This window comes from Arachis hypogaea, chromosome 3, assembly GCF_003086295.3.
Source record: "Arachis hypogaea cultivar Tifrunner chromosome 3, arahy.Tifrunner.gnm2.J5K5, whole genome shotgun sequence".
Classification (NCBI taxonomy): Eukaryota; Viridiplantae; Streptophyta; class Magnoliopsida; order Fabales; family Fabaceae; genus Arachis; species Arachis hypogaea.
Window position 1 is genome coordinate 27,034,775 of NC_092038.1, and position 72,089 is coordinate 27,106,863.

At 34.2% G+C, this 72,089-nt stretch overlaps 5 protein-coding genes and 1 long non-coding RNA gene across 7 annotated transcripts; 1 reads left to right on the forward strand and 5 right to left on the reverse strand.

The window, feature by feature from the left end:
• Nucleotides 1–12,458: 12,458 nt before the first annotated feature.
• Nucleotides 12,459–14,434, reverse strand: LOC112789984 (flavonol 3-O-glucosyltransferase UGT89B1). The gene has a single exon (XM_025832180.3). It carries the CDS (start codon nucleotides 14,207–14,209, stop codon nucleotides 12,824–12,826), a length of 1,386 nt encoding a protein of 461 aa, XP_025687965.1. The 5' UTR covers nucleotides 14,210–14,434; the 3' UTR covers nucleotides 12,459–12,823.
• A 6,832-nt stretch (nucleotides 14,435–21,266) lies between these two features.
• Nucleotides 21,267–25,651, reverse strand: LOC112789987 (G-type lectin S-receptor-like serine/threonine-protein kinase At4g27290). The gene is made up of 7 exons (XM_025832181.3): nucleotides 24,084–25,651; nucleotides 23,059–23,187; nucleotides 22,825–22,982; nucleotides 22,532–22,742; nucleotides 22,193–22,430; nucleotides 21,948–22,098; nucleotides 21,267–21,645 (listed from the first exon to the last, which is right to left on the reverse strand). Exons 1-7 carry the CDS (start codon nucleotides 25,333–25,335, stop codon nucleotides 21,352–21,354), a joined length of 2,433 nt encoding a protein of 810 aa, XP_025687966.1. The 5' UTR covers nucleotides 25,336–25,651; the 3' UTR covers nucleotides 21,267–21,351.
• Nucleotides 25,652–48,438: 22,787 nt separating this feature from the next.
• On the reverse strand, nucleotides 48,439–52,475 carry LOC112789986 (G-type lectin S-receptor-like serine/threonine-protein kinase SD1-1). Of its 2 annotated transcripts, none has more exons than XM_072232656.1 (7): nucleotides 50,962–52,475; nucleotides 50,096–50,203; nucleotides 49,820–49,965; nucleotides 49,532–49,742; nucleotides 49,208–49,250; nucleotides 48,971–49,121; nucleotides 48,439–48,886 (listed from the first exon to the last, which is right to left on the reverse strand). In XM_072232656.1, the coding sequence occupies exons 1-7, from the start codon at nucleotides 51,269–51,271 to the stop codon at nucleotides 48,578–48,580; spliced, it is 1,278 nt and encodes a 425-aa protein (XP_072088757.1). In that variant the 5' UTR covers nucleotides 51,272–52,475; the 3' UTR covers nucleotides 48,439–48,577. The 2 variants fall into 2 exon arrangements, with proteins under 2 accessions (XP_072088757.1, XP_072088756.1); XM_072232655.1 differs by having other exon boundaries at nucleotides 49,208–49,445.
• LOC140173172 (G-type lectin S-receptor-like serine/threonine-protein kinase At4g27290) lies at nucleotides 51,762–52,247 on the reverse strand. Its single transcript, XM_072231761.1, has one exon. It carries the CDS (start codon nucleotides 52,245–52,247, stop codon nucleotides 51,762–51,764), a length of 486 nt encoding a protein of 161 aa, XP_072087862.1.
• A 4,010-nt stretch (nucleotides 52,476–56,485) lies between the features above and the next one.
• LOC112775361 (uncharacterized) lies at nucleotides 56,486–57,040 on the reverse strand. Its single transcript, XM_025818940.1, has one exon. The coding sequence runs from the start codon at nucleotides 57,038–57,040 to the stop codon at nucleotides 56,486–56,488; it is 555 nt and encodes a 184-aa protein (XP_025674725.1).
• An 8,233-nt stretch (nucleotides 57,041–65,273) lies between these two features.
• Nucleotides 65,274–69,021, forward strand: LOC140183751 (uncharacterized). The gene is made up of 4 exons (XR_011879652.1): nucleotides 65,274–66,676; nucleotides 66,773–66,887; nucleotides 66,992–67,139; nucleotides 68,771–69,021. It is a non-coding gene; the product is annotated as an uncharacterized lncRNA (long non-coding RNA).
• Nucleotides 69,022–72,089: the final 3,068 nt, after the last annotated feature.

Here is a 72,089-nt window from a genome sequence, read left to right on the forward strand (position 1 = left end):
TCTATGTTACTCAGCTGGAGTTATTATAGAAGGAGACATCTCCATTGAAGAAGATAAGCCCATCACCAAGAAGAGGATGGAGCAAGCAAGAGAGACCCTTCACGGTTCTCAAGAGATGCATGAGGAAGCTCATCATCAAGAAATCCCTAAGATGCCTCAAGGGATGCACTTTCTTCCCAACAACTATTGGGAACAACTCAACACTTCCTTAGAAGATTTGAGCCACAATGTTGAACAATTAAGGGTGGAACATCATGAGCACTCCATCACTCTCCATGAAATAAGAGAAGATCAAAGAGCAATGAGGGAGGAGCAACAAAGGCAAGGAAGGGACATAGAAGAGCTTAAGAACATTGTTGGTCCTTCAAGAAGAAGACGCCACTAAAGGTGGATTCATTCCTTGTTCTTATTTCTTTCTGCTTTTCGGTTTTTATGTTGTGTTTATCTATGTTTTGTGTCTTTATTTCATGATCATTAGTATGTAGTAACCATGTCTTAAAGCTATGAATAAAATCCATTAATCCTTCACCTCTCTTAAATGAAATATGTTTTAATTCAAAAGGACAAGAAGTACATGAATTTCGAATTTATCCTTGAAATTAATTTAATTATATTGATGTGGTGACAATACTTTTTGTTTTCTGAATGAATGCTTGAACAGTGCATATGTCTTTTGATATTGTTGTTTATGAATGTTAAAATTGTTGGCTCTTGAAAGAATGATGAACAAAGAGAAATGTTATTGATGATCTGAAAAATCATGAAATTGATTCTTGAAGCAAGAAAAAGCAGTGAATAGCAAAAGCTTGCGAAAAAAAATTTGCGAAAAAAAAGGGAAAAAGAAAGCAAGCAGAAAAAGCCAATAGCCCTTAAAACCAAAAGGCAAGGGTAAAAAGGATCCAAGGCTTTGAGCATCAATGGATAGGAGGGCCCAAGGAAATAAAATCCAGGCCTAAGCGGCTAAACCAAGCTGTCCCTAACCATGTGCTTGTGTCATGAAGGTCCAAGTGAAAAGCTTGAGACTGAATGGTTAAAGTCGTGATCCAAAGCAAAAAGAGTGTGCTTAAGAGCTCTGGACACCACTAACTGGGGACTCTAGCAAAGCTGAGTCACAATCTGAAAAGGTTCACCCAGTTATGTGTCTGTGGCATTTATATATCCGGTGGTAATACTGGAAAACAAAGTGCTTAGGGCCACGGCCAAGACTCATAAGTAGCTGTGTTCAAGAATCAACATGCTTAACTAGGAAATTCAATAGCACTATCTGAACTCTGAGTTCCTAGAGACGCCAATCACTCTGAACTTCAAAGGAAAAAGTGAGATGCCAAAACTGTTTAGAAGCAAAAAGCTACAAGTCCCGCTCATCTAATTAGAATTAATATTCATTGATAATTTGAAATTTATAGTATATTCTCTTCATTTTATCCTAATTGATTTTCAGTTTCTTGGGGACAAGCAACAATTTAAGTTTGGTGTTGTGATGAGCGGATAATTTATACGCTTTTTGGCATTGTTTTTAGGTAGTTTTTAGTAAGTTCAAGCTACTTTTAGGGATGTTTTCATTAGTTTTTATGTTAAATTTACATTTCTGGACTTTACTATGAGTTTGTGTGTTTTTCTGTAATTTCAGGTAATTTCTGGCTGAAATTGAGGGACTTGAGCAAAACTCTGAAAAAGGCTAACAAAAGGACTGCTGATGCTGTTGGAATCTGACCTTCCTGCACTCGAAATGGATTTTCTGGAGCTACAGAACTCCAAATGGCGCGCTCTCAACGGCGTTGGAAAGTAGACATCTAGAGCTTTCTAGCAATATATAATAGTTCATACTTCATTCAGGAATTGACGACGTAAATTGGCGTTGAACGTCAAGTACATGCTGCTGTCTGGAGTTAAACGCCAGAAACACGTCATGATCCGGAGTTGAACGCCCAAAACACGTTATAACTCGGCGTTCAACTCCAAGAAAAGCCTCAGCTCGTGGATAGATCAAGCTCAGCCCAAGCATACACCAAGTGGGCCCCAGAAGTGGATTTATGCATCAATTACCTACTCATGTAAACCCTAGTAGCTAGTCTAGTATATATAGGACATTTAACTATTGTATTAGACATCTTTTGACAGTTTAATTTTTGACTGTTTTTAGTCTTTGATCATTCGGTCTTTTGATCATTCAGGGGGCTGGCCATTCGGCCATGCCTGAACCTTTCACTTATGTATTTTCAACAGTGGAGTATCTGCACACCATAGATTAAGGGTGTGGAGCTCTGCTGTACCTCAAGTTTCAATACAATTACTATTACTTTTTATTCAATTCTCTTTTATTCTTATTCCAAGATATACGTTGCACAACACTTTGATGAATGTGATGATCCGTGACACTCATCATCATTCTCACCTATGAACGCGCGTGATTGACAACCACTTTCGTTCTACTCTAGGCCGGGCGCATATCTCTTAGATTCCCCAACAGAATCTTCATGGTATAAGCTAGATAGATGGCGGCATTCATGGGGATCCGGAAAGTCTAACCTTGTCTGTGGTATTCCGAGTAGGATCCTGGAAATCCGGAAAGTCTAACCTTGTCTGTGGTATTCCGAGTAGGATTCCGGTATTGAATGACTGTGACGAGCTTCAAACTCCTGAAGGCTGGGCATGATGACAAACGCAAAAGAATCAAGGAATTCTACTCCAACCTGATTGAGAACCGACAGATGATTAGTCGTGCTGTGACAGAGCATTTGGACCATTTTCACTGAGAAGATGGGATGTAGCTATCAACAAGGGTGATGCCTCTAGACGATTAGCCGTGCAGTGACAGCGCATAGGACCATTTTCCCGAGAGGATTAAAAGTAGCCATTGATGATGGTGATGCCCTACATACAGCTTGCCATGGAAAGGAGTAAGAAGGATTGGATGAAAGCAATAAGAAAGTAGAGATTCGAAAGGATTCTAGCATCTACACACACCTATCTGAAATTCCCACTATTGATTTACATAAGTATTTCTATCCCTTTTTATTTTCTTTTTATTATTAATTTTCGAAACCCATAACCATTTAATCTGCCTAACTGAGATTTACAAGGTGACCATAGCTTGCTTCATACCACAATCTCTGTGGGATCGACCCTTACTCACGTAAGGTATTACTTGGATGACCTAGTACACTTGCTGGTTAAGTTGAATGGAGTTGTGAGCTTCTCTAACAGTGGCTAGAACTCTTTTATCACAATTTCGTTCACCATACATGCACAATATACCACCCATGGACAATCCTCTGACTTACAAACAGCTCTAACCCTAACTCTATCATTCTTTGTAAATAAAATATTTTTGCCCCACTGGATAGTGTAATCCCTAGTAGCTTGCATAAATTCAACTTTTGACTTGAATATCATACTAACCTCAAATTTCAGGTTTTTAAACTTGGTCTTTTCATTAAATTGAGGATAAACAGTTGGTGATTCCTCATCATAGTCTAACTCTTTGCCAGAATCCTCTGAGTGCCATGAGTCAGCATCTGAGGCACTATCAAGATCATCATCAGCTCCTTCTACATCTACCAAATCAAAACATGAATGACATTAAACCTTGGCCAAATCAATTAATAAATTAATACCACTAAGGAAACCCCTAAACATACTAGATTCAGAGCTTTCTTCATCTTCAAAACCCTCATAGCTTGAGTCATCAGTGTCTATTTCTTTATCCCCTAATCTAGACTTAGGAGGCCTATGTTTCTCCCTGACTTCAGCTTTCTTTTGCTTTCTTGGTGCACATTTTTCGCTGTCACTATCACTGTCACTACTATACAAATTGTCTCCTAGAACTTTGGGAGGCTTGTACAACTCATCTTCGTCATTCTCATATGAGTCATGAGAGTCATAATCTTCTTTCTGGATGGGACCTTCTTTTACACATCTTCCAAATCTTGTGACTCTGCATGCACTGATATTTCCTTTGTTCTTATTACTTTATGAGTTCTTGGCTGGTTGAGATGATGTTTTGGAATTAGGTGGGACTGTCTTCCCCTGAAGATTGGTTTTGGTTGGCTGAGGGTGGAGTTTTATGGACTGCAAGGGAGTCTTTATGGGCTGAGAGGTAGTTTTACTGGGCTTATATGCTGATTTGGTGGGCTGAGAATTAGGCTTATTGGGCTTATTGAGTTGTGAGGCTGCCTTAGTGGGCTGAGAATTGGGTTTACTAGGCTGTGAGACTGCTTTAGTGGGATGAGAGGTTGGTTTTTTAGGCTGAGGGTGCATTATAGTGGGAGTCTTGATAGATTGGGAATGGTGCTTCTTGGCCTGGGAACTGGACTTCTTCTTCTTGCTACTTCCTGCTTCCAGAAGAACTACATCTTCCCCCATGTTGTCCGCTACACATGGTTATGAGATGCAATCCTCAAAGTATAGGTTGATCAAATATTGGTTCCTCCTACAATCTTTGCACATTGCAAGCAAGTCGGTATCTGTCACCAACTTCTTCAATCCGAATGCAATGGGAACTCCAGGAACTTTCCACCAACAGTTTCCAGCTTCAATGTATCCCAACTCCTTATAGTAACCCCTTACAAAAAACACATCAAGTGTGTCTCCCTCAACACCCATCAATACCCTCTATATTATCAAGTTCATAAACCATCTCTCTATCCTCACACGTTTTAAACAACCCGCCATGGTGAAAAACAAACGTCATGGGAGGACCCTCCATCTACAATAACAAACATGAAAACACCATTAAAAAACAGACCAGCAACAACTACTCTCTATGTGTCACCAGCTACTAGACCCAGTTTGTACCAATCAACCACTAACCCAAAATAAACATGCAACAGAACCATCACTAAATTCAAACATCCCTTACTAAAAACCATTACAAAGCCAGATAAAGCAACGCAATCTCATACACCAAAATGATAAAAGAACATTTATACAAATCCTTGGTCACTCCAAATCCTACCTTGAATCAGACAAACACTAACACCACGACAGTAACAACACATCACACCACAGAATAAGTCAAAAATCATGAAAAAAGTTACATCCTTACCTCTCACCATCTCAATGCCTTCTTTCACTATCAATGCTGCTCCAGTATAAGATCAACTCTGCATTCAATAGCGACAACTTCTCTATTGTAATCGTCAACCAGCACTAACGATTGTTGATGGGGTGGTTCAGAATGTGGGTCAAAGGCTTAGGGCATACTTTGTGGGAGACGATACGTTTTGGAGCTAAACAGAGAGAGATGGTTGATATGAGACGGGGTAAGGCTTTACAACGTTTGAATCTCTCTTCTGAAGACTAAACGGCGACGTTTCAAGGGCTAGGAGAGCCTTCTACTTAAATGGCGTCGTTTTGATTGTCTGCCACGTTGGCAGTTAACGGCATACGTCAGCGGACGTTTGCCAACTCAGCGATGGAGATGACGGAAGAACGAACGTGATTAAATAAGGTATTTTTGGGGGACGAGTTTGATTAATTTTATCTTTCAAAAACGAAAATGAAGATCGAAATATTTTTCAGGGACGATTTTATCTATTATCTCATCAAAACAAAAATGACTAAGAAAATCTGACAAAGATGGAATTAATAACTAAGTTATCTGAACGAAGGAAATAAAACATTCATTTTTCAATTGCTCAATATCACGAGAATGTTGTGGAATGTATTTCAAAGTTTTAAGGACTTAGATTATTTTATTTTGAAAATGAGGAATCGTAGTTCACAAATATCCTTTTTTGAATAATCCAAATCTAGTTATATGTATTATCAACACATGATATATGATATCTTAAGGTAAAAAAAAAAATATGTATTTCTTAGATCAAACTACCTAACATAGCAACTAAAATAAAAAATAAAATCCCTTAAAATGTCTCGAGAGTCATATCATAACATAATTTTTTAATGACACTATCTATGAGAATACTATAAATTAAATGTGTATGATTAAGGTTAGTATTTAAATTTCGTTTGTTAAAATTTTTTGAAAAGATACATGTGTTTTAAAAGGTTAAACTCCTCTTTTTGTGTTTGGTAAATAAAAAAGATTATGTGTTTGTACTTGCAGCTTTTAAAAGATTAGGATACTTTTAAAAGCACCTAACGTAAAACTTTTCAAAGTTGACTTGTACTTTTCAAAATTTAAAAGTTTAATATAACCTCATATGTTAATCAATTTTTAAATTTAATGCTTGTATTTATGTCTATTATAATAATTTTAAATTTTAAAAGCTATTTTACTAAACACAATTGTTGTTGCTTGTGTTTATTGAAAGCTATTTTTAATTTGATTTACCAAATATAAATGCTATAACTTTTAAAAAGTCATCTTTTAAAAGTTAACTCTTAAAACTACTTTTGAAAAGTAAAAACTTTATCAAACTAAGCCTTATTACTAACTCCACACAAAATTATTAACTAAAAATTACAAATTCATAATTTCACTGCCTTAGTAAAGTGACGTAGCACCCAAAACACCTAGAAGGCAGTGAGTGTCACTGAAGTAGCACAAACATGAGTCATCCCAATAAAACTTTGGCACTTTTTGCAGTAAAAGGCTTGGACATGCTTCCAAAAGCATTAAACATCATTCAGACTCACTCATTCAATCTTGAGACAACAGTTTTCACCAATATCCTTTATAGAAAAAGACCAAAACATACATTATGCATATTCTAATCCTACATAAATTTTCACTATATATATAATATAACCTTCTCAAGTTCCTCCTCAACAGCTTTTGCAATTTCAGTCTTGGTCTAGCTCCATCTTAGGTACACATTCCCTGATAACTAAAAGAACAAAAGAGAAATAAATCAACTCCAATTAGAATATGCATAAAGTGTGAATAATGAAAATTGGAATACTAAGGATAAACCCTTTTACAATCCTAACTTAAACGTAACATACAAGTGAAACAAGCTCTGGAGGTGCTGATTACCTATATACCGGCAGGATCAACGTTAGATGTTTTGGCATTCATTCATGCTTGGATTTTTTTTGATGTATTAATATGGAAAAAAGAAAGCATTCTATTTCAGTGCTACTAAAAAAAGGAATATTATTATTAGCGAATGTGGTTATGAATGATGGATGCATTTGCAGAATTGCAACTGCAATGCTTAGGAAAGTGCAGAATCATTTCGCATAAGATGTTGCAAATTTCTTAAAGGATGTTGAAAATATACGTAAATCACTCTTGGATTATTGGGATTATTCTCTAAATAACTATTGATATTTCTTGAAACCTTTCGAGGGAAGGGCTAGGAGAGGTATATGATGAGGACGTCACTTTTGCAACTGCCCTTCAAGATTTTGTGAGTGGCCATAATGATCCTCATTTTGCTGCTTTAGGAGGTAAACTTCATCTTCTCTCTCTCTTTTTGTTTTTTTAACTAAAACAAAATCAATATCTTTGGTACATAAGCTTATATCTTTCCTTATTTTAGTTACAAAGGTTCAAATTGAATATATTGATGCGTACTCCAGTTTCTACTATGTTTTTAATTTCTTGACTTCTGTGCTTCCTTTGACTATGATTAAGATTGCACTACGTGTTTATGTCTCTATTGCTGATTTTGATGAATTTTGATCTCCAGAACCTGTTATGAGCCAATTTACTATTGCTTTTAGAAAAATCAGTACATACAAAGAACTTCTTCGGTCACAAGTAATGAGATTTTTGTTCTTGGAGGTAGGTCGATACTCTTAATAATAATAATAATAGTAATAATAATAATAATAATAATATATTATTGTTTAAGTAGCAGTTTAAATAGCAGGGATATCAACTATTACATCAGATGCAACTCCTCACCCTTTGGCATTGTTTATGAGGTGTCGTGTCTCCTATTGAAGGAGCAGTTTTACATGCCACAATGCAAAAATCCAAAATCTGTAAAGCTTTTAATGTCATGTCAGTGAGTGGTAGTTAATTAGAAAATGTAATTAATTTTTTGAGCAATGCTAGGTTCAGCAATTTTTGTGATTGTTAGCCATCAACTAACTATCAATGATGATTTGATGGTGTGAGATTGGTATGAGATTTCATTCAATGGCTCACCTTCCTTCCGCCTATGTTACACTTGCGGTACATAGCCGGTCCCAAGCCCGGATAAAGGAGGAGGGTTGTGTTAGGTCTTCGGCAACCAACGTAAAAATATAGCCGAACCCTCCATGACATGAATCAAAGACATTATTGCGCTAAAGCTAGGTCGTTGCCCGGAAGCAACGCGCCGTATGCCTCGAGTACGGTGTCAAAGCAAGAGTCACTGCATCGGTACCCGGATGTAGTGTTAAATGAGCAAGGGTTCTCGCGTTTTCGTGAACGGACGAGGGTAAATAAGCTAGTTCACAAAGGAAAAGGTAAAGGTCGAAGCGACAAAAGGTTGAGATTTGGGACATGGAACATAGGCACTCTAACAGGAAAGTCCATGGAGGTGGTGGACACCATGACAAGGAGGAAGATTAACATTATGTGCCTATAAGAAACGAAATGGGTTGGTGCAAAGGCTAGGGAGTTGGATTCTTCTAGTTTCAAACTTTGGTATACAGGAAAGGTGAAGAATAGGAATGGAGTTGGAATAATTGTGGATAAGTAGTGGAAGAAGGACGTAGTTGATGTTAAGAGGGTGGGAGATCAGATCATCTCTATCAAACTTGTGGTGGAGGGAGGTGCTTTCCATGTGATTAGCGCCTATGCACCGCAAGTGGTTTCGGACGAACAATACAAGATAAGGTTTTGGGAGGATCTAGAGAGTTTGGTTCAAGGCATACCTTTGGGAGATAAGATTTTCTTAGGAGGAGATTTAAATGGCCATGTTGGGAGAGAAGTGACTGGATATGGGAGTATTCACGGAGGCCATGGTTTCGGGGTGATCAATGTCGAGGGTAAAACTATTTTGGACTTTTCCTCAACTTTTGATCTTCTCATCGCAAATACATGTTTTAAAAAGAGAGACGAACATCTTATAACCTATAAGAGTGGCATGACAAGCTCTCAAATCGACTTCTTCTTGTTGAGGAGAGTCGACCGGAAATTTTGCATTAACTGTAAAATTATCCCGGGAGAGAGTTTGACAACACAACATAGGGTGCTTGTCATGGATTTTCGCGTTGAGCAAAAGTTTAGGAAAAGACATCATACGAAGAACCCAAGGACGAGGTGGTGGCGGATGAAAGGTGAGGAACAAAGAAGCTTCCTAAGACGGGTAGGAGAAGAGGCAAAGTGGGATGTGAATGGAAGCGCGGAAGAGATGTGGAGGGAGATGGCAGAAGTTATTAGAAGAACAGCAAAAGAAAGTTTTGGTGAATCTAAAGGAATAGGACCAAGAGACAAGGAGTCCTGGTGGTGGAATGCGAGTATACAAGAAAAAATAAAGATAAAAAGGGAATGCTTTAAAGAGTGGTCTTTATGCCGCAATGCAGATAACTGGGAAAAATATAAGGCGGCTAGGAAAGAGACAAAAGTGGCTGTAAGTGAAGCAAGAACAAGAGCATATGAGGGTCTCTACCAGTCTTTGGGCACGAAAGAAGGAGAAAAAGGTATATATAGAATTGCAAAGAGCCGGGAAAGAAGAACGAGAGATTTAGATCAGGTTAAGTGCATAAAGGATAAGGATGGAGAGGTGTTGGCTCAAGAGGAGAAGATTAATGAAAGGTGGAAGAGCTACTTCTACGAGTTATTTAATGAGGGACAGAAGACTCTTCCGAGCCTTGGTCGATTATGCACAAGGGAAGAAGATCAAAACTTTGACTACTATCGAAGGATTCGAGACTTCGAGGTAAAAGAGGCTTTAAAGCAGATGAAAAATGGCAGGGCAGTAGGACCTGATAATATCCCGATTGAGGTTTGGAAGGGTCTTGGAGGAAAAGGCATCAACTGGTTAACCAAGCTTTTTAATGAGATTTTAAGGTCAAAGAAGATGCCTGATGAGTGGAGAAAGAGCACCTTGGTACCTATCTACAAGAATAAGGGGATATACAAAGTTGCAGAAATTATAGAGGGATTAAGCTTATGAGTCATACTATGAAGTTATGGGAAAGGGTGATAGAACGAAGGCTGAGAAAAGAGACACAAGTAACAGAGAACCAATTTGGATTTATGCCAGGCAGATCTACCACTGAAGCGATATACCTATTAAGAAGGATGATGGAGAGGTATCGTAGTAATAAAAGGGATCTACACATGGTGTTTATTGATTTGGAAAAAGCGTATGATAGGGTACCAAGGGAGGTCTTATGGAAGGTTTTAGAAAAGAGGAGAGTAAGGATCGCATATATTCGGGCAATTAAAGACATGTATGATGGGGCCACAACTAGTGTGAAGACTCAAGGTGGTGTGACAGAGGAATTCCCTATTGGTATAGGATTACACCAGGGATCATCCTTAAGTCCATACCTTTTCACATTAGTTTTGGAAGTACTCACAGAGCACATCCAAGAGCCTGTGCCATGGTGCATGCTTTTTGCCGATGATATCGTCCTTATGGGAGAGTTAAGGGAAGACCTAAATAAGAAGTTGGAGTTATGGAGAGAAGCTCTAGAAGTGTATGGTCTGCGCATAAGCCGTAGCAAGACAGAATATATGGAATGTAAGTTCAGTCTGAGAAGGGAAAACTCCAATATAGAGGTGAAAATTGGAGAGAACATCCTACGAAAAGTTAAAAGTTTTAAGTATCTTGGGTGCATCATACAGGATAATGGAGAGATTGAACATGATGTAAATCATAGGATCCAAGCAGGTTGGTCAAAATGGCGGAGTGCATCTGGTTTTATATGCGACAAAAAAGTGCCTTTAAAACTTAAAGGTAAATTCTATTGCACCGCTATAAGACCGGCTATGCTGTATGGTACAGAGTGTTGGGCGGCTAAAGGGGAGCACGAACATAAGCTGAGTGTGGCAGAGATGAAGATGTTGAGATGGATGAGTGGTCATACGCGATTGGATAAAATAAGGAATGAAGATATAAGGGAGAGAGTTGGAGTAGCACCCATTGTGGAAAAGATGGTTGAATCGCGTCTCAGGTGGTTTGGACATGTGAGAAGAAGACCGATAGAACATCCAGTCAGGAGGGTGGATGAGATGGAAGATGGACAAAGGGCGAAAGGCAGAGGAAGACCTAAGAAGACCATCCATGAGGTGGTCAAACGAGATCTACATATAAACGGTCTCTCTGTAGACATGATACATGACAGAGCACAATGACGTCGTTTGATTCATGTAGCCGACCCCACTTAGTGGGACAAGGTTTTGTTGTTGTTGTTGTTGTTGTTGTTGTTGTTGTTGTTGTTGTTGTCTAATACTTAAATTATAATTTAAGATGTAGGTCTTTGTAAATTGGCTTATATTTGGCGCTTTTTATTTTTAGTATTGTGATTCAAGTGCTGTTTTTCGATAACATGAATACTTAATGTAATTTTTTTTGGGTATGATATTATAAATATGAAGGTTAAATTTGTGGTTTAAATTTTTTTTAAAAAATTACAAATTTAAGGATTAGATTTGTGGTTTATAATTTTTTTTTGATAAAACTGACTTATTAATTTACTTATCCTTTAAAAAAATATTTCAACTCACACAAATTTAAGGTTCTGATTTTTCTATTACCACAAATTAAATTCTAAGTTTTGTTTTCAAAACAAAACTAATTCCAATTAAAAAAAATTATTTTTATATCCATAAAAAACACACCATTTTTCTATAATTAAGCATAACACATTTTAAATTTTCATAACTAAAAAAATTAGTCTATATTTGGAGCTATAATTCATTCTACTCACCTTACTTTAACGGGGTTGATATTAGGTAAAAAAAAGTCTATTAATTAATATATCCATTTAAAATAATATTTTTGGTTAAAAAATGAGATGTCTGGTAGGTTGTGGTTTTATAATTTATATACGCATGTAATGTTTGGTATTTTTTCTTTTTACCTAAATGATTTGTAGTTAGTCGCCAAAAAAAATGATTTGTAGTTTACTTGTGTTTGACGTTTAATATTAAATTAAGTAATTTTTTTAAATAAAAAAATTAAATAATTTTATGTTGGCCTATTAACTTGATGTGTTATTTAATGTTGAATGTGAACCGTTTTAAGGTCTGAAAATATAAAGCTTGTTTTTTGTGTATTTTTTTTTGAGTTAAAGTTTGATTATGTTAAAAATAATTTTAGTATAAAAAAATTAAAATATAATAAGCCAAATATTTGTTCTTTGTTTTAAGCTTAATATAATTTTTGTTTTGTGTTTTTTTAGTATGATCAAATTTTAACTCTAAAGAAACAAAAAATAAGTTTTATATTCAATATTAAATAGCACATCAAGTTAATAGGCCAAAACAAAATTAATTGATTTTTTTTAAAAATTACTTAATTTAATATTAAAAATCAAACACAAGTTAGTTACAAATCATTTAGGTAAAAAGAAAAAAAAACATTGTACGTGCAATGATTACATTTAAGTCATTAACAATTTATTCCACTATTTATTATTATATTCTTAAATTTGTACACATTGTAATTATATATATTGACTCTCTATACTATTTTTTTTTATATAGGAGAAAAGTAATCGTTAGCAATACAGTAGGATTTATATTCGATTTGCTTACATAATCAACCTCTAATCCAATTTTAGGATGACTTCTTACATTAGACTTTTATATTATCAAAAAGTGAAATTTAACAAACATAATGTAGTAAATTTGTTCACCAATATATATATATATATATATATATATATATATATATATATATATGTATATATATATATATATATATATATATATATATATATATATAATTTTTCTAATTTCTACCCATCACGCTTGAACAACCCTGATCTCACTTAGCTTTTCCACCAGCTTATCCAACTGTTCCTGAGAGCTCCCATCCTTATTGATCGCACCCAAAGCCTTACCTCTCAGCTCCTCAGCCCTTACCCTCTCCTTCGTAGTTCTCTCCAACGACCACTTTATCTTCCTCGCCAGCTCGCTCGGTTCCGGAACATTCTCCGTCCCCTCCGCCGCTCGAACCGCCACGCCCAACTGGTCCACCAACAGTTTCGCATTAGTGTACTGGTCCGCACCCATCGGCCAAGTCAGCATCACAACACCGGAGATCACTCCTTCCAGCGTCGAGTTCCACCCGCAGTGACTCAAGAACGAGCCCACGGCACGGTGACTCAGTATTACCATCTGCGGGGCCCATCCCTGGATGATGAACCCACTCTTCCCCACCCGATTCGCGAGTCCACTTAGAACGTTACGGTGGTCCCGTTCCACGTGTCGCGTGTCAAGATCCTTCACGGACAATATGAAACGGACGCCGCTGAGTTCCAATGCTTGCGTCAGCACCTCCATCTGCTCACTCGTAAGAACCGTACGGCTCCCGAAGCAGACATACACCACCGAACCGCTCTCGCACGAGTCGAGCCACATTATGAGATCGTCGTGGTTCACAGTGCTTGAACCGCCGCGGCATTCCGATCCGATCGAACCGTCTTCCGGATTAGGAAGAACTGGACCTACGGCCCAGACCCTCTCATGGTCTAGCTCCTTCTTCACATGGTCGAGGTAAATGCGCTCCAATTCGGTGAAAGTGTTGAAAACGATGCCCCATGTTTCTAGATTCAGGAGCATGTTTTCCCTGTGAAATTCCCATTCAAATTCTCCTCTCTTGCTCTCCCTGAAATGGTATGTGAGCTGCCACGAGGGGTAAATTGGGGAATTCGGCAGTTTCGGGAACGAAACGACGTCGTTGTTTTCGATTTGGGGAAGATCGCGCCAAAGGGAGAAAGAGACGGAAAGTGCGAAGGCGCCAGAAGGAGAGAACACAAGGCGTGGCACATGGAGGTCACGGGCGAGGTAGTGGGTCCAGCCGAGGAAGAAGTCTGAGATGATGGCTTTGGGGGGTAAAGGATGAGTCATGGCCCAGTCGAGGAGGATCGGGTAGTGGTTTTGGCGCATGGAGGTGACCATTGCTACGAGCCTGTTTTGGTTCGGATTTGGGAATTGAAGGTTCGGGAGGACGAGTGTTTGGAGAAGTGGGGAGTAATTGGATGGGACTAAGGGTTGGTTCGGCGGAGTAACCAAAACGGTGACGTTTATGCCACGAGAGACTAAGGCCTTGCACAGGTCTAAGAGGGGTATTAAGTGACCAGAAGATGGGAAGGGGTATGCGAGGACGTGGGTCTTTGTTGGAGACATGTTTGGAGCTGGATTCTAACGGGAAACGGAGACGAAGGAGAGCGTGGTTCGTTAATGTACTTCCTAAGATATTCAGCTTCGAGTTATAAAAGGAAAAGAATAAAATTTGGAGAAAAGTTGGTATGAATAGTGATTGCATGGTGATTTGCATATTAATAGTTTTCTCCAATGTTTTGACTCATGAGTTACGTTGCCTCTCAGTGCGGACAGTGCCGAACCGCTGTTTGCATCGGATACGCTAGTTGCTTACTTTTTTATTTTATTGAATTGCTTGTCAACTTTCGTAAGTGCTGACGGCATCGCATACGTGATATGTGAGTTGCTTAATTATTTAGTGGCCAAATTTTGTCTAGATAGTTCCCCCCAGATGGCACCTTACAATTTAAAATTGCTATCAATTGAAAATACCATGAAAATATGAGAATATAACTTTGGTGGCTTGTGGTACTGCAGTTGGGTAGAATGAAGTTTAATAGAATATAGTAGACTTCTATCACTTAAAATTAAGACTAATGAAAAGGAAAAATATCTAGAGTTTTTGTCCAAAACTAGAAAAATTAGAATGATGATGCATAATTCATAATCTTCGAATGAGTTGGTGAATTTTATCACTTCGGCAGCATGAAATATTAGCTATAACAAAACCACTTCAAACCCGTTTAAGGCGGTTACCAAAATCCTCCGTCAACAAAAATCGTTCTATAATATAGTTAACTTTTTAAATATGAAACTTTAGAGAAAAAAAATACAAAATTTATTTTAAATAATATTATACTCATTTTTTATTTTTACTTACTTGAGTATCGAAATATTTTTATAAGTGTCTGTCACTGTCCATTCTCATAGAGCAGACATATATCTCATCCATCTCAGGCGAAGATGAGTTCAATCTTGGACAGAACGAATTATATACATTACCTCTTTGTTGTAAGTCTTTAATTGATGGTAGAAGAATAAAAGCCACCTCCTCTTTCTCCCATCGAAACCAAATTGTTGGCTATCAATAAATCATTACAAACAGAGTTTCAGAAGATGACTAAGTTGTAAAATCAAAGCAAAATGGCCGAAGCGATGAAGAGGACTAAAAGAATCCTGATAATGGTAACAATGGAGATAAGCACACCTCGGAAGTCAAGACCGCAGTAGTAGCCACCCCAAAGTCGTCAACAAAAAGAAGCAATCATTTTTCACAAGAAATTGAGTTTTCAAATATCTAGAAACTTCACTCTACTTATAACATTGAAACCATACGAGGGAATTGGTGACCCCAATATCCACGTCACAATTTTATTCGATGATGTTCATGAATGGTGTATCCGATCTAATACTTTGTTGTACATTTTTCACCTTTTTAGATGGTGCTGTCTTGATTTGGTTTTTTGATTTACCTACAGGTTTTATATCAATTTTCAATGAGTTGGCCGACCTATTTGTCAACAACTTTGTAGCCTCAAAGATTTATGTATATGACTCACATGCACTTTCTCAACACCATAAAGTAAGGGTAACATGAAAGACTTAAAGACTATATGACGCTAAGGTGGCCTTGGAGATATCGAACCTCAACCCAAATGTCCACCTACATGCGTTGAAGAGTGGGATCTGCCTTGGAAAATTCCAAGAGACCATAGCAGTGATAAAACCAAAAACACTAACCGAGTTTCGAGAGAAAGCAACAAATCAAATTGAAATAGAAGAGATTCAATAAATCCAGAGAGTAGAAAGACCTATCCTTGCTGGCTGAGAAGAAAACAAACGTAACAAATATCAGAACAATAAGGAGGATCGAAAGTCGTTCAAACTAATTAACCCCAAAGTTTGACACATACACTCGTTCAACACCAAAAGGGAGGCATTATCAAAGACATCTTACACTACAAACTAATTAAACCCCAAACAAAGCAGGAACTTATCAAGATCATCGATATGTGGACAAGTCTAAATACTATAATTTTCACAAAAAAAAAATATGGACACACCACAAACGGTTGCATTATAATAAAGGACATTATTAAAAAGTTATCATGTCAAGGCCTTTTGGACAAATATATTGACAGACAGCGGAGAAACACATCAGAACTTAGCCAACCTTCAAATACAAATAATAATATCAAAGATAAAGGGAAAAAGGTAACCGAAAACCCTAATCAATCTCGTGGTATTATCTTAATTGCAATTCGGGTGGTTTCGCAGGTAGAGGCAACAGGAACTCTGCCAGAAAGAGGTCGTATAGGGCCATAATGTCAGTAACTACATCCAAGCCGACCTCAACCACCAAACTAGCCATTCCAGAGTTAACAGTCTGATGCTTAGGTATCTTTAGTGATTTTTATATATCTTTTTAGTAATTTCTTATCATTTAAATTAAACTTTTTTTTATGTTTCTTATGTTTTAAATGAAGTTTTCATAACTAATCATAAATTTGGAGTTGTTTTAGAATTATTGTGGATTCAGGTTATATTTTCAAGAAAATTTATAACTAAAGAGTAATTTGCTAATGTTGTCAATCCTGACCTTTTCATATTAAAGTGATCATAACTTGAACTATAAGGACCAAATAAGACAATTTTAGTGGTGTTAGAAAGCTAACATCCAGAGCTTCAGAATGATATACATATATCTATAGTGGACGTTTAGTACGAACTGCGCATGATCATCATCTTTTGGTCGCAAAAATTAGTGCAAAAAGCATGATGCTCGGCACCCAAAACATGAAAAGTGGTGCTGGGCTTCAATGATGCAGTGAAGGATGTCTCTCGAAATGCATGCATGGTGCCGGGCATGAAGAACATGACACCGGGTTTGCGTGAAGATAAAAGACACTCACGCCGGGTGTTGGATTAAGAAACTAGGTGTGGATGATGGAAACCAGGGGATGACGGGCTTGAGCTTAATGAAACTGGGCGTGGGAGATTCCATGAGGAAAAATCGAACATCAACATCAGGCTTGGATGCTTGAAGCTCAGTGCCAAGAACATTTAACTCTCCTTTACTCATTCCGAATAAAAAATGTCCAAGATTTTAAGTGATTAGTGAATGTAAAACTTCCCTAGAAATATTAGGTGTTAGTTTAATTTGAATTTGAATTATTGTTTTAGAGTTAGTTTAGATTTAAATTATTGTTATCCATCTTATTTTCAAGATAAGATTTGTTTAATTTTAAGTTTAAAAGTCAGGATAGGATTTAGAATTATAAATAAGTAAATGTAGGTTGATAGAATAAGGGGGAGGATCTTCGAATCCCAATTCAAGATCTCATACCTTCATCCTCTTCTTTTGTTTTATTTTCTTCATTATCATGAGTAACTAAAACTCCATTGTTGAAGGTTAGGAGCTATGTTTGATTTATTGATGCGTGAGCATTATTTGTTTTTTTATGTGATTTATATAGTCTTTCTGTTGATTTGTTAGAGGATTTTAGTGGATTAGTCCCCATTAGATACCACTTTGAGTTTTGTGGCTTTCAATTGATTTCAGGTAGTATTCTGGTGAATAATTGGTGAAAAAGGCATTAAAAAGCAAAAGAGAACCATGTGTGCGCATCATCCATGCGTATGCATCACTGGAGCAAGAAGGGAGATTGTGCATATGCATGTGTCATGCGTACGCACAACCAAAAGAGCCTAGAGGAAGCAATTCTCCTCTGCATAGGTGGCACTAAACGCCACGACTCGGCATTTAGTGTTGAAAGCCTCGTATTTTGTGCCCGAGTTTTGGATGCCTGGCGTTAAATGCCCACTCATATGCGTTTAGCGCCGAGACCACTCTTTTGCGTTCAAGGTCCACTGCCTGGGTGGCGTCAAACGCCCAGAATCTGGCGTTTGGCGCCGAGTGCATACTAAATAGGATGGGGACCACACATTGCAAAAAATCAACAAGACTTTTGGAGATTTGATTTTTGCAAATCACAAGACTATTAGAAAAGATTTTTTAGGGTTTTATTTAAATTTTAAATCTATTTTAATTAGGACTATAAATAGGATTGAGATCCATCCATGCGGGGATCTCTCTTCTCTTAATTTTCATTTCACACTTTTTACGCTTTTTCTTTGCTAGGGTTTTCTACACCATGAACAACTAAACTTCCATTGTTAAGGTCAGGAGCTCTGTTTACTTGAATGGATTAATAAATATTTGTTCTTCTATCCTTGATTATCGCTTTGATTATTGTTTAAGGATTGGTTTTATTCTTCATCCTAGGGATTAGTGATTATTGGGAAATAACTCTAATATTCTACTTGAATTATATTTGAGTCTTGGAAAAGTTATATCATTAGAATTACAACTTGAAATTAATTTCTCGTAACTTCTAATTATTTGGAATTAATGTGGTACATGACATATAAATGCATTCTGTTTTGGGATCTTAGGGTTGTGTGGCTTATAAATCAGAAATTGGATTTAACTTTCTGATATAATTGAGTGATCAAGTTATTGACGGTCAGTTATATTAGAGGAGATTTGATTGCCTAGGAATAGGAATTTAATCACTTGAGGTTTGCTATAAACATAATCATTGCATGATCAAGGTAGTTGACATTGAATATTAATCCGGACATTTAAACATCTCCAAGACTTTAACTCCAATCTCATATCGTTTTCTAAACCGTTCATTATTTGCTTTGTTACTTTATTGTCTTCTATGTTATTGATATTCAAAACTCTCATTTCAATTTGTCTAACTAGAATAGCTAATCAATCATTACTTGCTTATTTCATTAATCCTCATGAGATTGATACTTTACTTGAGTTTATTACTTGGTACGACCTGGTGCATTTGCCGTTAAGTTGTGGATTGTGAATTTTCACGATCGAATTTTTTGCACCGTTGCCAGAAATTAACTGTGACTAACAACTACCAGTTGATTTGTTACCTATATATTAGACCTTTTTATTTGTTTGATTTTTATTTAGTTGTTATTTTATTCTATTTTATTTTACATTATTTTAGTTTGTCATTTTTATTACCTTTTAATTTTCGTTTCTTTTAGTCTTATTTTCTTTTAACTTTTCGTCTCTTTTGCTTAATTTAATTTAGTTCTTTTTCTTTTATTTTTCGTGTATTTTACTGGGATTTTTTTCACTGTGATGTTAAAAGTTTTACTTTTTTTTTGTTTTATTTATTTATGCAAAGGAATAAGGATAAAGAACCTCTTATGCACAACGCTGAAATTGAAAGAACTCTTCAAAAGCAAAGGAAACAAGCTAGAGCTCAAGAAGTTCACGAGATCTTTGGGGACGAGTCTAAAGAGAAAACTAAATTTAGTATGGCTGAAAATACTAAAAATCTTGTGGTCAATAACCCCAACAACGCCCCACTTGCTAAAAAAACTCTGGAGTCTTATACTAATCCCAACTCCAGGAGTTGTGTGGAAAGTATTGTACCCCTAACTGTACATGCAAACAACTTTGAGTTGAAGTCTCAACTCATATCTCTGGTTCGACAAAATTGTTAGTTCAGTGGAAGCCCACAAGAGGATCCTAATCTTTTCATATCCAATTTTCTGAGGATATGTGATACAGTTAAGACCAATGGGGTTTCTGCTGAGATTTACCAGTTGATGTTATTCCCTTTTTCTATTAGGGACCAAGCTAGTCAGTCACTTGAGACACAACCTAAGGAGAGTATAGCAACCTGAGCGGATTTAGTTAGTACGTTTTTTAACCAAATTTTTTCGCCTTAGAGGTTGACTTGGCTGAGGATTGACATTCAACCAGTTTGAAGGAGAATCTCTCTATGAAATTTGGGAGAGATACAAGGCTATGATATGGAAGTGTCCTCCGGATATATTTGCAGATTGAGTGCAATTACAGATTTTCTATGATGGTATCACTCCGACTTCTAGACTCCCTCTGGAAAACTCTGTAGGAGGTTCCTTACATATGAAGACCACTGATGAGACCTTGGATTTGATAGAGATGGTGACTAATAATCAATACTTATACTCCTCAAAGAGAACCGTGAAGAAAGGTGTTATAGAGTTGGATGCCTTGGATGCTATTTTGGCTCAAAACAAAGCCATGTCTCAACAAATAGCCGCTATCACTCAACGTTTGGTATATGAGGATCTATATTTTAATAAATAAAACTCTTAAACTCTTCGAACAATACTGTAAAATAAACAATAAATATAAATGGATTATTACATATAGAGAAATAACAACTTCAGGTGTTTCTGATAAAATTTGATCATTATAAAAAAATTAAACTAATATTATTATCCATTTCTTGATTAAAAAAAAATCAAAATTCTCTTTTAATAAATAAAACAAATAAAGTAAATATTATAGTGATTCAAAAAATGAACATACAACTTAGAATAAGAAAAAAAAAGAAAAAAGAATGAAACAACAAAAAAAAGGAAGAGAAACGAGAAGAGTAGAAATAAGAGGAGAAGAGAAGAAAATTTGGACACTCACAAGAAATTACATTTGGACACTCACAAAAAATTACATTCACAAACTCTCTTTAAAAGAAAATGCATTAATCGTTACTAACGTTTAAAAATAAAAAATAAAATTCTCAATAAAAGAAATCGGCACTAACGATTTTTTTATGTTAGAGATTCCAAATATAAATCGTGACTTCTGAATTTAATGAAGACAAAATTTTGTCCTTTCTCAAATCGTTAGTCATGTTTTATGATATTTTTATCATTTCTTCAAATTATAAGTGACTATTTATTTTAACATTGACCTATTTTCATATTGAAGCATTACACTAAATTTACGTAATATCTCCGTATTATATCATTCACTTTATAATATCCTAAAAAATTAGCCCTTTTTAAAATATAAATGGCTCATCTTTTTACACACACGTGTGTGTATATATATATATATATATATATATATATATATATATATATATATATATATATATATATATATATATATATATATACACACACGTTTCTTGCAATTTACTGTTTCATGACAAATATTTTAACGAGTAATATTGGATGATTAACAAAATTTAGTATTTTTTGTTAAAATTTAATTAATTTTAAATATTAAAAACTAAAATTTAAATTTTAATAATATAAAAATAAGATATTGACTCAAAATATTGGCTGAGATTAATAAAAAATATTGGCACTCAATATTTTTCTATTTCAATACTCAATTTTTCAGATATCTTCTATCTTGCCTCTATCAATGAAATGGAAATTTCATTAGTGGAAGAGAGTTCATGTTTGCTTGTTGAAGAACCCACTTCATGTGGATAAAACCCTGGTTGCCTTGGATTAGGCAATGCTCTCTCACCATTCAACATTAGAACAACAGAAGACATGTCCGGCCTATCATCTGGCCTCTCTTGCACACACAATAGCCCTATTTGAATGCACCTTATCACTTCTGATATAATAACTGAATCTCTCATAAAGCTATCCATAAGTTCCAATGGCCTACCCTCACTCCACAATCTCCATGCCTGAAATACATTTGAGAATAAGAGAAATATGATGTTAAATAGTGTGACACTCTGTACATGTCAACATACTATCGTTTTTGCATTCCAATATAATATTTCTTAAATATTTTCATTTTAACATCTGCACAATGTTAAACATAATATAACTATAAATGAGTTATTAAAAAATTGTAACCTTACAAGCAATATCAATCAATTGTTACTTTTAAATTCTTTTAAGTAGTATGCTAATAACTAAAATGACTTATATAATGCATCAGAGAAAGTAGAAAGTTGTGACAAAATGTTCACTTTAGGCTTACATGTCCAAGAAGGTTATGATGATGTTGCTCTTCAAAAAATTCTCTGTTCTTTCTCCCACTAAGCATCTCTAGCACAATAACACCGAAGCTAAAGACATCAGACTTAACTGAATAAGATCCATAAACTGCATACTCAGGAGGCATATAACCACTGCAACATAAAAGGAAAACAAAATAAAGATAATGAGAAATTAAATATTGTGAATTTATAATATAGTAATTGAATCCAATTTTAGCATTCTTACTGAGTTCCTACTACTCTTATTGTGTTGGCCTCTATACGATCACCTCCAAAAACCCTTGCTAATCCAAAATCTGATATTTTGGGATTCATGTTACTGTCAAGGAGAATGTTACTGGTCTTTAGATCTCTGTGAATAATTCTTAGTCTTGAATCTTGATGAAGATAAAGAAGACCTCTAGCAATTCCACTTATAATATGCAAACGCATATTCCAACGCAAAACTTTGCTTCCAGTTTGATCTGACATTAAATTTTCCATTTAATAGTTTATCATGAAACCTTTATATTCATGGTAAGGTTTAACAGCTAATTACAAATGCAGAGAGGATAGAAGGTCAAACCAAAAATGAAATGGTCCAAACTTCTGTTTGGCATGTATTCATAGATTAGGATTCTCTCATCATTGTCAATGCAACAACCAAGAAGTTTCACAAGATTTCTATGCTGAAGATTGGCAATCAAGGTAACCTCATTTTTGAATTCCTGGGGTCCCTGTCCAGATTTCAATGAGAGCCGCTTCACAGCTACCTCTCGCCCATTTGCTAGCACACCCTGTTGATCGTTATCTTATGATGTTAGAATTTTGGACTCTGCATATGGATTTATCATTACAAAGATGCTAAAATCTTGTCACCTTATAAACAGGTCCATATCCACCTTCCCCTAATATGTTACTGGGAGAGAAGTGATCAGTTGCATTAGCTATGTTTGAAAAATCAAATGTGGGTAATTCAATGTCTTCCTTCTCATATTTCTGAACCTGATTCACCTGGTTAATCCCTGTGTCTTCACCTGAAAATGGTACAAGACTTACTAAGGACAATGTCATCTATAAAAGAGGTAAAACTAAAATTATTTCAAAACTTACCTGGCTTCTCATGTTTCTTTCTCCTTACATAGATGACATATCCAGCAATTAGGATCCCCAATATGATTATTCCACTTCCTACCAAAATCCCTGCTAGCTTTTTCTTGTTTGCTTTACTCCTTGAATTTCCTTACATGTTAATAGAACTGTTACTAGCAAGTTTCAGTAGAACACAGGGATATGTTCTTATCATTTTTTTATGTTTCTATTTTCTACTTGCAATATTGATCATATTGTTAATCCTTGGAATTGTAATTATGACTTAGTTCAGTCCCTAACTTTTTAGCATGCTTAATTTAGTGCTAAGATTATATTATATTTTGTAACTCAATTTAGTCCCCTAGACTACATTTAGTCTCTCTTCAATCATTTAGGGGAGATTAAATTAAATCATGAAGTGTAACTTCCAGGGATTAACTTAAACATTTTAAGAAGTTAAGGATTAAACTGAATTATGCTTACAATCTTAAACATGCATTATTCTTATGACAGTCTAGAAGTTTCAATCATTATGTTCATGCATCTTCTGATGGCAGAACAAGATTCGGTCAATATAGTTGGGTATTTCATGCGGGAAACAATAAATATTAGACTTAGTCAATTTGTCATCTAAATCTGCCTGACTTCTGGGTCCATCTAAAATTAAATTTCGTTAGCTGTGAAGGATAATTAAGAACACAACCAACCCAGCATAAATGTCGAGACCAATTCATACATCATCATAGTTTATTAGATGACCAGTTTGAGAGTTAGAACCTGTTTGGTATGCATATATAATACTGATTTATAGAATTACAGTTAAACAATCAATCTGATTGAAACTATGGTGCTCAGAACTTAATCTCAAAAACTACTACAGTGTAATTAGAATTTAAAAGACTAAGTCAGTGAAAGTCGTGAATTTGAGGGACCATTATGAAAATTTAGTCCATGTTATTGTGATAAAATGGTCATTAAGTACCATGCTACTAGGAAAGAAATAAAATATAGATGCAAGGAAAAAAAATATAATAGGATATTTATACCTAATTCTGAAGCAGCCACTCTAATGAAAATATCTTGCCCTTCAGATTCTGACCTCATGTCCACGAGGCCATTAAACCAAATGATGCATCCACTTCCGCCATTTCTAACATCTAAACTTGCATACGCTGTGCAGCTGCAGTTTTTCAAGCACTTCTCCTCACATTCCTGCAAGTTCATGCTCTCATCGAACCACGACGAAGAAGTATCCGGCAACTTCACTCCTTTGTACTGCACAAACCCATCTCTCTCATCACAATCCAGATCCACCTTCCTAACACACCCGCCATTCAAATTCCCAGCAGACTTTAACACAAAACCATCAAGGCAATCACATTGTGGAGAGTTACTAACATTGCACTCTGAATTTTCGCCACACAAACCATAATTGTCACACTGGTCCTGTGGACCAGCAAGAAAAAGCTGCCACGTTTTCGTCTCAGAAGACCACAGAAACCGTTGCACGGTTCCCAGAGGTGTTATCATGTATCTAGAAACAATTGAAGCGTTTCTTGGCTCATATCCGAAGTGAACTTCTTGATCATTTAGTACAAAGGAAAAATTGAAGTACCTGTAGAGTGTTTCCCAAGGAACTCCACTGAAGAAAAACCCGGTCCAAGAACCTATCCTATACAACCATGTTGATGAACCTTTTCCAATAACTAGTTGTGGAAAACCACGACCATCTAAATGGTACAAAAATTCACCACTTCCAGGATCACCTGAATTCTTCCAAGACCTCAAAGAATTGTATACTCCGGTGACTCGATTAACGCGAAGCACCATCCCCGGGAGTAGCGTGTCGCCGGGGTAATCAAAACTCTGCCACAAAATATTCCCGCTGCTACTATTTCCTTTCCTTACAACCATGTTCCCTGTGTCTAACAGCAACAGAACAGGATCCGCTGCGGTTTCTGTTGCATTGGAAGACCAAATTACGGTCCCTGATCCATCAATTAGAACTGGATTTCCTCCATTGCTGACTTTGAACGTTGCTTCAGAGGTATTCACGGGGGTGTCTCTGTTTGCTACCCACACAATTGTTCTAGGTGAAATATTCATGTACCATATACAGAAGTATAGGTTCTGTGAATTTCCAAAGCTGTGGAATCCAGCTTCGAAAATTCTAGCTGCGGAAATCAGTGTCTCGTTGTAATAAATTGATGTATTTGGAGTGATGGTTGTTAGACTAATGACCATGGCGGAGAAGGAGAATATGAGGGAGTATAGAAAAAATACATTATAGGTTGCCATTCTTTGATTTGCATCGGTTATTATTCATAAGGACTAAGGTTATTGAAAAATTCAGCTCTAAATTTCATGTACGGGGATAAGATCATATAGAATTTGGTCATAAAGAGAGTCACTTTAAAATTATGTTTCGAATATTGTAATGTATATCCAATAGACAAAAAGTTATGTAACTCTCAAGGTCAAGACATTAATGTATACCGTATGGTATCACATCTTACTTCTCTTGGTTTTAAGTTTAAACCGAGAAGTGTTTTTTTTTTTTTTTTATACCAAAGAGAGTGAGATTTGAACTCGCTACTTCTAGATAAATATGAAGAGATTGTCATTTGAGTTATAGGTCATTAACTAAATAGAGAAATATTAGCTCCTGAAAGGAAAAAGAAATGTATTAAGCGGTGATTCTTCCGTAATTCTTTATGCGATATTTTTATTGAAAATATAACTATTAAAAAAATTTAAATTTAAGAATAATTGAAAAAGTAATATTGTCAAAAAATTTAATTAATGAAGATATAACTATAAAATAATTTTAACATGTTTACAAATAATTCATAGTATAATGAGCACATCAAGAAGAAATTTTACATTTTAAATTTAATTACTAACATTATAAACTATAACGACATCCAATCATATAATTTGTTTTATAATCATATTCTTGTTTCCTATAACTATTTAAGTAGTGATTATAAAAGAAAAAATATATTTTTATTTGGTACAATACGTAATTGAATACATATTGTCAAAAAATTTAATTAATGAAGATATAACAATAAAATAATTTTAACGTGTTTACAAATAATTCATAGTATAATGAGTACTTCAATAAGAAATTTTACATAAAATTTTTTTTATTTTAATTACTAACATTGTAAGCTATAACGGACATCCACTCATATAATTTTCTATAATCATATTCTTGTTTTGTATAACTATTTAAGTAGTGATTATAAAAGAAAAAAATTATTTTTATTTGGTATAATATGTAATTAGATACATGTAAAAAATTTTGACATTATTATTTCATGAAAATTAAATTAAAAAATTATTAGAGAAAAATTTAAACTAAATTGACAAATATAAAAAATAAAGAATTAAAGGAGTAGTTAAACATAAATTATTAAATTTGGTGTGCAGTCAACTCCGTGGGCAAAATAGAATAATGGATGTTGGAAAAGTCTTTATTGATGAGCGTTGCCCATTAGGCATAAGCAGCTGAGACTTTTGAAAGGAATATTTTAATTTCTGAAAGCCCTTGAAAGTTGAAACTGTACATTTTTATTTTATACAAAAAGTTTTGTTAATAAATATTTTTAGAATATTCATTGAAAATGTCATAATAAAATTTTATGAAAAAAATATTATATAAATATATTGAAAAAAATCTTTTATAAAATATTTTTTACTAATATTGTTGAGGTACATTTCAACTCTATAATCTCTTGTATAAAATTGATGAATTAAATGGGTTGGGAGGGATTTTATTATCTTTCATAAGATACAAAATTCTTATTCTCTATTATATTTATTTATTTATTTTTATCTAATAAATTTTTTTATATTAAATCAATATAGTGAAAAATTACTCTCCCGTCATTGCTTGCTTGGGTTTTTTTTTAAATAAATAAAATAAATATTTTATTTATTAAAATATGTAATTTATAGCATTTTTATTAAAATGCATTTTATTTTTTATCTCATTTATACTGTAAAAAAAATAAGGGACAAAACAATGTGATCATATCACGTTTATACGAGATTATGGCGCGCGCCGATGCACACGATGCGGATATTAACTAACTAAATGCGACATAGCACATTACAGGAGCAATCGACTTTGAGGTTTGTGTTGTTTTTTGTTTTATGTTTATGTTAAAACATACGTATATACCCATACTTAGGGTACTTTAATTTTATAAAAGTAGTATGCAATACATGTTGGATGAATAAATATATTGTTAGCAATCGTTTAAATGATAGTGTATGATTTTAGGCATACTTTAAAATGAACTTGTTAGTTAAATATTTATTTAGATTTTTTTTAAACTAAATTATTAAGCATATGTTTATTAACTTAGTTAATAATTATTTAATTAAATATTTTTTAGTTAATTTAATTAAGTAACAAGATATTTATTTTTCTAGTTATTAAATATTTAAGTAAGTAGTTTATTTTAATTTTGTTATTAAATATTTATTTGTTGTTAGTTATTTAAGTATATATTTTTACTTAATGTAAATTATGAAAGAGATGAAAAATGAATGTTGTTATTAATTATTTAACTAAATATTTTTATTTAAATTACATTATATAGACGTTTATTAATTTAGTTATTTATTATTTAAATAAATGTTTTTACTTAAATTAATTTAAAAGGTAAATGTTTGTCGTTATTTGTTAAAATAGTTTACTTATAATTCAAATTAATTTTTTACTCTAAAATTTTTATAGCTTGATAGATTTACACATTTTTTATTCGGATTTTTTTATTGTTCACCAGAGTCCTCCTCTACTTCTTTCTAAAAGAGTGAGTCATACACTTCCACCACCAGATGCCATTATCCCCTACCTGAGGGAGGCTGGCTTCGGCAACGTCGTGCCACTCAAAGATTTCATATTTGATAACTTTCTGATCACAGCATTTGTGGAGTATTGGCATCTTGAGACCCACACTTTTCGCTTTCCATGAGGTGAGTGCACTATCACCCTCCAAGACGGCGCATACCACCTCGGGCTACGCACTAATAGAAAGCTAGTGAGTGAGTACTTCTGTGATTTCTACACGTGATATGGGACCAAGACTTGGGAGTTGGTGGAGCGGCTACTCGGTGCCAGGCCTCCTGCAATCCAGCGGCAGGGTGTATATAGGAAGTAGTCTTTCTCTCTCAAGCTGGCATGGCTTTGGGATCGATTCCGACAGATATTCGATACAGATGATCCAGCCACTCTCCGATAGTACGCGAGGTGCTACACACTGTTGATGATTGGGAGTTATCTGATGACTGATAAGTCAAATAATAAGTCCATCTCCGGTGGCTCCCACTACTAGATGATTTTTAGAGGTGTCGTTTTCTGTTTTGGGGATCTGCAGTGCTAGTATGGGTGTACCATTCCCTATGCTCTGTAGCACACCGCTCCATAGATATCACAGGGTGCACTCCTCTGCTAGTATCTTGGATATACCACATATTTTCTCAATAGTGTCCACTTGAGTGACAGGTTTACATGTACTCCATGGCTACGGGGTAACTGTTCACTACGGTTTTATTATTCTTTATTTACGTAATTCAATATGATGTGCAATTAATTGAATAGTGGTTATTCTTGCAAATGTCTACAGGTTGATAGATAAGATACAGAAGAGCAGGGGCTAGCACGAGTAGAGAGTCCTGTGATGGCGTTGGACATTGGATCAATTACTGTGGGATGAGATAAGCGAGTTACCCTTTTATTTGGTCACAGTTGCATAAATTACTCAAACTTTCTTAGCCCTTATCACTGATGATTATTTCACAACGCCCATTGTAGTTCCTGTGGACTCCTTACGATGACCTTGCACTGCAGGACATCTACCCGCTATAGCTATAGGACGAGGCGGAGTGGGGGACATGGATGTCTGTTGCTCCCTTTGTCTACTTCAACATAGTTGAGTTTTACCATGTTGACCAGAATAAGCATCAGTTTAATGGCGAGCAGCCAGTGCCAGGGGACCCGGTCAATGTTGATAGGTTCCTGACTACCACAGGCGGGGCGAGAACGTCTGGTGGCCTACCAAACTTTGTGAGTGGTACGATCAGTGGAGGGGTCAGTTTGAGGAGGGACATCGGATACCCATTGAGCCGTGCACAAACTATTGACCAATGCGGGAGTACTGGGATTGGTATCGGCAGGCTTGCCGTGTTAGACACTTGTTTCGGAAGAATGTGCTTGATGACCCCAAGCTGTTGGACTTATCGAGAGACGTGCAGCCTACTTCCAGCCAGTAGAAGGACATCCTACACTTTCTCCAGGATGTCCCTCACCATCGTCGGCAGGATAGAGAGGTTTGGCCAGACACCCGGAGGCTTACAGAGAGAGAGAGAGAGAGAGAGAGAGAGAGAGAGAGAGAGAGAGAGGTGTTAGAGAGTGCGAAGGAGCTGCAGTACCCCGGAGAGATAGAGTTAGGCCTCGCAGGAAACACTCTATGAGGCTGCCACCCACTATCGTCAACTCTCAGTGCAGCCTTGATTGCCTGGGATCTATCAGAAATAATCAACAGGCCTTGTTGTGGAGTCAAGTGTCGCCTCAGATTGATAAGGAAGAAAGACCAGGACTTCGTGGTCTCTGACTCAACAATTGCAAAGGCTATATAGAAAGGATATTGCTGTTAACGTCTTGTGCCACTGCAATAAGCAAAACACCACCATGTTTGCCATACAGATATGTGCCATTGACGGAGATGAACGGCTTTTCAATGCTTGAAAGTCTCCACATAGGCAAGGAAGGGCCCAAACTACCTTATCAAACATGCTGCAATTACGCACCAGAAGGTGCCCTTCATAGTACGGTACATCCTTGATCTCACATATCGTTTCGGGACAACAACTCCACAGTGCTTGCAGCAACCTCGGTACCTTATTGTATGACTCCTCCAAATCACCATATATATGGGCAATAACCTTTTGCTTTGCTATCCAGACCTTTCTATATGAGGGTTTGAAGTGATAGCTTTGCCTAACTATACTTTGTAGGACAGATATACTGATGGATGGCGAGGATTGTATGAACTGGAGGATGGCACCGTAGATGAGACTGCTGTCCAACTGTCAGTGGTCTTGAGACACGGTGGGTGCTAAACATGTGTACACTCTTCCAACCTTATGCACCTCCCTAAAGAAATAGAACAATCGTGGTTGAGATGTACAACAAGCATAACAATGATAAATGATAATATAGAACACAATTAAGCTTGAACTTACTAATATCCGAGATTCTGTCGGAGAGCAAGATGGAGATACCAAGGACAGCCTGCTTAAGATTTTTGCTAATGCACATGATACTTTTATCTATCCGACTCCATGACTCGGTACTCAGCACTTCTATGAATGTTGTAATTCTTCACACCCTGCATTATTGCATCTCTGTTTTTGAATATGTGCCAAACCAAAACTCTACACCACCGTCCAAGTTGTAATAATCTTCACCCATGTTAGAAAATGGATTTTTCTCTTGTATCGCGTCTAGATCCAATGTATGATAGTGACTAGGTACAGATGACAAGGCCGGAATTAGGTACAAGACAGGCAGAAGATACCGACGTGATGCCTCAACCGGAGTCTCTGTTACAAACTCCACCTCCTCATCATCTTCAAAAGAACCACTCTCGTTGCTATCTGCAACATACTCCTTGTCAGAGTCCTCACCATCAACGTCCATGTCTTTCACTGGACTAGCAACAAGTAGTAGTTTCGGTGTGAGAGGTGGGTCATCCTGCACAAAGTCCGACTGGCCAGATCCACCACCACCGACATAACCAACATCCACAAAAAGCTCCATCACTTGCTCCGCTATGATTCATCTATAGATATCAAACATCAAGCGCACATGCTCGTCGCCATGGAGGAAAAATAGATGAAATCAAAAAACTCTGTTTTCCATCGGTACTGGAAACCTATACCCCACCTTTCTGATCTCTTTTCTCCCGCTACCACCGACGCTATTCAATATCAGACTTTTCAGCTCAGGAAAAGAACCTACGCGTCAGATACGCAATAAAATGAGATTCTCACACTCAAATATCACTCCAGTATCACTATTTTTCATATGGCAATTAGGATACACAATTACAACTAGATAACCACTACTACTAGACATTTTGGCTTATTTTTTAGAAGAAAAAGAGTATAGGAGAAAAAGTGAAATATTTGTGAAGAATACAAAAGATTGTACATATCTTGTTTACACTGTAGACATCATGAATATTCACATATCTCGTTCTAGTGTAAACGAAATAAAAATATACGTATTTTGTTTATACTGTAAACAAAATATACACGTATTTCATTTTGTATTTTATCTCATTTATAGTGTAAATGAGATACGTGTATTTTTATTTTATTTACACTGTAAATAAGATAAAAGTTAACGTGCATTTTAGTAAAAGTACTAAAAATTATATATTTTAGTAAATAAAATATATATTTATTTTAATTATTGAAAAGAAAAATCCTACTTGCGCATATATACATGTGTGTGTGTGTTGTCAATCGGTTATCAACCGCAATTTCCGTGCCAATTGGAAAAGTCATTTATAAAGACTAAAGAGTGCTACCTACGTGAACTTCACTTTGGAAAACATAAAATAAGTGTGTGTGTGTTGTCAATCGGTTATCAACCGCAATTTCCGTGCCATATAAAGAGTACTACCTACGTGAACTTCACTTTGGAAAACATAAAATAACTGATGAATGTTTGAATATGATAAATTTTTCTCAAATCCGTAATGAATACACTCTAAATGATTCAACTTAAAGATATGCTATTATTTTTCTTAATCCTTATATCTCTTGGACGATCACTAATATGATTGTTAAAATCACTTGAAAGGTACCACCTTTTATGGACTCGTGAATTACAGGTAATTGAAAGTTTTTATTCTTTGTGTTAGAGTATAATTAAAGATTAATTAATATATTTATATATTTATTAATAAAATATTATATTTTTATTATTTTAATTTTTTTAATATTTATATTTATTTTTGTATATTGTATTATTCACATGATTTTTAATAATAAATAATAATTTTTTCAGTTTATTTATTTTTATTTCTAATATGGTATCAAAATATAAATTTTTTTTTATAAAAATTAGTTCATATTCTTTTGTTTTTTTGTAGTGTTTTCTTCTTGTTTTTCGATGTTGTACTTCGTTATCGATCATATTATCATATTTATCTCGTCATTTTGAGTCCAAAGAATACAACTATGTCACCGAAAATTTATAGAAACGCCACTACAAAGTTATTGTCCGCTTCCATTGATCCTCCTCTTCAGACACATCCAGCACCGTTGAATCAACAACCATGATCAACGGTCCAGAATCGCCACATATGTCAATGTTCCGCTAAGAGTGTTCACGGATTGGGTTAGTTTGGATTTGAAAAAAAATGAGAACAAACCGATTAAATTTTAATTGGTTTAGATTTATGATTTTTAGTGAGTGGATCCAACCAATCTAAATCAATTAAACCCGGATTGGATCGGTTCGGATAATTGGGTACCAATTGAAAATGAAATTAAAAAATAATTGAAATAAAAATTAGAAAAAAAGAAAAAAAATTATCTATATGCTATAAACATGTAATAATAATATTAAAAAAATAATATATCATCGATTCAAATTTAAATAACTATCATAATTTGAAAGACTTTAGAATTAAGAGATAAATTTGCATATATATAATTTGATTTTATTTTTAATTAATATTAAATTAATTGGATAATCGGATTGGTTTGAGTTTCACGGACCCAATACCCGAACCAATTAAGATCGGATTTGATCGGGTTTGACCTGGTTGTACTCGGTTATCCATTGGGTCTAAAACTAATATAATCGGTTTGGATCGATTTTGGATGGGTAATTAGGTTACCCGTACCCGTGAACATCCATCCCTACGATTTGTGCCTCGCACTGACCCACGTCCACTTGCGTCTTGTCAAACCTGACCCATTCGTTGACTAGTGTATCAAACCCCGCTAAGTCAACATTGACGTGTTTTCTTGCTTTGCTTAGGTGTCACCACGTGTCCTTCCTTCCTTTGCTGACGAGGCAGATAGTCAGACTCACCCTAAGATTTTTTGTGAGCTATTTTTTATTTTTTCCTATATTTTCTCAATTTTTGCTTTGATTTTGTAGTTTCTTTTCTCTTTCATCTTTGTATCTGTTATTATGAAAAAATTGGATATTTTTCATATGACAAGTGATTTTTTATTTTTTTTGCTTAGATAAAAATTATTTGAGATCAATTGACCTCTTGTGAGTCTATTATTAAAGATACAACAAATTCTAAGGCATATGAGGATTATTGCAACCTAACATATGTCATACAGTTTCTCATGGCACTTACTGATAACTATGAGCCAATTAGAGCTTCTCTTCCTCATCAGAATCCCTTTTCCTAGTCTTGAAGATGCCCTCCCTCATCTTAAGTTTGAAGAAATGTGCCTAAGATTGACTAGCTTTCATAGTAAAATTGTCTTTGCAACCATAGATAGAAAGGGTACATTTTGTTGAAATTGTAACCATTCTGGTCTCCTACTCCTAAATTGTGTAAAATCCAGAAAAATGATGAATAATTGATTAATAAATTAAATATGAGCAAAGAATATTAAGAAATTAAAATTTATAATTTGAAAAATGTGAAAATATTTAGAATATGAATTAAAACACTAATTTTAAAGATTTTGATTCAAAGTTGGACCAACGGGTTAAAACAATTAAACTGGATCCATGTTAGGCCCAAGCCCAAGGCTTAAAAGCCTCAAACCTAGCATTTCAGCACTAATTCTCCATTTATGAGAGTGAGAGGCGGATATGAGAAGACATGGAGTAGAGGAATCCTAACACTATTCATCACCATCTTCATTCATTACTTTTGATATGGAGTTTCGATTGACGAGTCGTTTGGGCCATACGTCGCTCTCCTCATCATCTTCAATTCTATGTAAACATTGTGGTGAATAAATCTGAAATTTCTGCCCAGTTTTTGAGTTTTTTTCTGTTTTGCATTTTTGGGTACATAGTATTAAAATCTTGTGATTTTAGTTCTTTAGGGGTACTCTAGCATGAATTCTAAGTAGGTTCTATCCTATATTCAAGTGGGTTAAAGTAAGAAAGCATTTTTACTTTGGAGTTTTCCAATTCTATGAATCCTAGGTTGAGAAATTGTAATTTTTGTGGTGAATAGCTTGATTATTGAGCCAGTTGTTACGGGTTAGTGCCTTGTTGATTGGTGGAAGCTTGGGTTAGCTTATATTGGTGCGAAATTGGTTCGAGGACTACTTCAGTGAGGAATTTGGTAGAGTTGGACTGGTGGAGGTTGGAATTGCCGAAGAAGAGTTCCTCCCGAGGTTGAGACCGCTGTCAACGAAGGTCACTAATATTAAGCCAGTCAAAATCCTTTGGCCACTAATATGGCTTTATACCTCTTAATTAAGCCAGTCGAATATCTTTTTATAGCATAAACCCACTTGTAGGCTATCACAGGTTTATTGGTGGGATAATATAGTACCCCATATCTTTCACTTTAGCAAGGCTTGAAATTCAGCTTTCATGACTTTTTGCCAATGTGAACACCCTTGAGCTTATGTCATTAGTTTAGGTGAATTGTTGTATAAGTCAATACTAGTCTGAGTAGTTTCAACTAAAGCAATGGAATTTTGGATTTTGACTTTTGATCTTTTAACCATTTGGTTTGTATTTGTATGAGATAGATTGGCATTAGTGTTTGTATTAGGAATTGAGGTTAAAGGTAGGCATATTTCTATACCTGAAATAGTAATGGGAGTGCTGGTTTGGGTAGGAGGGTCATGATTTGTGGTATTGTAAGATATGAGGGTAAAGTATTGTTCTCATGTGAAAGGTCATGAATTATTGCTAGTGTAGTTAGGCTTATAGAAGTAGGTGTGGGAGGAACTTAGGGTTGAGTGTTGTTGTATGTTGGAGTTCTAAAAATAAAGGTTGCAGGTTTTGAATTTGGCAGACTAGAGTGAGCAATGTTAATAGTAGCAAACGTAGTATGCTAGGAAAATAAAGTCTCAAAAAAATGACATGTCTACATAGGTGAATTTTTCCTTCTTTAGTCATACATTTATAACCATTATGGCTACTGTCATAGCCAAAAAACAAGCTTTTTTTGTGATTTGTAATCAAACTTAGCTTTGTTAAGGTCTTAAATAGGGGTAACATGCACAACCAAATATCTTTAAAGAATTGTAATCAAGAATTTTACTAAATAGAACCTCATATGGTGATCTGTTGAGAGAACATTAGTTGGTACTTGGTAATCTATTGATGTTATACAAAGCTGAGGTGAAAGCATCTTTCCAAAACTATATTAGGAGAGCAGCAGTTGCAAGACGTGATAAATCCATATCTGTAATATGTTTATGCTTCTTTTATATATTATCCTGTTGTTGGTGTGTTTAAGAGCATGACTTTCTATGCATGATGTCATGGTTAGTAAGAAAATCAGTAAAAGCTATAGCCATAAACTCCATTACTTTATTAGTTTGAACAGATTTAAGTTTACATCTAATTTGATTTTCCATGAATATCTTGTAGCTTTGCATAGCAAGAAGAGCTTGTGATTTGTCGGTGAGAAGAAATGTACAGGTAAAATGAGTACATGCATCAACAAATGAAATATAGTATCTGAATCCACTTCTAGATGTAATAGGTAATGGACCCTAAGTGTCAATAAAGACTAGTTCCAAAGGAGAATTCTAAATTGCCATATTTCAACAAAATTCACTTATTGTAGAATCATGGTTATTAATATGTACTGGAATTAAGCATTTATTCAAAACTGATTTAACAATTGGGACTGCACAATAGCCTAAACATTTGTGCCAGAGTTCCATGGTTATATCTCTATGACTTTTAGCAATAAGAGCTTTCTTAGATTGTACATGTGTATTAGAAACAGAAACAAAATTATGTAAAGTATCATTGGAACTTAAAGTAACATGTTTTGGAATTGAAAGATTATCAAAAGTATAGATTCCTTTTTCGGCTTTGCCTTGGTGAAGAAGATCTCGAGTAACCTGATCTTGAACAAAACAAAAATGTGGCCAAAATTCAAACAACACACCAATATCTTCAACGAATTTGGATACACTTAATAAATTTTGTGTGATATTTGGTACCTATAGTAAATTAGTCAACAAGAAACTTAAATTTCAATTATGATTAACAAGAATAGAAGAACCTCGAGTAAGAATTCTATTACCTTGGCCATTACCTACCTAGAGTTGATATGATTCATTGGTAGAAGGAGTGGAGGTCAATAGATTGAGAGAGTCTGGTGTTATGTGGTAACTAGCACCAAAATCTGGGTACCGAGTTGCATCTCCTACAGTTGATTGTGTTGAAAGATAGGCCCTTGGTTGATGAAATGAGGAAGAGGGTGGTGGTGAGAGAGATTTTTCATATGGAAATTGAGGTTATGAAGAGGAAGATGTTGCTTAAAAAGTGGGATCAAATCTGTAATAGCATAATTGCATTACATATCCTGGCCTCCCGCATAGTTTGTAATGTGGGCGTTGATTTGAAAAGGGGAATCTGCTTCCACGGCCTCTAGTTCGTCCTCCTCGGCCTCTTGGAGGCATAGGGTTTCTTCCTCCTTTATACATATAAGTTGGTGCAGATTCAAACAAAATTTGCAATTGAAAAATTACCTTCTGGACATTTGAAGCATTCAAGCATATCTTCATATGTTAAGAGGAAAGATTCTGCTTTAGAAACATGAAATGATCCAAGCCTTGACATTACCGAGATGATGTATCCTATATACTCTTCAAAGAGTCCATCAAGAATTGCAGCAACATGATCATCTTCTGAGATTGTGTAACCTATAGCAAATAGTGCATTGACCAATTTATGAATCTTGGCCAAGTATTATGTGACAAATCCAGTTCTCTTAACACTCTTCGATTGTGACTTGAGGCTTTGGATTCTTGTGGTTGATGAGTCTATGAAGTGATTATTAAGAATGGTCCAGACTTCATGAAACCATTTGCAGTGAATGATTTTATGTTTGAGTGTGGTGGAGATTGAGGAAACGAGCCATGTTGAAAGAGTGAGATCATCAAGCCTCCATTGTTTATATTCTTCAGTTTCTATGGAAGTCTTTGTTGCTTCATGGGTTTGATATAGCTGGGGAATCTTGGTTGGATTAAGATGATTCTGAAGTGCAACACTTTGAATCATAAGAAGGGCCAAGTGCCCCCAAGTTGTGAAGTTATATTCATCAAGCTTCTCAGTAATAAGTGTAATGGGTTTCTTGGAAGAGGATTCAGTCAGTGAGATAGACATGATGATGGGAACAATGAAAAGGCTCTCGGTACCATGATTCTAGTTGAGACAATAGAATCTAATGAGCTTAACAGAAAGTGCAGCAAGAACAGATTTAAGAAGAAGAAGATAAATCTTGGAGTAGAAAGAAACTAGTTAACATGAATGTAAAGAATGATTAGAACTATATGATTGAATACTATTGTCATTGATTGATGCATTCACATCTTTAGTTATTTTTTCTTTATAATTTCATTCAAATAACTAAGAATTCTTATTAGATAAGCAATGATTTCATGGCTAAATGAGCATCACTTTAAGTTAGTTGAATTCATTGATTACAGGATAATTTTGAAGAGAATTGACAAAGATCAAAGAGGCTAGGAATCACTTTGAGTAAGAAAAATAAGAAGGAAAAGCAACTCAAAGAGCCCTCTGAATCAAACAGAGAGCTCCCTAGACACCGATTGATGCAGAAAGATAGCCGTGCAATATGGGCATCTAGGCATGGCATAGATGAGCAAAACAAAAAGCAAAAATTGGAAGTGTGACGTGCAACCGTGAGACGTGAAGACATAGCTGTTGTAGGTGGAGTTATTGTACATACGCATCTCATGCGCCTACACACAACTAGTGCAAAAAGGGCCATTGTGCACACTCATCTGGCATGCGTACTCATGATAACATTAGCGTGCAAGGTGAGTCTCCAGACGTGCAACGTAAAGAGAGAATTAAAGGGACATGCGTACACAAGAATTGGAAAAACAAAGGAAATCATGCGTACGCATCTAGTATGCATATGAACGATTAGAGCCATAAAAAGGTATCAGATGTATCCATCAAGCATGCATACGCATGATTAAAGCTATAAGGAGCATAATACGTACACATCTGCCATTCATACGTACGACACTCAGTTCGTGTCTCACGTGGGAATTCAGTCGTTTGGACGCCTGGAGCAAACATAGGCAAAAATTAAAGCAAGATGAAGCCATCTTCAACGTGGAACTCTCCACATCTAACATGATCAAGACAGAGAGCAAATTGGACAAGATTTGACTTCATGTACAATGTGAAGGGATTTACGTGTGACGTGGGATTATAGGTCACCTCCCAGGGGCTTTAATTCATTCAATAAGTCCTTCAATTCTTCAAGACTTAAGTGGTTCACTCAAAGCTCAACTTAAGCCCAATTATAGCATTGATCGAAAATCATGAGGAGAAAGATCTGAGGCTTAATTGGAGAAGGAGAAACATTAATTAGTTTGATTTGATTTTGTCTTAAATTGATTCCGTTTTAAGTTTTGAATTTAAAATTTGTTTTAGGGTTAGTATAGAAGGAAGAGGACACACACGTTTTTTTATTCAGCACTTTTTACACTTGATAATTTTAGGTTTTCTCTGAAAGCATGAGCAACTAATCTCCTTGGTTAAGGTTAGGAGCTCTGTTAATTCCTATGGACTAATATTCTAGCTTTTCTACCTTTGATTAATGCATTGATGTTTTCTTAAGAAAAAATTTTTGTTTTTCATCCAAAGGATTTGAATGTGTTGGGAACAATTCTTGTCTAACTTGAATTTTCTTAATTTCTTGAAAATGTTAATTAATTGAATTAAACTTGAGAACTTATTCTCACAATTCTTAAGTTTGAAAACTAGACTTGATATGTGACATCGAATCAACTAGGAATAATTTTTGTGAATTGTGTGGCTTCTAGATCAGTGAACATGATTCAACTCTTTTCTTAAGTGATTGAATAAGAAATTAGCAATTAATTAGATTAAAGAGAAATTAAATTACAATGGGATTGAGGTTTGATTATTAACAATTTTCCATAGATATATCTTTGCATGATCAAGGTGAAAAGTGAAAAGTATTTTTCTGAAAGTCTGAACATCTCTAAAACTTTAACTCTTTTAATCATATTATTTTCTCAATACTCATGGTTTGCCTTTGTTTATTTCACTGTTTGATGTTAAAGCTTTCAAAAACCCTAAATTTTAATTGTCTGACTAGAATAATCAATTGATTATTACTTGCTTAATCTGTTAATTCTCGTGAGAACAATAACCCACTCTCGTGGTATTACTTGGTACGAGTCGGTGCACTTGCTGATCGTTTATGTTTTTGTAAAATCTACATCAAGTTTTTGGCACCGTTGCCAGGGATTAATTGAGATTAACAACTACCCGTTAATTTATTACCTAGATTAGACTCTTATTTCAATTTATTTCATTTTTTTTAGTTACCTCACTAGAAATTCTCTTCACCTTGACGTAGAAAATTCCAAATTTTCTTATTTTCTGTTTGTATATACAAAGAAATAAAGAAAAAGAGTCTCTTCTGTACGACCTGAAAATTGAAAGAACTCTTTGGCGACAAAGAAAGCAAGCTAGAGACCACTAATTTGAAGAAGTCAGTGAAGAAAAAATTAAGGCAGAAAGCATGACAGCCAACAACAATGCTAATGCTAATATCAGAAGGACTCCTAGAGACTATGTCACCCCACAAACAATAGTTGTGGAAGTAACATAATGAGGCCCACTGTGGAGGCAAATAATTTTGAGTTGAAGTCTCAACTTATAACTCTGGTTCAACAAAATTGTCAATTCAATGGGAGCCTTCAAGAAGACCTCAACCTGTTTATCTCTAGCTTTCTACAAATATGTGACACCGTCAAGTCTAATGGTGTCTTTGCTGAAGCATATTGTTTGATATTGTTCCCTTTCTCTGTGAGGGACCGAGTCAAGAAGTGGCTTGAGACTTAGCCTAAGGAGAGAATTGTAACATGGAATGATTTGGTGAAGAAGTTCCTAACCAAGTTTTCTCCACTCCAAAGATTGGCAAAGCTGAGATATGATATCCAAACTTTCAATCAGAAAGATGGAGAATCTCTTTATAAAGCTTAGGGGAGGTACAAAGAGATGCTGAGAAAGTGTCCCTAAAATATGTTTGCTGACTGGATGCAATTACAAATATTCTATGATGGACTCATACCCGTTTCTAGGACCTTATTGGATTCCTCAGCTGGAGGATCCATGCAAATGAAGACCACTGAAGAGGCATTGGATTTGATTGAGATTGTGGCTAACAATCAGTATTTATGCTCTTCTGAAAGAACAATGAAGAGAGGTGTGATAGAGTTGGATACCTTGGATACTCTTTTGGCACAAAACAAGACGATGTCCCAATAAATTGCCTCACTCACAAGGCAAATAGGACACATGCAAGTCTCCTCAGTGGGTTCACAGGTAAGTTGTAACTTATATGGAGGAGTTCACAAGGATGACGAATGTGGGTTGTTCAAGGAAGAGCAAGTTAACTACATAAAACATTTTTAAAATCCACCACCCAATGTCTCTTATTCCAAAATCTATAACCAGGGATGGAAGAATTACTCTAACTTTGGTTGGGAGAACCATAACCAAAATTAACAAACCAACAATTTCAATACCCTTAACCATCCTCACCAATCCCAAACACCACCCACACAACTACACAAAATCTACCAAGAATAAACTTTCTGAAAAATGCCTTAGAAACATTCACCCAACATACATCCGCATTCATCCAAAGAAGCAAAAATTTCATGGAAGAGTCCTCCAATTTTATGCAAGAAATCAGAGCCAATTTTAAGAACCAAGATTCCTTCATAAGAAACCTAGAGATACAAGTGAGTTAACTTGCAAAATAATTTGTGAAGAAACCCAAAAATACTCTTCGTAGTGATACAATTTCAAACCCCAAGAAAGAGTGCAAAGCTATTTATTTGAAAAATAGAAAGGTGGTGAAAAAAGTAGCTAAGAAGGATGCCACTGATAGTAAAAGAAGCCCAAGAAGAAGCCAATCCTCTAGAGGAGCACGTGATCACAACCTCTCAAGAACAATCAATTCAAGCTTCAAAAGAGCTACCAATTGAGAAGTTTCTAGTGCCTGAGTACAAGCCTAAGATTCCATATCCTTAAAGGCTCTAGGGGGAGAACAAGAAAAATCAATACTTCAAATTCTTGGAGATATTCAAGACACTACAAATCAACATTCCATCCATAAAAGTTCTTGAACAAATGCCACTATATGTTAAATTCATGAAGGAATTGTTGTCCAAGAAAATATCCTTAAAGGGAGGCCAAACTGTGGTTATGACTAGAGAGTGTAGTACAATTATTCAAAGAAATTTACCAAGAAAGAAGAGAGATCCTGGGAGTTTCCGAATTCCTAGCACCATTGGAAACACAACTTTTGAAAGAGCATTGGGTGATTTAGGGGTAAGTATCAATTTGATGTCTCTTTCTATGATGAAAAAGTTTCAAATTTAAGAGATAAAACCCACAAGAATAGCTCTACAAATGGCAAACAAATCAATCAAGTATACACATGGAGTGGTTGAAAATGTCTTGATCAAAGTAAAAAAGTTTTTCCTTCCAGTGAATTTTGTTATTCTTGACATGGAGGAAGATGAGAATGCCTCTATCATTCTAGAGAGACCTCTCCTAGCCACTGGAAGAGCTTTAATAGATGTGAAAAATGGAGAATTAATGTTGAGGGTGCATAATGAGCACTTGATTTTTCATGTCTTTAAAATCATGCATCATTCAAGTGAGGAGGAGAATTACATGAAGATTGAGTCAATTGATCCTAACCTCAAGAACCTCCTGATAAGACTAACAAGAGTTTGCAACCCAAGCTTCCCTTTGTGAAAACCAACAAGAAACCCCCTTACATTCTAAGTTTGGTGTTGGGTGTATACTTTCAATTTTGGGGGGGGGGGGGAGGAGGGGGAAGCACTCAAGAAGAAGGTGCTTATGGGGATGGAGAAATAGAAAGATTCTTATTGAAGACTTCTCACCCAGAGAGAAAGTGAAGTTGACTTACCATCTATCGTATACATACATAGTGGGTAAAATACTTTCTCTTGAGCATATTGAGCTAATAAATGAAGACACAGGGATAAGATTCACAGTAAGGGGGGAGGAGTTAAAGCATTATGATCAACCTCTACCTTAGCAAGAAATAACTGTCGAGCTAGTTATGTTAAAGAAACGCTTGTTGGGAAGCAACCCAATGTTCCATATTTTCTTTTCATAATTCTTTTTGCTTTGTTTAAAGTTGTGTATGTGTTTCATGGATTAAGTTTGGTGTTGCTACACCAACAGGATGCTTGAATTTCACTGGGTACTTGGCCTAGTTTTATATTGATTGTGTCACACTAAATTTAGTGTTGCGACACTTCACCCATACAAGGTCCATCCCCATGCAAACACATTAGCAACCTATTTATTTTACATTGTTTTATCTTTAATTTTGTTTTATTTTAATTTGGTTTGTTTTATTTAAATAAGCCTCTGCATTACTTGATTGCTTTCACTAGATAATCATGATTATTCCTATTTTTATCATCACTGTTTCTTTCTTTTTTACTTGAAGACAAGCAATCACTCTAAATTTGGTGTTGGAGGCTATGCTCTACATAGCCTAAGAGAAGATGAAGACAACAACAATGAATGAGGTGGTCAGGTTCTTTTACAATTCTTTTACCTTTTATTTCTTTGATTTCTTTCTATTCTGTTTGTTTTTCCTTTTTGCATTTGCATTTTTTATATGTTTCTTATTCCTTGTCTTGTCTGTTGAACTTACTACTTATAAGGTCCTTTTAAGCATTCTAATTACATGAAAAAGAGCTGTTTAGATGGAAGAAAGTTAAATATGATAAATAAATTACTCTCATGAAAAATGGTGGTACATACTTTTGATTGTCATGGATTGAGCTAAAATGTTGAGGATCTTGTGTGAAAGGGAAGAATTATTCCTTATGAGCATGAGGCCTAGAGAAGTATTATGAGACCTCTGACCAAATAAAAAGATCATTGAATTTGAATGAGAAAAAAAAAGAGAGAAAAAAATAGCAAAGAAATAAAATAAAGGAAAGAAATCAAGATAAAGATAAAAAATTACAAAGCTCTGAGTATCAATGGTTAAAGAGTCCAGTTATGTGTCTGTGGTGTTGATTGTCCAAGGATAGGATTCAGGTAACTAGATCCAAGGGGTGCTTCGTCACCCGATAACTTGGGCCAACTGGTCCAGAATTATCGATCAAAAGCTCACAATCAAGAGTTCCCTTAAGACAAAACATTTAGAAGTCCAAAGAAGCTCTGAACATCGATGACTGGGAATTTAAAGTTTTTAACTATATGCTTGTGGTGTAAATGTATCAAGGAGTGGCTTGGGTAATTAGATCCAAGGGGTGCTTTATTACCCGGTAACTTGGAACAACTGGCTCGGGATTATTGATCGAATGCCTACAATCAAGAGTTGTCTTGAAAATGGAGCATTTAGAGTTGTCAACCTAAAAAATCTCTCTATTATAAATAAAGGATTCAAGGATCAATCAAAGTTTAAAAGAAGGTCTCATAATATCATCCGAGCCTTAACTCTTAGGGATCCTTTACTCTCAAGAATGCAAGATACATTAAGAAGGAAGAGAAATTAGAGATAATCACATGGTTCGCTAAACCCCACTCTTAAGGGAGACATGAGTTTCAAATATTGATTCAATTCTCCCTCATCTCATGCAATTCTTTTCTTTTGCTTGAGGACAAGCAAAGTATTAAGTTTAGTTGTGATGTATTTGCATCTTTTGTTGTTTTTCCTTTATAATGTTATTCAAATAACTAAAAATTCTTGTTAGATAAGCAATGCTTTCATGGCTAAATGAGCATTACTTTGAGTTAGTTTAATTGATTGGATGAGAGAATTTAGAAGAGAATTGGCAAAGATCAAAGAAGAAAAGAGACTAGGAATCACTTTGAGCAAGAAAAACAAGAAAGGGAAGCAACTCAGAGAGCCCTCTGAAACAAACAAAGAGCTCCCTAGACACCAATTGATGAGAAAAGATAGCCGTGCACTGTGGGCATCTAGGCGTGGCGCAGCTGAGCAAAAAAAGCAAAAAATTTAAGTGTGAAGTGCAGTCATGGGACATGAAGACATAGCCATTGTATGTGGACTTGTTATGCGTACGCATCTCATGCGCATATACACAACCAGTACAAAAAGGGCCATCATGCGTACGCATCTGGCAGGCGTACGCATGATAACATTAGCGTGCAACATGAAGAGAGAATCAAAGGGAGTCATGCATATGCATCTATCATGCATAAGCAAGAGTTAGGCAAACAAAGAAAATCACGAGTACGCATCTAGCATGCGTACGCACGATTAGATCCATAAAAAGGTATAACGTGTATGTATCTAGTATGCGTACACATGATTAAAGCCATAAGGAGCATCATGCGTACACATTTGGCATGCGTACGCACGACACTTAGTTCGCGTCTCACAAGGAAATTCAGCCATGAGATGCCTGGGAGCAAACAGAGCCAAAAGTTGAAGCAAAATAAAGTCACGTTCAATTCGGAATTCTCCACGTCTAACGTGGTCGAGACAAAGAGCAAATTGGACAAGATTTGACTTCACGTACAATGTGAAAGGACTCACGGGTGACGTGGGATATGCGTCACCTCCCAGGGACTTTAATTCATTCACTAAGTCCTTTAATTCTTCAAGACTTAAAGTGATTCACTCAAAGCTCAACTTAATCCCAATTATACCATTAATTGAGAATCACAAGGAGAAAGATCTGAGGCTTAACTGGAGGAGGAGAAATATTAATTAGTTAGATTTGATTTTGTTTTAAATTGATTCTATTTTAAGTTTTGAATTTGAAATTTGTTTTAGGGTTAGTATAGAAGAGAGAGGACACACTTTTTTTTTGGTACTTTTTACACTGGATAATTTTAGATTTTCTCTGAAAGCATGAGCAACTAATTTCCTTGGTTAAGGTTAGGAGCTCTATTAATTTCTATGGACTAATATTCTAGTTTTTTTACTTTTGATTAATGCATTGATTTTTTCTTAAGAAAAAGTTTTCTTTCTTCATCTAAAGAATTTGAATGTGTTGGAAAATAATTCTTCTCTGACTTGAATTCTCTTAATTTCTTAGAAAAGTTAATTAATTGAATTAAGCTTAAAAATTTCTTCTCACAATTCTTAAGTTTGAAAACTAGACTTGGTATGTAACATCAAATTAATTAGGAATAATTCTTGTGAATTGTGTGGCTTCTAAATCAGTGAATGTCCTTCAACTCTTTTATTAAGTGATTGACTAAGGAATTAGCGATTAATTAGATTAAAAAGAAATTAAATTATCAAAGAATTGGAAAGTAAAAAATATTTTTTAGAAGTCTTAACATTTTTGAAACCTTAACTCTTTTAATCATATTTTTTCAATACTCACTGTTTACTTTTGTTTATTTTACTGTTTGATGTTAAGGTTTTCTAAAATCCTAAATTTTAATTATCTGATTAGAATAATCAATTAATTATTACTTGTTTAATCCGTTAATTCTAGTGAAAATGATAATTCACTCTCCTAGTATTACTTAATATGATTCGATACATTTGCCAATCATTTATAATTTTGTAAAATCTGCATCACTGATATACACGCATGCATATATATGCACCAGTGAATAATGTAAATGTAAAGAAAAGTATCAATCAATAACAGAGAAGCTTACTAACTATACTACTAGAATACTATTCTAAGTTTTTAACATATACGGCTTACTAACTATTTATCCTTTATAGTTTTTTCGGTGACTATTTATACTTTATAGTTTGAAGGAAAAAGAAAGATGTTAGAGTATAATTAAGATCAATTAGTATTAATTAAAATTATTTAGTATATCTATAAATTTATTATTGAATAATATACTTTTATTATTTTAATTATTCTATTACTTATATATACCCTTATATATTGTATCATTCACATCACTCTTAATAATACATAATGTTTTTTTCGTTTACTCTCTTATTTCTAACATTCTTAGAGAGATGAGATTAAATAATCTTATCTTAAATAAAATTTATATTAAATATTTAGATAATTATTCTTTATCTGATATAAATAATCTAAAACAATTTTAATATGCTTGGTTTGATAAATTTTTTTTATAATTAGAATATTCATCTTCTAAAAATACAACATATTATTTAATATTCTTCATCTTGCATATTGGGCCCCGAAAATAATCTTCAAACTCCGCCAATATATATAATTAGTATATTCTTGTCAAAGAGCTCCTCTATCTATTGATATTGAGGATAATTTAGAAATTAATTAAAAATATATTCTAAAAAATATGTATAATAAAATAAATATACTCATATTTTATTCTTGTGAATATTAAAAACAATTTGAAACAATTTGTAGTATTTGTTACGGTGGATAACCGGAGATTAATGGATTGGACAAGTTTGACTGATCCAATCGTCTTAACGATGAAATGTCCAAGTGAATTGGTAATCCAAGGCTCCCGTCCGACTTGTATAAGGGAGAATGGGGGTGGTACCTGCAAAGACACTCCGATGCCAAAGTCAGCAAAGGGGTAAAACAGGTCTAGAGAGTATTGGGCTTCTGTGATACCTGAGAGGTGTCAGTGCATTTATAGGGGTGAACCCATAACCACCGCTGAAGTAGTTCCGCCTTTTAAGATGGATAACCGTTCTTTTATTTTAGGGATGTTAAGATATGGCTCTTGGAAGTGGGTAGAGAAATTTTAGGAACAGTTACTCATTTGAATGAGTGATCATCTGCCAGCTAATCTTCGTCCCCGACTTCTTTAGGGTTAGTCGTGATAAGAACCGGCTTTCTAGGGAGGAGGTCGGTACAAGGCGAAGGCTCAACCTTTTTGGGTTGGGCCTTTTGTTGAGACCTGTGCCTTATCGTTGGGACAGGGTATGAACAGTATTAAAATTAAAAAATTATAAATTTAGGTTTAGTTATTTTATTAGTCTATATAATTTTATTAAAATTTTAATTAAATTTTTACAATTTGAAAATTTATAATTGGATTTTTATATTAAATAAAAATTTATAATTAGATCTTTATTAATAGTTATTATTTTTCAAAAAAAAAACTCATTATTCCTAAAGTATTTTTTTAAATATTTTATAATTCATCTTATATGCATCACAAAAGGTATTTAAAAATGTTATCTTTTTTAACAAAATAAAAATTAAAAAGAACCTAATTGAAATTTTTTATTTAATAGAGACTCAATTATAAATTTTTAAATTATAAAAATTTAATTAAAAATTTAATAAATTTATAAAAATGAATAAAATAATTAAAGCTAAAATCTAATACCTTGGAATAATTTATTCTCAGGAAATATTTATTGCCGAAATTTCAAATTTTCGTTCCCATGCCAAAAAGGTGCGCTTTCTATATATAAGAATTAACATATACGTTTACCATTATATCCTCATCATTGTTATACTTCTTACCAAAGATATCTTTCTATTATTAGTATCAGAAATATTTTGGAAACTAAGAATTTATTTATGAGAAATTGAGAATATATAACAAAATAGCATATTCATAATTTACTTTTGAAAATATTAAAAATAATTTATAGTATGAAACAAACAATTTTCTATAATGTTCGAATATAATATTCCTAAAATATATTTTTAGCCATGATATAATCAATTAAACTAATTCTACAATATCTCGGATAATAATAATAATAATAATAATAATAATAATAATAATAATAATAATAATAATAATAATAATAATAATAATAATAATAATAATCGTCGTCGTCGTAGAAATAGTTGCGGTTTTTTTTGTTTTGAAGAAATAAATAAGATAAGGTCTTGAATTTAAATTATTAATTGATAAATGTTAGAGGACTATGAGAATTTATTGTTTTTGCCAATTTAAAAATATGGGATAAAGTATGTTGTTACTTGTTAGATTAGTAGACTAAAAATATTAAATTGATGACTAAATAATGGCTAAAAATAATAAATTCTGATGATCCTTACTATTTCTTTTATTAATTTTCAAAACTTATTTTTCTAAATTTACAAGAAATACTCCAACATGCAAGTATATATATAGTGGTCTTTGTTAACGTATATGCTTGTTTTACACACCTCTGTCCGAATTATATGCGAATGAAAGACGAGAAACAAAAATTCACAGCAAAATGACTAAACAAAAATGTATAAAAAGTTCATGAACAATTGGTTTTTCTTCCCCGCAAAATAACTTAGCTAGTCATCTCAATTTCTTATACATAAAAGCATGATGATGACTCTTTCTTTACTCTAGATGCTATCTAGCTTCTAATATTGTTATCGAAATTTGGTTAGCTGAAAAGAGTGTGTTGTTCGGCAATGAAGAATCTGCTTGAAGTTGAACACCTCTATCAATGTAAAATCCAGGAAAATTTGGTTTGGGCAACATTTTCTCTCCATTTAGCATTAGAACCACCAATGACATATTCGGTCTATCTTCTGGTCTTTGTTGCACGCATAGTAGGCCCACTTGTATGCATCTTATGACTTCAGAAGGGTTGCAATTTTCCCTTAATACTTCATCCAATAGTTCCAATGGCTTCTCCTCAGTCCACAATCTCCATGCCTAAAATCATGGTAATCAAATTAGTAGATTGGATGTTATCCAAAAATTGACTCTTTAGCTAGGCTGTCTAACAATTTTGCTTACATGTCCAAGTAGATTATGGTAGTTTTCAGAATCTGAGAAATCTCTATTTCTTTTTCCACTTAACAATTCTAATACTATTACACCATAACTAAATACATCTGATTTCTCTGAGAATTGTCCATGCACTGCATATTCCGGCGACATATACCCACTGAAAATATAGACAATTTGAAATTAAAGTAATACAAACATAATACGAAGAAACCAAGTCATAATTAGTAGGGGATAAGAACTTACTATGTTCCAGCAACTTTATTTGTATTCGCTTCAACTTGATCACCTAAAAGTATTCGAGCCAAGCCAAAATCTGATATTTTGGGATTTAAATTTGTATCTAATAAAATATTACTGGTTTTAAGATCTCTATGAATAATCTTCAGTCTAGAATCCTGATGAAGATAAAGAAGCCCTCGAGCAATGCCGCTAATAATGTTAAAACGTTGAAGCCAATTTAGGGACTTTCTTCTTGTTTCATCTAACCAGATATGCATAATTTTTAGCATAACACTTGTAGATATATTAAATTGACATAAAACTTCATACAGAAGAAAAGTTTCTTACCGAAAACAACGTGGTCCAAACTTTTATTTGGCATGAATTCATAGATCAATATTTTTTCTCCTCCCTGAATGCAACAACCAAGAAGCTTTACAAGATTACGGTGTTGGAGTTTGGCTATCAATGCTACTTCATTTTTGAATTCTTCCGATCCTTGGCCAGACTTTTTTGAAAGTCTTTTAACGGCTAGTTCTTGACCATTTATTAATGTACCCTAAAAAATAAAATTGTAATATTAGAAAATCTTAAGTAAAAATAGAAGTCCTTGAATTTCTTGATTCTTTCTATCACCTTGTATACTGGTCCAAAACCACCTTCTCCAAGTTTTTTGTTGCTTGAAAAGTTGTCAGTAGCTTTAGCTAAGACTGAGAAATCGAATATTGGGAGATCAACGTCTACCTGTCTTTGCTTGTTTTTCCATATATTTCTTGCTAACCCTGAAGAATGGTTGCATGGAAGAAAACAATTGATAAAAGCAGAGTCAACAAACACATAAAACTTGCACAATTCCCCCTCTTGTTTACATGGCTCTATAATATGGCAAATAATATCCATGATGGTGTTTACCTGGATATTTAATGAGCACTATGCCGGCACATATGATTAATCCAAAAATAATCACTCCAGCTACTACAATTGCAACATTCTTCTTCTTCATGTTTCCATGTTCATTAGCTGCATTATGATCAAGATGCAGAACGATTACAAAACATCTTTTGCAGTATCTCGATTTAATGAAGTTGGCATAAGTTATATAGTTTCCTTTACATTTAATGCTGAGAAAGAAAATATATTTAGGCAGCAATTTAGCCTTTACACGTAAAAAAATTAAAGGGAATATACTATGACAATTAACATGCATCTTATTACGTCACTAGAAAAATCTAGCAACTAGTACATTGTTTTCCAAATATGGTGGTCTGATCTTAAGCAATTAAGAACTTCAATATAATTGAGGTAACTTGGAAAATTTCTCCCTAATAGAGGTATTGATGTAAATGAATCAAGAATGAAAGAAAATGGGTAGTAGGTTAGGAGTTTGTTACTGATTCTAGTAAGCAGTTAAACCAGAATCTGCTACAGGCAGTTATCTTGCCTCTTAAAGGTATAAGCTGCTAGGAGTAGTAATATAAATAGATCAGTGTGTAATTGTACATTGACATTTAATATACTTCAATATTATTCAATAGCAAAAGTTCCATTCAATTCCGTTCAATTCTCTTGCTGCTCATATTCAAAAACTCTGCATTACTGAAATTCTGTAACTCCCCTTATAACCTACTTTCCTAATAAACTTACCTTTTTTTTTTTCATAATTAATTTGAAAAGATAAAAACTTCTCGAGGCAGCGATGATAAATCCTAACTAGCTAATTTACATATTTCACAAGAAATCAAAATGGAAAAAGAGATGAAGGATGAAAAAACAGTTACCTAACTCTGAGCTAGGGACTTTGATGAAAAGGTCTTGACCCCTTTGATTAAATTGCCTCATGTCAACAAGATGATTGAACCAAAGTAGACAGCCAGTTCCTCCATTACGGATATCCAAATTCGCATACGCCGTACAAGAACAGTTTTTCAAGCATAACCTCTGACATTCCTCAAGATTCATTGTCTTATCAAACCATGAAGAAGATGTATCCGGCAATTTCATGTTTATGTATTTCGAGAATCCGTCTGTAGTATCACACTTAGACGCAGTCTTTCTAACACAACCGTAGACCAATGTGACACATTCCATTGTTCAGGAAACTTTGGAACATAGCCTTTGAGGCACTCACAGGCTGCATCATTATCAACCATATTGCATACAGAATTTGAACCACAAAATGCAAAATTGTCACAATCTTCCAGTCCCCCGGATGTGGTTGTTTTCACCTGACCTCTTCCTTGTCCCGTCCATGTAGTAGTTTGCCAAATACCTGAAGGCATCATTCGATTTATTCTATAACTTGACCCGTCAAGTATTTCCGACTTATAATACATTTCTTCACCGTTAAAAAAGAAGTCGCGTCGAAACATATTGTTCTGCACCAAATATGGATAGCCAGTGAAATAAAGGCCATTCCAGGACCCTTCTCTGGCATTCAATACAACCCCCTTCATTTCAATTATTTGTGGATATCCTCTGGGATCAAATTTTATAGAATAATCTCCCCGGGCCGGGTCGTCTGCGCTTTTCCAGGTTGACAGATATCTATCCAGACCTGTAACTAAATTCAATCCAATCTTCATCCCGGCATCAATACGTCGCCGGGAAAATCGAAACTCTGCCACAGAATCTTGCTTCCATCATCTGAACTTTTCACTATAAGATTTCCCGAATCCAGGAGCTGTGCAGTTGAAGAGTTACTGTTCAAGTCTTTGGTTGAAATGTTGGAGGACCAAACACTGGTGTTGGTTGTGCCACTGAAAAGTTGTAGAGTCCCATTTTCATTGAACTTTAAGATCCCGGATTTGTTTTGAAGGGGCTTTTCTCTGTTGGCTACCCACATAACCGTTTGGTTTCCTGATGCATCTTTATAAAACACACCCAAATATCGGTTTGTTGAAGTTCCAGGGCTGAAGAAACCAAGCACGAAACTTCCACCAGCTGAAACCAATGTTTCACCGTCGCGAATAGATTGATTCATTCCAAAACTATCTATCGAAGTGGAGGGTGTAACGAAGAACATTAGAAAGAAGAAGGTAAGTAACATTTTGATGTTACTCACCATTGATTTGTGTTTTTACGATCAGCAGATAAGCATATTCTTGATTGGCCTCCTCTTACGGTAGCATAGAAAGTAGAAACTAAAAGGGCGAGGACAAGTTGTGTAGTATGTTCGGACTTCTGACTTGTGATTATATATATTTGACTCAATTATATAAAGAGTAAACTTTTGGTCAAAGTTTACAACTTTTTTTTTTTTTTATGAAAGATATCGAATATGGAGAGATTATTTGAGTTATTAACTTATTGACGGTTTATATTTCATATAAGAAAGGTTTAGTTATTTTATTTATTTTTATAGTTTTACGGAATTTTTAATTAAATTTTTATATATTTTTTTAATTGAATTTTTGTATCAATTTTTTTTAAATTGGTTTCTATAATTTTTTTTAATTTGAGTTTTGCACCAAATTTTTTTAATTAAATTTTTATATAATTAAACTAAATATTAATTTACCATTAAAAAAGACCTAATTAAAAAAACATTTCATACTTATTTCTGATAGCCAATGATTCACTGCTTGATTCGCCGTTTTTTTCCTACTTTTAGGGGTTTAATGGACAGCTGCTGGATTTGGTTCAGAAAAAATAGAATCCACTGATTCGGATAAGTCTTATGAGAAGAATTCGGGGTATTCTGCGGATGAAATGGCGTTACCTTCTGGAGAAAGAGATCAAATTAAAAAAAAATATAAAAATTTAAATAAAAATTTAACAAAATAATTATAAAAGATATAGAAAAAAATCTTCGATGATAAATTTATCGTATGAAAACTGAAAAATATTCTTTCATTTTTAAAACGAGCTTAAATATAATATGGGTCAACTATAGCTGATTCATTGTACAAAGACCCTGTAACAAAATGAAAAAGTTTCCTCTCACTTCAATCACCAATGCCATTGTAGTAGGTGGATTATTTTATGATTTAATTATTTTATTTATCTTTATAATTTTGTAAAATTTTTAATTAAATTTTATATTTTTTTAATTAAATTTTTGTACTAAATTTTTTAATTGTATTTTTATATTTTTTTAATTTAAATTTCTGTATTAATATTTTTTTAATTGAATTTTTATATAATTAAATTAATTATTATTAAGAGAAATTTAACTAAAAAAATTAAAGATTAAATTAAAAAATATAATAATTTAATTAAAAATTTTATAAAATTATAAAAGTTAATAGAATAATTAAACTTTATGATAGTTGTATGTGAGTTATAACTTGTAACTATCAGTCAACAAGCACAACGCGGTTTGGAGAGTAATGATAGTAATGAATTAATGTAGTAGGTAAACCTTAATGACTGCGACAATATCTAACATAATATTTATAATTTTATATATTAATGTTCGTAATTATATTTTATTATATTTAAAATTTTATAATTATTTTAATAATAATTAACAAATATTAAATAAGATAATTTATAACTACTGCACAAATTCTTTTCCTTCTCAAAAGAGGACGTTCCTTCCTAATGTTTTAAGCAAGTTTTTTTCAACTTCCTTATTTACCTTGATAAACCTACAGTGGAAAAAACCATCATAAGAAAACAAGTATTCCTCCAAAGGTGAAGCACAAGAAAGCATAACAAAAAACAGAAGAATCACCAATCAAGGGAGCCACAAGAGAGGCTCAGGCGCCTATCCTACAACTAAGCTAAAACCTATCCTTTAGTATTACAAGCCCCAGGAAGGCAATGCTGGCATGCCCATCACCACACACCGGTTTGTTTGCAATTGACACAAATTTAAATAGTTAAATGGTAAGGAAATTAAATTAAAAAATAATTAAGGGAATTAATTAGAGTAGAAGAAAGTAAATTTAAATTCTAAAAGATCTTGATAAAGATTGAGAGTTAAAAATTATTATCTTTATTATTAATCATAACATAATAATCTTTTTTTTTTAAATAAAAGAGCTCAACACCTAAAAGGAGCAAAGAAGACAAATAGCAAAAGAAAAAATAATTATGATGTCATCTTTGACATAGCCATCAACAATATGGATTATTTACCACACCACGCTGCAGTATATGAGAAAGTTTGAGCCACACAATCAACGACTCCTGTTGTCTTACTCTGAAATATAGCATCATTCCGACGTAACCAAATGTTCCATATAGTTGAGAAGAACTCAACTACCCAAAACTTGCGTCTCTCTTTTCTCATCGGCATTGATCTCTAACTCTCAAAGTGCTCTTTTAGAGTATCGGGGGCAGTCCACACCTGTCCAAATTCTGAGATCCATGCACACCACACCTGTCAAGAGTACTCACAAGTAACAAACAAGTGTTGTATATTTTCAATATCTTTCTTGCACAACATGCACATATTATCATTCTGTGGTAAGATTCCCAGCCTATTTAGCCGGTCCTTCATATTGACCCGGCCTACCAAAACAAACCAAGTAAACAACCCGACTCGAGGTGGAACTAGACCTCTCCAAATTTCCTTTGTGAATCTGAATCACAGAAGCTCCTCATCCAAAGTCTCTTCCTGCACGACCTACACAAATGAGTTAGTTGAATAAACACCTTCCTTGTCAAATTTTCACACCACTCCATCCTGTACTTCTGCTATCAATTTAACAGATTGCAAGACATGAAGCATCTAGTTCAAAGTATCTATCTTCCATTGACGTAGTTTCCTCCTCCATTGGAAGTGCCAAACCCACTCAATCCCATCCCAGAACCTGCAATCTCCAATTATTGATCCTTTTTTCTTTGAAATCAAGAAGAGTCTCGGAAAGGAGTCTTTCAAGTTTCTCACTTGGAGCTATGTATCCTCCCAAAATCTGGTAAATCTACCATCCCCTACTTCCATAGCAAGGCCATCAATCATCTTCTACCTTACATGTTGCTCTTTTATTTGCACTTGACATATGTCTCTCCACAGTCCTCCTCTTTCTGGTAGTTTCTGAGTTGACAGCAAGTGATTTAGGTTCAAGCTATTACAGGAACACACAATCTTCTTCCATAGGGGACAATCCGCATTTGAGAAACGCCACCACCATTTAAACAGTAAAGCCGCATTACGAATTACCGCATCACCCATCCCCAATCCTCTTGACTTCTTAGATGCCTGAATCATCTCCCACTTCACAAGAGCCATTCCAGGCCGTCCATCCTCCTTTCCCCAAAAGAACCTCCCCTATAAAGAAATGATTCTTCGAGCAACCGCATTTGGCATCTTATACAAGCTCAAGTAATAAACAGGCAGGCTATTGATTACCGACTTAATGAGTACCAGCTTACTAGCCTTACTTAGGACCTTTGCTTTCCACAAGCTGAGTTTCTCTTCCACATTATCTATAACCGGCTTCCAAGTTTTTACCAGCCGCGGATTCGCTCCTAGACTAATACCAAGATACCTCACCGGTAAGGCTGCCTCCTGACAACCAAGTAACTGACACATTCATCTTACTCACTCCTGGCTGTAGTTCACCGGTATCAAGTTGGATTTCTCAAAGTTAATGCTCAACCCAGACATCATTTCAAAGCACCTCAACAGCCTCTGATAGTTTCTCATTGTCTCCTCCTCCGGCGGACAGAATAAAATAGTGTCATAAGCAAATTGTAAGTGTGATAACTCTATATTATCTCTTCCAATTAAGAGTGGAAATATCCGACTGTTCCTAACCGCCTCCCCAATCATTTTGTTAAGCACATCCACCACCAGAACAAACAAAAACGGTGATAATGGGTCGCCTTGACGGAGCCCCCTCTCCATCTTAAAAGGTTTCGATTGTGACCCATTTACCAAAATCGAGATAGATGCAGATCTAATACACTCCCTGATCCACGCCCTCTAAGTTCTACTGACGCCCATCTTCTCTAGCACAGTATCCACAAAGCACTATTTCACTCTATCATAGGCTCTTTGGAAGTCCAGTTTGATGACCGTTGACGCCTTCTTTTTCAGTTTCAACCATTGCACAATTTTACATGCAATTAAAGCTCCATCATGTATCTTCATTCCCTTTACAAAGGCACTTTGCGATTCTCCGACTAAGCCTGGCATTACACTTCTCATTCTTCATGTCAACAATTTAGAAATAAGCTTATAGACACACCCAACTATACTGATCAGTCTAAGATCTTTTATCTCCTTAGCCCCAACAAACTTCGAAGCCAACGTTACCCATGTGATATTAGAGTCTACTGGTAGTCTCGCTATCTCATAAAAGCTCATCACAGCAGCTGTGAATTCCATTCCAATCTCGACCCAACACTTTTTTATGTATTTTTGTTGTATCTGTCACTCCCTGGAGTCTTAGAAGATTCACAATCCCAAACTGCCTCTTTCACTTCCTCTACTGATGGTATCACCTCTAATACTTCAACTTCCTCCCTCGCTAGCCGATTAACTAATCCATCCCTAAAGGTCACACTTGGAGAAGCTTCTTGGTGGTACAGCCATTTATAGAAGTCCCGGATCGCAACTTTGATCCTTGCTTGATTCCGCACTAACCTCCCATGAATTACCAAATACTCTATTCTGTTATTTCCTCTTCTCGCCAAAATATTATGGAAGTATCTTGTGTTTCTATCCATCTTATTAGCATGCCGAGATCTAGACATTTGCTTCCAGTGAACATCCTGTCTCTCATACCACTTCTCATAGCACCTTACTAACGCCTTCCTCCTTGCCTCAAGTGTACCATCATGCCGTCCACTACTAATCATATCATCCACCTTCTTAAATTCTTCCTCAAACCTCTTTATCCTCTCCGATATATCCCCAAAATGCTGCTTATGCCATCTACGTAGTGGTACAGATAGCGCTTTCATCTTTTATGAGAATTATACATCACCTAATTTCCTCCATTCTTCCTTCACCGTTCTCAAAAACCCATCATGCGTGAACCACGAGTCCAAGCTACGGAACGGTCTTGGCTCGTCAAAAATTCTGCTGTCTTCTATAATCACTGGAAAATGATCTGATAACCCTTTTGGACCCCATCTTAGACGCATTTTCTGGTATACATCAAGCCATCCCAAAGAAACTAAGCTTCTATCAATACGACTGCATGACTGTCCCTTAAACCATGTGTACTTCCAGTTATTTAGCAACAAATCGATAAATTCCATATCATTTACCCATGCTCTAAAATCTTCTACTGACGCTGATAATCTAGTCGCTCCTTTCCTTTCTTCCAGGTGCAAAATTTCATTGAAGTCCCCCAAATAACAGAACGGCACATGACACAGCCCTGCAATATAACTCAATTCTTCCCAGACTGAAGCCTTCTCTGCTCTCTCATGCGGTCCATACACCAGACAGATAGCACAGTGCAAATTATCTTTTACCACAACTCCTTCTACATACAGCCATCTATCCCCTTTATAGCAGGTAGCCAATTTAAAAACCGCTTCATCCCAAATTAACAACAACCCTCTAGAAGCCCCGATCGAACTTACACACTCTCAGCAAGCTCTTTCACTTCCCCAGATACGAACTACATCCATTTTAGTCACTATCTCTTTCTTTATTTCTATCAAACCCATCATATCCAACTTAAAGTTACTTTTAAAATTCTTTAGCATACTAAATTTTCCAGCACCTCCCAACCCCCTAATGTTCTAGGAACTGAAAATCATTTCACATAATTATGACACACCTATTTTCGAGTCTTTGGCCGACTCCTTTGAACTTTTTCTTTTTGCTTTGCCTGTCGCCATTTTAGAGCAATAGCTTCATTCTGCTCCTGCAAGATAGCCATAATATCTTCCTCATCACTGAACTGAGCACCTGACTCAACAGCTAGTTTCCAAGCCTCTTTGTTCTCTGTCATTTCCTCTTTCCAGCTCAGTCTTTAGTTGCCACTATGAAGTTCACTGCCAGAATACGCGCCAGCTTCCATCTCTACACCTAATTCTATACTACTATCGTGATCTTTCTCCTGTTCTCTGCCCTTATGCTTAACCCAGTCATCCATAACAATTTCCCCCTCCTCGCGTTCTAAATCTGTCTCGCCTCGTAATTGCTGGTCTTGATCTGGTTTGTTGTAGCTTGTCATTATGCCATTCATAGTGCCATTGCTCGCAACTCCTACAACCTGCAACCTAGTCGTCTCCCAGAGATATTGGATTGGTTCTACATTCATGTCCGTGTCACGTCTCAACTGCTGACCTTCTACCTCTTCGGTCAAGGCTTCCCCAGCCATGTTTTTCCCTCTGGTATGCCTATCAGCCGCCGCCTCCCGTATGGACTCCCCTGGCGTGAGAAGAAATTCAGGTCCTTCGTCCCTCCCTAGTCGAGGCCCAGCTCCAGCGCCACCCATACGTTCGGGTTCTGCACCCATCTCAGTCACCTTCACTATCGGGTACCTTTGCCGACTCAACGTGGCACACGAAGCTACCGCCTCCGGCGCAAGAACTCCACATCCAACCTCCCTTCCAGGCCGCGTCCCAGCCTCTGATTCACTCACCCTAGGTTGCGCCGTTTGTGAAGCATCGTGGAGCATGATTTGCTTCTCATCCCGGGTCAGAATGGTGACCGGGTCAGGTCCTACCCAGTTTGGGAGGCCCTTGGGATCTCTAATCCAATGGTCCCTCTCCTTTCCCCAAACTTCATTTTCCTTACTACCCTTATTGGACCTATTAGTCCCTAGCCCAACTTTATTATTTGTAAAATCACAAATGTGAGTTGCATAACAGCCTTCATAAACACAAGATATTGTTTCTTCGGAGTCTATCTTGTTATTAAGAGCCAATGATCTTGTAGAATCCTCCCTCTCCTTTAATGCCGCATAATTTGCGCTCCAGTAATTAGAAATTGAATTCGTATGATTCCATTCATTCAAAATTAAGCTTAAATTTACCAATCTGTCCTTTTCTTGTTCATCGTTACTAAGGTTCACCGCCATCAGCACTGCCACCTAATCCTAAACCACCATCCGTCGTTCGTCGCATGTGATCAAATTGCCGCCAAGATCTTCATGCCGCACCTTTTCTCCATTTATTCTGTGCCTTTCCTCTGTATCATCCTGATTCTCTGGGAAGCATTCCTCTCGATATACCTCTCCCACTACTTCTCTTACAAGGACGTTGAACTCACTTGCACCTATTGTAACATGTACCCACTCATTGATCATATCAAAGACACGTATTAATCAGAACTCGACCCACACTAAACGAATTACATGATTCTGTCAGTTTATCGCATTCCACTATCTCTCCCCATTGCTCCCCAATTATGCAAAAAGTGTCCCTTGATCATGCATAATGCACAGGCACTCCATAACAATCCAACCAAATTCTTCTAGACTCACTTCTCTCAGTCTTGTCCCATCTCCAAACCTTATAAAACAACTTTAATAAATCATTCATTCTAAAGGTATAGGCTTCTTCAGCACTAAGCATCGTGTTAAACGTTATCATTGCTTTATATGCTCCCAGTTTTTGTACTTGTGTTACCTCTGACCAGTCCCTATGAATCTTTTGCTGTAGTGCTTTAAAATCGATCGCCAACTCGTACCTTCGACGATACTTCTCTGCAGCCATACGACATTCTCATTAGCTACCGGTACTTCTACCTTCTTTATCCATCCATTATTATTTGGGTCTTTGATGGGTGCATCCGACACCTGCCTTGCCAATTTCTTGTGCTCTACTCTCACATTTCTTGCCTGCGGATTGTTTTCTCCATCATCCTGTCTGGTAATCACCTTCACTTCTTTGCCTCTCGTGTTCTGCATCCCCACTCCCATTCTATACTTCACCTCTCTAATGAACAGTCTTTTGTCTCTCAACACCACACTGTTCATCTCTGCAACAGCCTTCAAAGCTCCTCCTTTTGTAGTGTACCGTATGAAAGCAAACAGATAGATATGTCCATTTTTATTCTTTTGCGACAGATATATGTCGATTATTCTGCATGTCCATTTGAACATATGAAAGAGTTCTCTCTTTGATATATCTTCCGGCAAGTTGTCGACGAAGATGGAGAAGGAATCAAGCTCCAAATGTTAATACTCTTCTTTGTTCCAAACCTAGGATCTTTAATATGTTTACTCTGTTTAGTTCTTTCCCCCCTGTGTTTCCCCACCTCACACGCTCTCGATCCCTCTCTCGCGCTCTCATGTTGTTCTCACTCAGCTGTTCTTTGTTCTTTATTATACAGAATATATTATCCACAACATAATAATTATAAAGAGTAAATTTAATTCGCCAATTTCTACAAATTAAAGAAAGTCAATTAAGTTTAACTAACCCTAATCTATAAGTCCTAACTAACTTAGTAAAAGATTAGAATTATCGAAAACAAAATTAATTAGCATCTCTAAATTATCAATTAACTTAGACATTACTAATTCAAGTTTACCTGAGTTTTTAATCCAAGCCAAGAATAAAAATCTACTTTATAGCTAAGTGAGGCAATCAAACACTTGGAATGCATAAATATAAGGCATCATAAATGGTAAGAATTAGTAAAATTTACTACTACCCAATTTAAAAAAACAATACTAACATCTCAAATAAGAAATAATAAAATATGAAATAAGCAATAATAATAATATAAGCCACATCTCTCTTCTCACCGCATCGTCACACCTCACCGTGCCATGATCCTCACCGCGTCGTGCTCTCTATTTGCGGCGTTCCTTTTCGTAACTTTGTCGTCGTGTCCATTCTCCTCTCTGTTGCCGCGTCTCCCACCTTGTCCACTTCTCTATCCTCTGGCTTGCCGTTGCGTCCCCTCATTGCGTCATTTCGAAAAAATCACCATCTTATTGTTTAGACTTTTTGTATAGAATGGATACTTACACCTCTATTCATATGGAAATTAATAATTATTAGTTAGAACTATCAGATAGATAGGGAATGGGGTCCCCACAAAGAATGGGGCCTTGTGGAGAATGGAAATGGGGAGCAATATCCCCCCACGGCGGGGAACAGGGGTGGGAATGGGGAGTAAATTTGGGGGCGGGGATGGAGAACAGGTAGGCATCCCCGTTCCGCCCTGCCCCATTGACATCCCTACTTGAGTTTCACCATTTTTTCAAGTTTTAAATATTTCTTTTCGTTAAATTTTAAATATTTTTATTTTATTTGAGATTTAAATATTTTTTTATAATAATTTTGGATGTTCTTTTTGCAATGTTACAAAATTAACGGTGAAAGGCACACAAAATACTGTAGAAAATTGATGCTCGTAGGGAAACACACGACGCGGTACAATTGATGATTGGTGGAAGAATGTGAAGTGAAAGAAGAGTGACGCATAAAATCAGCATTAAATTATCATTTTATTATTGTTAAATCAGGATTTTGTTATAAATTAATTAGCTAGTTTGTTAAGTTGTTGACATGAGGAGGCATAGTTGTCAAAACCAAACTGATAATCGAATCGGTTAAACTATTAGTTTATTGATTTAACCGATAAATTATTAGTTAAACTGGTAGAAATGGTCTTACGTAAATAAAAAATATAAAATAGTCAAAAATTTAAAAATAAAATTTAAAATATATATCTTTATTCTATTTTAAAAACAATTAAATTTTAACAAATTATAATGAACAAGTTATAATTTGGTTATTATTAAATACGTATATAAAATTCTAATATTTTTTATTTTTATATTAAAGTAAATATTTTTATTTTAATAACTAATTAATTAGTTTATATTTATTATATTGTTATATACTATATGTATTTATTGAAAAATAATATTAATAAATATTAGATATAATATTAATTATATCTACTAGCGGCTCAACAGGCACTACCGTGCCTGTTCAGCCGCTTTTTTTATGGGATTTAAAATTAATTATTTCAATGAATTTTAAAATTTTAATTTTAAATAACATAAAAATAATAATATAGAATAATCTATAATAATATAAAAATGTTCAAATTAAAATAATCATATATTACCTATCTATAAACAATAACAATATGAAAATGATTTAATTATAATGAACACATACATCACCTATCTACAAATCTACAAATAACATAATTCATATAAAATAATTATTACAATATTATTTTATCTTCTTCTATCTAACTCAAAGTCATAAAAAAACTCATAAAAATTATAATAGCATTTTTTTTTACCCATGTTATATAAAAATAGGTAATTTAAAAATAGGTAATTTGTTAATTATCTACCGTTGTTATATAAAAATAGGTAATTTAAAGTTATTCTGACTAAATTATATAACTACCATTATTATTAACATGAAAATAATGTATATTGACAATTTAAGAGTACATTCGATAGATAAATTACAAATAAATAGTACTAAGAGTACATTAACATAGAGATATTGTAGAAATAATTCAAATTAAATGGCAAATTAAATTGTAGAAAAAAAATTTAAAAAATACCAGAATTATCTACTAAATTTTAATAATAAATATATTATTAAACATTGAACATATATATATTTTTTATAATAATACAATTATAAAAATTGTTTGGCAGTATAATATTATATTAAAAAATTATTAAACTATTTAATAATTGAGATTATAATTATATAAAGTACATTAAGACAATATAATAATATCTATAATAATATTATTTAGGCCAATAATAAAAGATTTATGGAATCAAAATTTAAGAAAAAATAAATAATTATTAATTAAATAGATATAAATATAAATATATAGGATTTCTTCCCATATTTGGACTGTTTGGAAATGACAATAATATATTTTAAATGATTATATTTTACAGTGTATAATTTTTCTTTAGAGATAAATAATTCGTGAATATAAAAATTATATTAAACTGGTAGCATCTATAACTTATAATATTGAAATAGTAAATTTATCAATTTAAATTTATGTAGTGAAAAAATAATCACTTCTGATATATTTATTTTTTAGAAGGAAAAGTATAAAAAAAATATTGAAATTATCAACTAATTTTTTTTGTTATACAGTGAAAAAATTTAGGCTACAATTATAATATTAAACATATATCTAATTTAATATTTTTATAATGATACGGCGCGAGAAAATTTTAGGACAATAATGGAAGATCTATTGAATCAAAATTTATGAAAAAATAAATTACTATTAATTAAATAAATATACAGGAGTCCTATCCATATTTATTATCATTCGATTTCTTACTTGAATCAGTTTCGCTTTTATTATGAGTATTAAATTGTTAAAAAATTTATTCTTAAGATGAAAATAATGTAGGCTGAGAATTTAAAAGTACATTCGGTAGAGTACGGTAACATAGAGATACTGTAGAAATAATTCAAATTAAATGACGAACTAAATTGTAGAAAAAAAGTTTAAAAAATATACCAGAATTATCTATTAAGTTTTTTTTACAGAATAAGTAAATTTAATAACAAATATATTATTAAACAGTGAATATATATATTTTTCTTATAATAATACAGTTATAAAAATTTTATATTTGTATGATTTTATATTAAAAAATTATTAAACTATTTAATAATTGAGATTATAACGATGTAAATTACATTTAAGATAATATAATAATATTATTTAGGCCAATAATAAAAGAGTTATTGAATCAAAATTTAAGAAAAAATAAATTATTATTGATTAAATAAATATAAATATAAGATTCCTACCCATATTTGGATCGTTTGGTATATTACTTGAACCAGCTCCGGTGTTATTGTGAGTATATGTATATGTAAAAAATTCATAATTAAGATGAAAATAATGTAATTTGATAATTTAAGGGTACACTCAAGAAATAGATTATACATAATTGGTACGTATTAAGAGTCCAGTAACATAGATATATCGTAAAAAATAAATCATATTAAATAATAAACTAACAATATAAATTTATTATTGGAGTTTTGTTTTAAACCTTTTTAAACAAGTTTTGAGTTATTCTTATGCAAAGTTGTCCCTGACTTTGAATTGCTTTACTTGAACAGTGTCTCTCTTTGATGTGATTTGAACTTGTTTTGAGACGATATAACCGTCTATTGAAGTTTTAATAAAATCGCTTTCAATTCAGCTTATACTCCTTTACCTTATACTCTGAAAAATTCTGTATGTGATTTAAAATCGTTCGATTATAGTGTATCATCTTTTCCTTTTATGAGTAAAACTTTATCTTAGGTTTTCTTCCAACAAGATTGTAGTTTTCATACATGCTTGAAAAAGAAGAGAAAATACAATTTTGCTCTTGGCCAAATTAATCTTTTTATTTACAAAGTTTGTGTAATCTATTTCCACTTTAATTTATATTGAAATAATGTCACATTTACGCTTTTATTAATCTTTTGAAGGATGTTTGTTACCCATTTTCTCTTTTAGAACATGAAATGATTTCTCCTTAAGTTTTCCATTCTTTACGAACAATGCATTCGAGAATATTTTTAAACCATACTCTTGAGTTCTATACACTGTCTTTGGTTTGGATATCCTTCTTCTGTAAACCTCATATCTCTTGATTTAGCTTGAATTCGTTTCAAAATACTGCATTGGGTTTCATCTTATTGGTCTTATCGAATTCCTTTGATTCAAAAGTTACCCTTGTAGTTGTCAGTTGATTCTCTTTTTAACACCCTTCATTGCTTGTATATCCTTGTTTACTTGTGGTCTCAACAATTCTTTCAAACTCTTATGAATGTTGTCCTTCTTTTCTAAGGTTTTGTGTTCTTCTGAATAAACTCGAAAATTGTTTTAATGTCACGTGCGACCTTTAAGTATAGTAATACGATACGTTTGTTCCTTAAGATGTGTTTATGGATATGGAAGGTGAAGTGGTAAGTGTACGACGTTGTGAGGAGTTGTGAAAATTTCCTTTCTCGCGGAAGGGTTTGCAGATGTTAGGCTTATCGTCGGTCAGGGAGTTGTGAAGTGACTGATGGAGTTAGGAAGCGGAAGTTTTGAATTGGTACGAGGTCCGTGCGCAGACGTTATCTTGTTTGTTTGTTTACGTCAGCCTATTTTCAAACTTTTGCCTTCTAGATACCCCTTTATTTTAACAAAGGCCTAACTAGGACACTTGCACTTCTTGTGACATCTTTGTTTTGAACCATCTTGTAACTTTTGCTTTAGACCACACTTTTTTTTTCTTTCTTTACACCTAAGTTTTGCAAAATATTTGGTATTTAGAAAATTATATACATGAATACGCCATGACCTCTGCTTTTCTAAAATATACAAAAGTAAAGTATTCAAAACTGTTTTAGTATTTTAAGTATTAAGTTAATTTTCGAGGACGAAAATTTTTATAAGTGGGGTAGGATGTAAGACTCCTAAATTTTTAAAAATTATTAATAAATTATTTATGATATATTATATTTATTTAAGATTATATTTTTAGAGATTTTTATATAAAAGTTGAGTAAACCCTTATTTATTATTTAGAGTTCTTATAATTGAAAAATAATGAATAGTTTATATGCCTTAATTTTAATATATAGATTTTTAACCTTATTTTATAAATAAAAGAGAATTAATTTACTTATCTCTAATTTTTACTAAATTAGTATTTAACTGAAAATTATTTAAAAATTATTAATTAGAAGACATTTTTAAAGATGGATATTTTATATTTAATTTGATTTCTATTATTATCCTACTTTTTATTTAAATCATAAATAGCTTGTTTTATAAAACTTTATTCAACCGTAAGGAAATTATTTGAATGCTTTAATGCTGCTGCTTTGGAAATATAAACAAGACATAGCACTTTATTTTATTTAATAATTGTTATGATAACTAGATTTAGCAATTCTGGTTCTGATTTTAACTAAGAAAAGATTGGGAGTTAATTATCACTCACTTCTTCCCTTTTCCTTTTCACGCTAAACAAAACCCTAACCCCTTCTAAGCTTACCCTCCACCGCCACACTCTTTTTCCCAATACCCAGCAATACCCAAGTACCCAACGTAACTCCAAAAAAAAAAAAAAAAAGAACCAAAAGAAAGAAGAAGAAAAGGGGAGGGCTGACCACATCACCAGCGCAGGAGAGAACCGAGGGGAGAGAGAGAGTGAGGCGTCTGAGAGAGAGAGAGTCAGAGGGAGCTGCTACGCCGTTGCGAGGGAGAGGAGGCGCCGCTGCTGTTATTGCCTCGCCGTCGCCGATTGATGGAGGGGGAAAACACGTGACTGAGGGAAGCACCCAGGAGATGCGAGGAAGAGGAGCCGCCGCGCTTTGCCGCAACCAGCACCATCGTTTCCTGCGCCGCTGCTGAGTCAAGACGTCGCCACCGAAGCCTATCGCCGCCATTCGCGCCTCTATCGCCGTCCGAGAAGCTTCCATGGTCGTTGCCGTCGAGCTCACAAGTGAGAGAAAGAGAGTTGCATGTGAGAGAGAAAGGTGTTGCGCCGCCGTTCTTTACTGTGCAGCCACCGCCACACCTTGTCATCGCTAGAGCTGCCACCGCCGCATGCCACCGCCGCTTCTCACCGCCAAGGGAAAACCTTGCCTACGCTGCTGCCTTCCAGGCTAGATTCACCGGTAACCCTGCCTCTTGCTTTCTTGAAACATGTTCCACTTCTATTCTGTTCCACTGTTTTGATTATTGTTGGTGTCTCTGCTGCCTTAATTACTCAGATTAATGCTCTCTGCTGCCTTAAACACTCAGATTAATGCTACTGCCGCCAGAACGGGTTTCCTGGTCTAATTTCTGCTTCTTGTGGCTCCACCGTTCTGTTTCTCTGTAGCTGCAGTTAGTCTTCCATCTAAAACCCTTATAATTATTGATGTCATATGCTTGTTTTGATTCAATTTTTGATATATGTCCTTGTCTTCGGTTTCTTGAAACTATTTCAGTCACTGTCATTGCAATTCATATTGACACGGTTGTTATAAGAGGTGTCGGGCTGTTGTTATTTCCATGGGGGTTATTGTTGTCACTGTCGCCATGAATTGAAAGAAAAGGGAATTACCACGATAAATTACGCGAACTCAGCTAGTTGAGGTAGGGATGTCTTTCTTAAATTTGTTTTCCTTTTCAGAGTTGTGATAAATCGATATTAATGCGTGAAATACATTTCTGTGATTTCGTAAGTCTTATGAATTGGATTGAGCTGTTTTGAATGAACGAGATTATTAATTTGATTGACAGATTGATCGATTGAGAAAATTGGGTGTTTTGATTAGTTGAATGATATTGTTAAAGTGGTTTTTCTTGAATTATCGGATGAGATTTATTATTGGCATTTAGTTTAACTTTAGAAAAGGTTTGATTTTAGAAAAGATTGAATATTGAAATCTGATTTGATGCCGGAATCTGATTTTAAAAACAAATTTGGAAAGGACCTGATATTTGAAAATGGCTTGTTTACTGAGAATAATTTACTATTTTGAAAAAGGTGCGAACAAGGTTTGAGGAATGGTTTGGTTTGAAACTGTTTGAGAAAACCGAGAGTTCTTAATCATTGATTGGATTTTGGATTTTACAGTTTTCTTGGATTTCAGTATGGTTGTGAAAATGGTTATTAGAAATGATTTGAATGATTAACAGGCACTTGGTTTGGTTTGGTTGGGACCCGGAAAGGGTGGCAGTGTCCGAGTTTTAGAGGAGATGCTGCCGAAATTTTATAAAAATAGAAGTTTTATTTGAATTAGTTATTTTAAAAAGGTTTAATTTTAAGCATTATATAGTTTAAGATTACTTTATTTATCAAAGGAAAAGTTATGTTTGAATTGGGAATTGTTAGTGAACGGAATGGAAAGAAGGACGATGAGGATTTTCTTTGAAATATGATTTTGAATGAAATCCGATAAAATTGGAAATGAGGTATGATTGATGAATGATAATGATGTTGAGAATGACTTAGACATTGATGAATGTTGAATGAATTATTTATATGGCTTATGAAATTGAAATATCTGAGACACGAGTTTCCCTGGATAAAGTGCTGTGGCTTGCCACCATGTGTACCAGGTAGAAAATTCGATACTCTGTTGACCCTACGACGTAAGTGTGACCGGGCACTATATAAATTCCCGGGAATGTTACCCCCATTGAGCAATATTGGTTATTTGAGAAAAAGCTATGCATAGACTCTTGGGGATGCACGTCGGGGGACAGTCTAAGGACAATTCAGACTTGTCGGGTTGGCTGGATAACCGACAGATGAGCCTCATCAGCCATAGGACAGGCATGCATCATATGCATTTGTATGCTTTGCTTGAGTTTGAACTTGTTTTGGTTTGCCTAATTGCTAAACTGTTCTTAACTGTTACTTGAACTATTTGCTGTAATTGCTACCTACTTGTGTTTTCCTTGTCTGTTTTGCCTGTGTTTGTTCTGCCGTGCTACATTTGAGAATGAACTTTGGTGCTGAATTATTGATTGTGCTGTTTGAATGTGTGTTTGGTTTTTGATTGAGATTCTCTTATAGGAAAGGAAAGGTTTCGGATTTCTAAAAGATTAAAAGTTATTTCTTTGAAAAGGTTCTGAACGATTATTCATTGGTTTTTAAAAGATTCATAAGGCAATGATAATCACTGAGCTTAAAAACAGCTTTCTTATTGAATATCTTCTTATGACAACTTTGAAACTCCGTGGTGAGACCGTGTGGTTAAGTTCTCACCCCCCTACAGGTTTACCTTTTCAGGAACCGGGTGAAGAAGCATTAAGAAGAGTTATACTGCGTTTGGTTTATATGCTGTTGTATTGATTAGATTATTTTTCTTCCCTCGTCTTTGTTATTACAAGTTTGTAAGAGGGATAGGAATTGTATGTTTTATATGTATAATATATTGAACTATTATGTAAGGAGTCTTGTATATGAATGTATGCCTGTTTTGTATTTTTCTTAAGATAAAGTATTTATTTATGGTTTTCAAAGAAATCAACGATATAGTGTCGAATCACAGGCTCCTATTTTATTATTTAGTATGTAAAGTGGTCGTAATACTTCTTGCTATTAGAGTAGCGCAGCCGGAAGCGTGACTTCTGATAGAGAGGGTGTTACATTATGGTGAGAAGTATAATTTAGAGTACCTGATATAGAGTATTGTTGAGGAGGTATATTTGTGATATCTTGTAATGGTGTTGCCATGTTAGTTGGTCCACTTGATATATCGATTTGTTTTCCTCGTCTAATACTCTCTCGGTAAGGTGTTGCTGCCTCTATTCTTCACTCATATTTTGTCTTCGTTGTCTGGCATAGTCTTGCCAAGTTCGTCGACCACTCTCACGTGAATCTTCCATTGGTATGTTGTCAACTATAATTAATCAAAGAAACATATAAAAACAATTATACACTTTTATTTAATGACAAAAAATAAATTACAGAAGATTTTACATTATATTTAGGCGAAGTGAGAAGAATGCAGGAGAAGACAGAGGAAAAATGAAAGAAATTTTTTCTATTACGGAGAGATATGAAGTAACCAGTGAAGTGAGAGAGATTAAGAAAAAAAAATGGGAATAATACAATTGACGGAGTAATTGATGTGAGAGGAATTAACAGTGGAGAATTAAGTAGTAGAATTTTGTAATTGATGCAGTAACGTGATGTGAGAGAAATTAACGTGGAGAAGTTATATTGAGGTGAACGTGGATGGAAATAAAATAGCAGAATGTTGTAACTGGAGGTAGGTTACTAAAAAGGATAAAAATGGAAAGAAAAATTGGACACCAAAAATGGGTTTTCCCATTATATATTGTTATAGATATTGTATACATATTAAATATAATATTAATAAATATTATATCTAATATTTTTATTTATACATATTTAATTATATTTATATTAATAATTATGAATAATAATAAATTTAATTAATTTAAATATAAGTGAGTATAAAATTAAAATAATATTTAAAAAAATTATTGTATATTTTTATTATATAATTAATAATTAGTATTTAAAATAATGAAGAATAATATAGTATAGTCACAAGAAGGACATGCAAGCACAAAAAAAACCTAACTTTGAACCATATCTTTATTAATTTTAGAAACCCGCAAGTTTTGACCGGTTCTAATCCTTAAATGATTCAAAAATTAAATCAGACCGTTTAAAAATTCGGTTCATCGATTTTCTATAATTCAAGGCACCATTTGACGTTTTGGATAGATTTAGTTGATTAATTACTATCTCGTTGCAACTTGCGATCATTGATTGAGACGGAACCATTGAAATTGATATTTATGATGGCACCTATCTTAAATTTCAAGGCTCTATGACTGTTTGATTGTTACAGATGATATGAAAAATCAAAGCAGGTGTAAAAAATGTTGGATTGCCCGAGTTACACGGCCATTTTAGTTTCCTGGCATCTATTGGTTCATTGCGCACAGAAAGAGTCTACTCATTTTTGGTTTATTGTTATTTAATTTAATTTAATGAACACTAGTTTTACTAAGTAAGTTAATTATTTGCATTAAATTCATTACTTTTATGGCATTTTCATTCTCTACTGAGAACGTGTGGTTTGTTTTCACCCCAAAATCTTCCACCCTTTTAGTGACAGGTTTGAAGATTCAGTATGAAGTTGCGGACGATTAGTAGATTTACTTGTGATACCTGTTGTTTTTATAGAGTTCCCTCGTCTATGTTGCGTTAGCTTTTATTTTGTCCAAAGGGATAGGTATTGCCTTCAAATTTTATATTGAATTCATTTGTATAGCATTTATTATTATCAATAATTGTGTGATTTTAGTTACTAAAAATAATTTTCTGGTATTTTCTTATAAACTGAAACGCGATATCGACGTAAATGCTCAGTATTAAATAGATAATATAGGAAATCAGGTTCGTAACGCCTTACTTTTGGTACGATCATACGCGCTAAAAGTTAGGATGTTACAATCTGTATAACATTTTTTTTGGATGAATTGTGTAATATTGTTTTTAAATTTGGTTTAATTATGCATTTTATTCTTATATTTAATAGTATAATTTTGTTTCACACAAAATAAAATTATTATCTGTTTGTTTGCCTTTTAAGTGAGTATATATATTTTTTTAATTAAATTTATTTAATACAAAATTTTTTATCATTATCTTCATATTTAATGTTATAATTTTGTTTCGCACAAAATAAGATTATTATATATTTACTTGCTTTTTACGTGATATATATATATATATATTAATTAAATTTATATAACACAAAATCTTTTATCATTGTGTTTATATTTAATATTATAAATTTTTTACACAAAATAAAATTTATTTAAATTTTAATATTATATACATAATATATATTTAATATTATTTTTTCTAAGATTCTAAAATATCTTTTTTTCTGGATTTGGTGTATGAATTTTTAACTTATTTCTTTTGTATTATTTATTTTAATTCTAAAGTCCAGTAATTTTTTTATGTACATACATGTTATAATTAATACTAGAGTGAGACCTGCGCAATACGCAAAAAAATAGATTATTTATACTATATAGTGTATTTTAATAAATGTTATATTAAAAATATTTTACAAAACATATTATTTTAAGATTTTGAATTTATTTATTTTAAAAAAATACATAAATTATTTATATTAGAGTTATACAAAATTGCATCTTCATTTTTTGTCATTTTTTTATTTGCATTAATTGCTACACTTTGTCTTTTCATGCATTTTTTTATTTGTAAATAATTAAAAAAATGAATGAATGAGAATGAAAAATATATAAAAATATCTTAAATTTTAAAAATTTTTGACAATTGGTATGAGAGATTAAAAAATAAAGAGTAGTAGGAGTCTTACTATATATAAATTGTAAAATTTGAATATGTTATAGAATTTATAAATTTGTAACTGAAATTTTTTATAATTATTATTATTATGACACTTTTAATGTATATTTATTACATTTAATTAGCACTTGATGTTTTAATTGAATAATAATATATAAGAATTTTTTGTTTTAATTTTTTTTAAACATTTTACTAAATGGTGATTGGTT

Coding starts and splice junctions, on each gene's coding strand:
- LOC112789987 (XM_025832181.3), bottom strand. CDS start 25,335: ATGGCAACCTATAATGTATTTTTTCTATACTCCCTCATATTCTCCTTC. Junction 23,188..24,083: donor AGTGGCTGCTTCAGAATTAG/GTATAAATATCC, acceptor TTAACATGTAAG/GAAATTCAAGGAGTAAAGCA. Junction 22,743..22,824: donor GATATGGACCTGTTTATAAG/GTGACAAGATTT, acceptor AACGATCAACAG/GGTGTGCTAGCAAATGGGCG.
- LOC112775361 (XM_025818940.1), bottom strand. CDS start 57,040: ATGAAAGCGCTATCTGTACCACTACGTAGATGGCATAAGCAGCATTTT.
- LOC140173172 (XM_072231761.1), bottom strand. CDS start 52,247: ATGGTGAGTAACATCAAAATGTTACTTACCTTCTTCTTTCTAATGTTC.
- LOC112789986 (XM_072232655.1), bottom strand. CDS start 51,271: ATGGAATGTGTCACATTGGTCTACGGTTGTGTTAGAAAGACTGCGTCT. Junction 49,966..50,095: donor AGTGCTCATTAAATATCCAG/GTAAACACCATC, acceptor ACCATTCTTCAG/GGTTAGCAAGAAATATATGG. Junction 49,122..49,207: donor AATAAAGTTGCTGGAACATA/GTAAGTTCTTAT, acceptor CTATATTTTCAG/TGGGTATATGTCGCCGGAAT.
- LOC112789984 (XM_025832180.3), bottom strand. CDS start 14,209: ATGTCTCCAACAAAGACCCACGTCCTCGCATACCCCTTCCCATCTTCT.